This window comes from Elephantulus edwardii, unplaced genomic scaffold, assembly GCF_000299155.1.
Source record: "Elephantulus edwardii isolate Elephantulus edwardi_28Jun2011 unplaced genomic scaffold, EleEdw1.0 scaffold00116, whole genome shotgun sequence".
NCBI lineage: Eukaryota > Metazoa > Chordata > Mammalia > Macroscelidea > Macroscelididae > Elephantulus > Elephantulus edwardii.
The window spans coordinates 6,211,268-6,277,580 of NW_006399866.1; the positions used below are offsets into that span (position 1 = coordinate 6,211,268).

The 66,313-nt window shown below is 40.2% G+C and overlaps 1 protein-coding gene and 1 pseudogene across 1 annotated transcript; one reads left to right on the plus strand and one right to left on the minus strand.

Annotated features, from left to right (window-relative positions):
• Nucleotides 1-31,292: 31,292 nt before the first annotated feature.
• ZBTB34 (zinc finger and BTB domain containing 34) lies at nt 31,293-32,813 on the minus strand. Its single transcript, XM_006892546.1, has one exon. The coding sequence runs from the start codon at nt 32,805-32,807 to the stop codon at nt 31,293-31,295; it is 1,515 nt and encodes a 504-aa protein (XP_006892608.1). The 5' UTR covers nt 32,808-32,813.
• A 1,394-nt stretch (nt 32,814-34,207) lies between these two features.
• On the plus strand, nt 34,208-35,531 carry LOC102871916 (annotated as a pseudogene).
• Nucleotides 35,532-66,313: the final 30,782 nt, after the last annotated feature.

Genomic DNA, 66,313 nt, shown 5'->3' on the forward strand with positions numbered 1-66,313 from the left:
TTTTTTTTAAAAAAGAATGTCCTTCCTAATAGGCAAGGTGCAGTGAGGATCTGATGGGAGAGACATGGTGGATAAAAGACATTGATCAATTAATTAACTGTAAAACATAATGTATAGGATTGATTGTATAGGAAAAACAAATACAAAAAAAAACAGTGTCTTGACAAGTCCTTGAAGACTTTATTATTTTAGAGCCAGTTTGGTGGCCACCTTGCCCATCATCTTCACAATACCATTTGAGTGCACCAAAACCTACAAAACCATCCTAAGATGTGCATCTTGGTGCTCTCACAGTTATAATCATTGGTTTCCCACCAGATCCTATGCATTATTTCACAGAATCCTCAACAACAACCCCAAGATAGGTAATACTGCTATCTTCATTTTATAGACTAGTAAACCAAGACTTGGAATAAGGGTTGTCACCTGTCCAAAGTCAAAGATGTTGCATGTGGAAAGAGTGAGGATTTAAACTCAGATCCATCTGGCTTCAAAGCCTGAACTGGGTTGGCACTCAAATTCTTGTTATAGAAAATTTATAACGGGTCACCTTCTGTTTGATTCTTTCCAAAGAAGAGGGACAGATTTCCTTCATGACATTATACAGTCATTATACAGTACCTAGCTAAGGGTTTGTTGTTGTTGTTGTTATGTACCATTGAGTTGGAAACAACTCTTAGCTGATCCTCCAGCAGGCTTTCAGAGGCAGTAAATTACACAGAAGGAGATTGTCTATCTTTCTCCCTCAAAACAACTGGTCGATTCAAACTGCTTGCCCTGGGTCAGTAGTGTAATTTCTTATCACTGTTGTTGTTATGTGCATCCTGCCAACTGTAATTCACAGCAACTCTATAAACAAAATATCTAAAACCTGCTCTATCCTGTGTCATTGTCATCATCTCTGAAATAAGTGAGCCCAGCGCTACAGTCACTACATCAATCCATCTTGTTGAAGGTCTTCCTCTCTTATGCTGACGCCCCACCTTTCAAGTATGAAGTCTTTCTTCAAGTACTGATTCCTCCTAATAACATGTCCTAAGTATGTTAGATGAAGTTTCACCATCCTTACTTCCAAGGAGCACTTTGGTTTCACTTTCTTGAAGATAAATCTACCAATAAAAAAAAAAAATTAAAAACAAAAAAGGAGACTAGACAAAAAAAATTACAAAGGCATTGATTTAAAAGTTATGATTTAAAAAAAATAAGATTTAGAGTTAGAATATGTAAGAAGCCAAATTACCTTCAGATGACACAACCCTACTTGCTGAAACTGAGGAGGATCTAAAGCGCTTGCTGCAGAAGGTCAAAGACTGCAGCCTTCAATATGGATTGAAGCTTAACATCAAGAAAACAAAGTTTCTTACCACTGGGCTAATTAGCAGCATCATGATAGATGATGAAGAGATTGAGATTGTTGCCAGTTTCAGCTTGCCTGGCTCTACAATCAACACTCTTGATTCCAGCAGCCAGGAAATCAAAAGATGAATTGCATAGGGAAAGTCTGCTGTCAGAGACCTCTCCAAAGTACTGAAGTGTAATGGTATCAGTCTGGAGACTAAGGTATGCCTGATACAGGCCATAGTCTTTGCTATTACTTGTTATGTATCAGAGAGCTGGACTAGGGATGATAAAAGGAGAACTGATGCCTTTACACTTTGGTGCTAGAGAAGAGTATTGAACATGGACAGCTAGGAGAAAAAACAAGTTTGTCCTGGAGAGGGTGAAGCCAGGCTGCTCCTTGGAGGCAAGGATTCTGAAGCTCTATCTGACATATTTTGGACATGTTGCAAAGCAGGATCAGTCCTTGGAGAGGGAAGTTATGCTTGGGAGAGTGGAGGGACAGTGCAGGAGAGGAAGACCCTTGATGAGATGGATTGATTCAGTCACTGGGGTAATGAGGATAGGTGTGTCTGAGACAATAAGAATACCATAGAATAGAGCAGGGTTTAGGGCTGTTGTACATAGGGTTGCTATGAGTCACAGGCAACTCACTGGCACATAACAACAACAATAAAGGCATTAAACATTTAAAATTTCATTTTTAACACGTTGCCGCAAATGACGATAATACACTGAAGGAAAAAAAATGTGTTTCTAAGCACGGTCATCAATTTAAAAGTGTGCAGCAACGTGTTAAAAATAGATAAATCTGTTCGTTCTCTTGGCAGTCCATGGGCTATTCAGTACTTTTCTACAACACCACAACTCAAAGTCATGGGTTCTTCTGTCATCCTTAGTCATTGCTGAGCTTTTAGATTCATAGTAAGCAATTTAGGAGTCAATGGCTTGGATCAGGCACACCTTAGTCTTTATGCTGACATCACTAAAAAGCCACTATACAAACAAAAATCGAAGCAAGGTTTGGGAATGAAAGCCCAGGTGAAGGAAACAAAGCCTCTTCTCTTCTCAAAAAAACTAAAAAATAAAAACCTGCTGTCATCAATTATTTGAAATACCAATGGCATAGCTTTCCACATCACAACAATACACAAGTCATCCGGTACAGAAAACTGACAGTTAAGTGTTGTGTACCCATAAGAGCAAACTAGCATATACATACACAAACTAAAAATTAGCCAGCAATAGAAAAGTTACTCCCATACACAAAGTAGCAGAAAAATGCTCAACCTGACCCATAAGTTGTTGTTGTTGTTAACTGTCATTGAGTCAATTACAACTCATAGTGACCCTATGAACAAAAGATCTGAACTCTATTCTATCCTATGCCATCGTCACACTTCCTGAAAACAAGAGCCCAGTGTTCTCCTTTGCCAACCCTCCACCCTTTCCAGCATCATGTCCCTCTCCAAGTAAAGGCTCCTCCTAATAACATGACCAAAGTATGTGAGGTGAAGCCTCATCATTCTTGCCTCCAAAGAGCACTTTGGCTGCACCCTCTCCAAGACATACTATTCATTGTCTTGGCTGTCCAAGAGATGGTCTCAACACCACAGCTCAAAGGCGTCAATTCTTCTTCTGTGATTCTTATTCATTGTCCAGCTCTCAGATGCACAGCAAGTAATTGACCAGAATCAAATATATCTTAGTCCTCAAACTGACATCATCACTCCTCAACAATTTGCAGAAGTCCGTAACTGCAGATTTTCCCACGGCAATGCATCTCCTTATTTCCTGATGGCTGGTACCAAGGGTATTAATTGTAGATTCAAGCAAGATGAAGCTGTTGACAGTTTCAATCTCCTCTCCATCCATCATGATGCTACCTGTTGGTCCAGTGGTAAGAACCTTTGTTTTCTTGACGTTGAGATGCAATCTATAACAAAGGGTGCATTTCTTGATCTTCTGTAACAAGTGCTTTACTTTCAGCAAGCAAGGTTGTGCCATCTATATAATGCTAGGTATTGATGAGTCTCCCTCCAATCCTGATGCCAAATACCTCTTCACAGAGTCCAGCTTCTCAGATAATTTGTTCAGCATACAGATTGACAGGTATATAGAGAGAATACAACCCTGATGCACTCACTTCTCAATTTTAAACCATGCAGGTCCAGGTATAGGTTCTGCAAGAGTACAATCAAATGCTCTGGGATTCTCATTCTTCTCGGTGTCAACCACAACTTGTCATGATCCACACAGTCAAATGTCTTTGCATAGTCCATAAAGCACAAAGCTTCTGGTATTCCTTATTTTCAGCCAGGATCCATCTGCCATCAGCAATGATATCCCCGGATGGAGCCAAGCAAACTATAAAACGAGCAAGCAAACACACAAATATCATAAAATAATTATGCATGTTATATAGCTCATAGAAACACTGTCTGCCTTGGGACAGTGTATCAATGGGATGAACAGTAGGTTGCCTAATCAGGTCAAGAGTCTCTCCTCTTCTGAGTGGTGATCAAAGCCTCAAAAGTGGACCAGGACTTTGTGAGTAAAATTATGGAACAATATCATTAATATCACATGCAAGTAATATCCTGCTGAAGATTATTTTAAAATGACTGGAACAGTAAACTGAGAAGGAGCTGCCAGAAATTCAGGCTGCATTCAGAAGAGGGTGTAGCACAAGAGGGTGTAGCACAAGAGATATCACTGCTAACTCAGACATATCTTAGATGAAAAAAGAAAATACAAAACAAAACAAAAAAAAAAGATAATTACTTTGTTTTACTGACTATCCAAAGGCATTTATGCAGATCTTTAGAAATTACGGCTAACATCGAGAAGAATGGGAATCCCAGAACACTTAATTGTGCTCATGAGAAACCTCTACATACATCACAAAAGAACCGTTCAAGTAGCACAAGGAAACACTGTATTCTTTAAAATCAGGAAAGGTGTGTATCAGGGTTGTATCTTTTCTTCACATCTACTTAATCTTTAGGGAGAGCTGGTACCTTAGTGGAAGGGAGCTGTGCTGAGAACCCAAAGGCACACAGTTCAAATCCACTAGCTGTTTCATGGAAGAATGATGGGGAGTCTCATCCTATGCAATTAACTGCCTCTGAAAACCCACTGGAGAGTCAGCTATGAGCCAACGGCACACAACACAACAACATTCAATCTTTATGCTGAATAAATAATTCAAGAAGCTGGACTATATGAAGAAGAACGTGGTATCAGGATTGGAGGGTATTCATCAATAACCTGAGTTATGCCTATTACATTACTTTTTTTGTAGAAAGCAATACAAACTTGAAACACTTGCTGCTGAGAAGCAAAGACTAGAACCTTCAACATGAATTACATTTCAACATCAAGAAAATAGAAAGGTTAACTTCTGGACCAACAGGCAACAAGATAGAAGGAGAAAAGAGTGAAGCTGTCAATTATTTCCTTTTACTTAGATCCTTAATCAACATCATTGGTATCAGCAGTCAATAATTCAGAAGATGTGCTGTATTGGGAAAAGCTGCTGTCAAAGACCTCTTCAAAATACTAAGGAGTAGTGATGTTCATTTAACGACAAAGGTGCAGCTGATCCAAGCCATGGTCTTTCAATTACTTCAACACTCCATCTAGAGGCTGGACTATAACTAAGGTTGAATGAAGATAAAGTGAGGCCTTTGAGTGGTAGTGTTGGAGAAGAGTACTGAAATTCCATGATTACCAAAACAGCAAACAAGTCTGTCTTGTAGGAAGGGCAACCGGTGTGCTCCTTACAAGGTAAGGAGGAGGAAACTTAGTTTCACGTATTTTGAGCACATTGTCAGGAGGTGACCAGTCCTTGGAAAAAGACATTGAACTGGGGAAAGTGGAGGGTCAGAGAAAGAAAAGAAGATTCTCAACAAGATGGATTAACACAGTGACAGTAATAATGAGTTTCGGAGATAGTGAGAATGACACAAGATAGAACATGATCCAGATCTGTTGTTCATGGTGTTGATATGAGTTATAGTCAACACTACGGCACCTAACAATAATATCAAGTCAAGTCTGACTCACAGCAACCCTCCATCAGATTTCTGAGGCTGTAAATCTTTATAGGATGCTGCTGCCCATCTTTTCCCCACAGAATAGCTGGTAGATTTAAACTGACAACCTTTTCTTTTGGTTAAAAGCCTTAGATGTGAAGCACTATGCCACCAGGGCTTCATTTTCTAAACTAAGCATCTCCTGAATGCCCGAGGACAACCCTCTCAGCAAGCATGAGCAGAACAGCTTCAAACTTTTCTCTTTTCAAGTCTAGGGGTATCTGGAGCAAATTATTTCTTTCCTCTTCTATCCGAAAGATTCTGGAGGATAAGTGCCAGCAGCCAAAATCTAATGCCTCCAAGTAGTGCAAGGCCACGAATATCCCTCCTGAAAACACTGGGATGGGGGCGGGGAGGGGATGGAGCAGAGTCCAAAGACTGGGTTTCATCAGAGACCTAATGACTTATAAATAAGACAGGTCAAGAACGTTCACCAAAAGCCTACCCCATATAGAACCTTGGAAATCCATCCGTGAAAAAAGCAGATGACTTTCCCTACGTTGGGAAGAGACTAAAAGTATAAACTAAAACATGTCATAATGCAAAAGGTGTTCTAGGCAAGAGCTGTACACAGTGAAAGACAAAGCAGCAAAATGGGAATGCAGTCACCTGTGGCTGGAATGACTGAATAGGTTTCACAAAGATGGGGATACTTGAATTGGGTAGCTGTTCCCAAATCACCAAAGGTGATACAATTGTTTCCTTTCCTCTAAACCCACAGACAGCTCCATCCTCACGATCACCAGGCCCACTGCACTGCTCTGTAATTAAGTGGATTGTGTGTCTGACTCCCTTTACAGTATGTGAAGACACAGGGCATTAACATGGTTCATCCTTAACTGTAAATAACTAACTGCTGACAAAGAATACAAGCTTTTGAATAACAATAACACAGCAGTTACCAATTCTTAATCACCTACAGCTAGTACTTTGTATGCATGTTCTTATTTCTTCCGCATAAAAATTCCAAAAGGCAAATAACTGTTATCATCATCCATTTTACAGAAAAGGAAAAAAAAAACACCTGAGATACAGAGAGATAAAGTAAATTAAATTGCTCCAAGTCATAGTCAGAAGTGAAAGAGCTGGACTTTGCACAGAGGGCTGAGTAGAAAAATCAGCTCTCAATTACTTTTCCTTTCTTTCTCTTTCTGTCTTCTGCCTTGCATCCAGACACTTGGGCTGCCCTTTAACCTACTGCTCACTGGGCTCAAAGCCATTTGTTTCCTAGAGAATAAGGATATCGCTTGTTGTTTTCCTAAATAATAGCCATTACTGAGTAAACATCATGGGAGAGGGAGGATACAAAACTTGTGTATGAGCCAAAACCACTTATTACAGTACTGTGGCTGTATGCACTAACATGGATCAATTTTAGACATTTACAAAATGGATAAATGAAGAAGCAGTGTAAAAAAATGTATACGAAATAAGAAATTGGTAATAGTGGTGCCTCTGGGGAGAAATATTGGGAACTGGCAGCTTAAGAAATTTATTCCCCTTTAAACTATTTGCCTTTAAAAAAATACTATTTTTAAAAATTCTTTATGTCCAAGTCTGTCCTTACTCACATGCTACTATATTCATGAAAAATTATCCACGTTTATGAACAAAAACTAGAAATGGGAAGGATCTTTAGTAAAAAACAATATACTCAAACTTAGTAAATAAATCAGTATAAAACTTTTTTAAAAATACTTGTGATATAGTAGAGCTGTGGAACAACTGTTTCTCTTATTTTTACATTCATTAATTGGAATAATCTTAGTACAATGTACGATTACAACAAATAAAATGTACTTTGAAAGTATAGATAAAATACAGAATAATTAAACAGAGAAAGAAAGGGCAATCCACAGGTTTGCTCCTTTTCTTTCTCCTAATTAAAAAATCTTTCATCTATTCCTTCAACAAATAATTGCTATCTAATACATGCCCTGCAAAGCACCAGACAGATATTTTTAAAAGACCCAGACAACAGGTCATTCATTTCCTCCCTCCTGTACTTCAGGAAAATATGACAGCACATTAATCATGATGGTCTAACACTCCATTCAGCTGAGAAAACTAAGTTCTGGGGAGGGAAAAGGACTTTGTTCAAGGACACACAAGAAGTAAAGGACTCAGAATTCCCAGTGTTGATCACTTTACATGCTACATTCTGCTATAAGTAGTTCATGTTGAAAGATAGGCAGACAAGGAGGAGCACAAAAGGACCTTAACACTACTGCCTATGGTGTCAGACACTTTCACATAGCTTGTCCCAGCTATGTATATTTCACAACATCAAAAAGCAGGAATGATTACTCCTGCTTTACTAATAAGAAAAGTAGAGCTCTGAAATATTAAAGAACTGGTGTTGGTTCACAGAGTCCAGAAGGATAGCATGAATCTTCTAAGGTAGACATGTCTGATTTATCCTCCAAAGCACAAAGAAAATGAAAATCAATGTTAAAAGGCACACTGGAGGCCAGATCATTGGGAGACTCAGATGCCAAGTTTTCTACTAACGAAGTTTATCGCTTGATTCTGAATATTGTCACTCCACAGTAACAAATCAAAAAGCCAATCCCTTCATTAGTCAATATACAATCGAGCTCTTCTTTGCCACCAAGTTTGAACTTTCCTTTTCCCCAACTTCTCTTTCTTCCATGAAACAGGTAGGAGGAATTACCGTTCTCATTGGTCAATACTGAGCAGAACAACTAGGCATCAGAAAGTTACACACACAGGGATATAGGACACTCTTCTGAACAAGAGGAGCCCAGTTATCTCATTTTCTTCTTTTCACCCCTGGGAATCTAGTGAAGTCCCAGGATTCGCTTATTTTTGTTCTTTCTTCTGGAATGTGGTAATATTGGGGTTCATATGTGGATTGGAGAGGAAGGGGAATTCCACAAGGCTCAACTCTGTGCTTCATGCTCCAGTTCAGAGTCCTCATCGGGGCTGAGGTCTAAAGGTTAGCAAACAATTAAAGGTTCCTCTGTTTGCCATTTGTCATTGCTCCCTTCATGTGGCAGGACAGCCCTCAGCAGCTTCAAGATCAGGCACAAAAAAAAAAAATTCCTGCCACAAGATTCATACAAACTCTAACTAGAAAGTAACCAGTCTCACCTCTTGTTAGTAATTCCCTCCCCTTTGGACAACCCACACTCTGAATCGAACATGCCCACTGGCACAAGAAGAGAATAGGAGATTACATAGTTTTGCCTAGCAATATGCTCCGTATTGTTTTCTCCAATTCTCACAAGGTTCCTGGGTGGCACGCAGAACAGGTACCATCATGCTCACTTTGAAAACAAGGAAACAAAGGTGAGAGATGAAAGACTCTAGATCCGGATTCCTGCTCTTTCCCCTCGCCAGACTGCCATTTGAGTCTATCAGAGACTAGAGTAGCATCTAAGTCAAGATCCCTCCAAGCGTCACACTAGCTACTCTTTAGGCACACGTATTTCTCAACTGTTAGCTGACCATCAAAGCCTATCACCCCATTCCTGTTTCTATCAACAGCAACTGGGAAAGCCACTGCATATGAAAAACCGTGCGTCTCACTTAGCACAGAGGTGCCTATAGGGAAGGAAACCGGCCTAGTAACCACAGCAGCCGAGATTCAAGTCAGATTCAAGACCAGTACAGGCCTGGACACACTTTCCTGTGCAGCGACAATCCTAGAAGTCTCGAGAATTCCGAAAGAACCCAAAGCTCCTGCCTTCCACCCAAGCTCCCCGGGGAGCAGAACGGACAGGCCCTCTCCAGGGACCACTTACCCTCCGTCTGCTCCTCACCAAGTGGCCCAGCTTCAGGACCTGCCAGGGCCCTGCCTCGCGCCCCTACAGGTGTTCTCGCTCAGCCCCGCCTCCTGTACCTGCAGTTTCCTCCAGCCTCGGTTCTCCAGCCACTTTGGCCTCACCTCGGAGCCCCCTCCCATTGGCAAACAGTCCTCTGCCCTCGCTCCGCCCCCTGCTCCTGCAGCGCCCTCGCCCCGCCCAACAGCCATCCCCAACCCCGCCCCCTACACCTGCGGCCTGGCCCTCCTCGCGCGCAGTCCCTCTGACCTGAGCAAGCCACAGCCCCCAGGATACCAGCCAGTCCCTGAGCCCCTTACCCCGGCCCGGGCACAACCCTCGCCCCTCGGCCCCGCCTCCAGCACTGAGGCCCCTCCCCGGGCCCAGCTGCCCCTCCGGGTCCCGCCCCCCTCACCTGCAGCTCCCTCGGGCCCGGCCCTCAGGGCACCGCCCCGCCCCACTCCTCACCGCTCTCTCTCTCTCTCTCGCCGCCGATGGCACTGCAGTCCTGGCCGGTCACCTTGACGCGGGCCGCAATGGTTGCCACCGCCTCCTCATGGCCCTAAGCGTGGCCCGGGGGGCATCGGCGCCTTCGCTTGGAGGCCGGGGCCGGGCCGAGCCAGGCCGGGGCCAGGCCGGGCGTAGCTGTAGCGCGGGCCGACGTGAGAGCAGAGCCGGTGCCCAGCCGCAGAAGAAACCGTCCGCTCCTGGGCCTGAGCGACGGGCAGTACAGCCAATCGGCGTACTTCGCCAGTCTGGTCTACTCCAACCACATAGTCGCAGAGGCGGAGACACGCAAATCGGCCTGCTGTTCGCACCAGTGCGCAGCCGCTGCAGTCGCTGCAGCTGCTGGTCCACCCCGGCCTTGGCCTTCGCTCGTTCTCGCTGGGAGACGCACTCGGAGCTTGCAAGGATGCTCACACGCTTCCCTCAGCACTCCGCCACGCCCATCGCCTTCCTAGAAATAGCTGTCACCACAATCCCTACATATCCCTCCATCCAGGCCTCAGTGTCCTCTTTAAATTCCTACCTAGTATTTCTCATTTTTAACAAACAAAAAATTATTTTATCAAGTTGTTGCCCATCTTTTATAGATAAGAACGTAGACATACAGCTCACGACATTAAAGCTCAAAGAAACCTCAAGGGCCCTTGTTCAACCCAACAAGGTGGAGAAACTTATCCTCGACCACGCAAGAGCAGCGCTTGGAAATGAGGCTGTCTCCTGTCTTATTGTTTCCAAATCTTGCGTCTGTGCCAGGCACAGTGAGATAGGCAATGGAATTGTCATTTACATAAGAGCCGCAAAGACAGTCAAAGGGAAGTCTGGAATCTCAGCAAGTCCTGAACCACAGCAAAATTCTACTCTGTCTCCCAAAGAAACGAGGTTCTATTCCCTTATCTTACTCAGAATAATTCTTGGACACAAAGACAAGAAAAACATTTTTACAATTTTCAAATTTATTTTGCCATCAGTAACATCAAGGTATGAAAAATTTGAGATTGTGCTTTCCAAAGGTTAAGGAAGAAAAAGAAAAAATAATCAGTGGATTGAATCTATTTCTAAGCAGACAGGAAATCTCTGAAATTTTATTAAGAAAGTAATAATCATCAAATAATATCTTTAATCTTTTACTTAAATAGAGCAAGAGACAGCTGAAGTGTAGCGGTTATACAAAGAGCCTCTAGAGTCAGAAATACACAAGACAATCAACAGTACACATAGGATCTGAGCAGGAATTTCTCCAAAGAATATATGCAAATGGTCAGTGAGAACAGAAAAAAAATTCAAGTCACTACCATTAATGAAATCAAGTAAATTTTCACTATAATAGCACTTCACATCCACAAGAATGACTATAATAAATACAGACAATGACAAATGTTGCTGAGGATATAGGGAAATTAGGCTCTTTTACGCCAGTGGTTGTAGTTGTTGTTAGGTGCCATCAAGTCAAATACAACTTATAGCAACCTTATGAAGAGCTGACCTGAACCGTGCCCTATCCTGTGGTCACTATGTCAATCCACTCGTTAATGGTCTTCCTCTCTTTCGCTGACCCACCATCTTTCCAAGAATGTTGTCCCTTTCCAAGAAAAAGCCTCACCTAGCTATGTCCAAAGTATGAAAGATGAAGCTCTGCCATCTTTGCCTCCAAGGAGAACACTGGCTGCACTTTATCCAAGACATATCTGTTCTTTAGGCAGGCCATGGGATAGTGAGTACACTTCTCCAGCACCAACTCAAAGGCATAAATTCTTCTGTCGTCTTTACTCACTGTCCTGCTTTCTGAAGCATAGCAAGTGACCGAGAAGACTATGCCCTGAATTAGGTGCACTTTAACTTCAAACTGACATCATTGCTCTTCAGCATTCTGGAGAGGTCCCTGACAGCAAACTTGCTCAATACAGTATGTCTCCTGATTTCCTGACATTTGGTACCAAGGACGTTGATTGTTGAGCCAAGGAAAAATAAATCAATGACAGCTTCAATCCTTTCTTTATCTATCATTATGTTGATTGTTGGTCCTGTGGTGAAGACATTTGCTTTCTTGATGTTGAGATTTAATTTATACCAAAGGCTGTAGTCCTTGATCTTCTACAGCAAGCATTTCATATCCTCTTCACGTTCAATAAGCAAGGTTGAGTCATCTGCATAAGGCAAGTTGTTGGTGAGTCTTCCACGGATCATGATACCACATTCTTCTTCATAGAGTCTGGCGCCACGAGTCATTTCCTCAGCATACAGATTGGATGTATATGGAGAATGGACACAACACTGATGCACACGCTTCCTGATTTTAAACCATGTAGTATTCTCTCTAATCTATCTCGGAGGAAGTACAAACAGGAATGCTCTTTAGAGGCTACAATAGTAAAACTTTGTCTCACATATATTGAGAATGCTATCAAGAGGAACAAGTACCTGGGAAAAGACATCATGCTGGAACAGTCAGCTAAATACAGGACAACATTCAAGGATTGATACAATGACTGTAACAATGGGCTCAAACATCTCAGAGCTCATGAAGATGGTGCAGGAGAGGGAAAGGTTCTGATTTGTTGTCCACAGGGTTGCTTTGAGCCATAGTTGATTTCTAATGACACCTAACAACAACAAATAAGTTAACCAGAGTTACTATAAGGCTCACTATATGGCTCAACAATTACTATGTTTCTGGAAATATACTTTAGGTATATAACCAAGAGCAAAAAAATATATTCAAGCAAAGATTTATGTATATATGTTCATAGTGTTTTATAATGGACAAAAAGTAGGAACAATCCAAATATTCATCAATTGATGATTAGATAGAAAAATGCTATATTGTTGTGGTGGTGAGTCATGTGCAACTCCTAGAGACCCTAGGTACAACAGCTCTGAATTCTGCTCTATCTTGAGCCAATCTTACCCCAGTCACTGAATCAATACCTCATTGAGGGTCTTCCTTTCTTGTGTTGTCCCTCCACCCTCCCAAGCATAATGTCCCCATCCAAGCACTGGTCCCCCTTGCAACAGAGCTTCAGAATCGTTGTCTCTAAAGAGCAGCCTGATTTCACCCTCTCCAGATTGAACCTGTTTGTTCTCTTAACAGTCCTTGTTATATTCAATACTCTCCTCCAGCACCACTGCTCAAAAGCATCAATTCTATTTATATCATGCCTAGTCACTGTCCAGATTTCTGATACACAGCCAGAAACTACAAAGACTGTGGACTGGATCAGGTACACCTTAGTCTCCAGACTGACATTTTTGCTCTTCAGTACTCTGGAGAGGTCTCTGACAGCAGATTTTCGCAGTGCAATTCATCTTTTGATTTCCTGGCTGCTAATACCAAGAGTGTTGATTGTGGAGCCAGGCAAACTAACCACTATTAACAATCTCAATCTCTTCATCATCTATTATGATGCTGCCAATCAGCCCAGGGGTGAGATTCTTTGTTTTCTTGATGTTCAGCTTCAATATATGTTGAAGGCTGCAGTCCTTGACCTTCTGTAGCAAATGCCTCAGGCCCTTCTCAGTTTCAGCAAGGTTGTGTCACCTGCATAACGCAGGTTGTTGATTAGTCTTCCTCCAATCCTGATGTAACATGTCTCCTTGTAGAGTCTGGCCTCCCAGATGTTCCACGCATATATTGAAAAGGTATGGCAATAGGATGCAACCGTGACATGCAGCTTTCCTGATTTTGAACCACGCAGTGCTTCTTTGTTCTGTTCTGAGAACTGTTTCCTGGTCTGAGTATAGGTTTCTCATGAGCAAAATCAAATGTTCTGGGATTCCCACTCTTCTTAGAGTTAGCTACAGTATGTTGTGGTCCACAGAGTCAAACGCCTTTGCATAGTCAATTAAACATAAATAGACATTCCTCTGGTACTCTCTGCTTTCAGTCAAGATCCATCTAACATTAACTACAATATTCCTAGTACCATGGCCTCTTCCAAACCAGTCTGCACATCTGGTAATTCTCTGTTGATGTGCTCTTGCAGTCATTTTTAGAAATGTTATATACCCATAGGAATACACTTTTGTCATGAAAAAATGATGTATTACTACATATTGCAACATAGATAAATGTTGAAAGCATTATGCTAGGTGAAAGAAGTCAGAGCACATACTATACATCAATTTATAGGAAATGTTCAGAACATGCAAAATTATGTTGTTGTTATGCACCATCGAGTTGCCTATGACTCATAACGACCATACGTACAACAATCCTAAAACCTTCTCTATCCTGTGCCAATCTTACTGTCTTTGACACAGCTATTCCCATTACCCCAGTCACTGAATCAATCCTTCTCATCGAGGGTCTTCCTCTCCTGAGCTGTCCCTCCACCCACCCAATCAAGGTCTGGTCCCTCCTTGCAACATGTCCAAAGTATGTCAGATAAAGCTTCAGAATCCTTGCCTCCAAGGAGCAGCCTGCATGGCCTATACTTGGACCAAGAGGCAGTCATCAGAACAGAGCAAGGAAACACTGCAAGGTTCAAAATTGGGAAGGGTGTAGTACATCAGGGATTTGTCCTATCTCCATACCTTTTAAGTCTACATGCGGAACAGATTATCTGGGAGGCTGGGCTCTATGAGGAGAAATGTGGCATCAGAATTGGAGGTAGACTCATCAACAATCTGCATTATAAAGATGACACAACCCTGCTTGCTGAGGCTGGACCTGAAGCACTTGCTGCAGAAGGTAAAGGACTGTAGCCGTAATTATAGATTGAAGCTTGACATCAAGAAAACAAAGATTCTCACCACTGGGCCAATTGGCAGCATCATGATAAGATGGTGAAGAGATTGAGATTGTTGATAGCTTTAGTTTGTGTGCTCCACAATCAACACTCTTGGTACCAGTAGACAGGAAATAAAAAGACAAACTGCATTGGGAAAGTCTTCTGTCAGAGACCTCTCCAGAGTACTGAAAAGCAATTATGTCAGTCTGGAGACTAAGGTGTGCCTGATCCAGGCTATACACTTTGCAATTACTTGCTATGCACCAGAAAGCTGGACAGTGACTAGAGAATTGATGTCTTTGAGCTGTGGTGCTGGAGAATAGTACTGAATATATTATGTACTGCTAGGAGAAAAAACAAGTTCATCTTAGAGAGAGTGAGACCAGGCTGCAAAATTATAGAGACAGAAAATAAATTAGTTAGTCAAAAACTTAGAGGAATGGATTACAGTTCACAGAAATGTTAAAGTTTCATTCATTGTTGAACATTTTTATCTCCTCTTCCTCCTCTCCCTCTCCCCTGCAGTGTTTGAGGTGATAAAATTGTTCTAAATTGTATTGTGGTAATGGTTGCAACACCCTGTGGCTATACTAAAAGTCATTAGATTTTATAATTGGTTTAATTGTATAGTACATGAATTCTATCTCAGCTGTGGTGGCCTAGTGGTAAGAAGTTGTGCTGCAATCTCAACGGTATGCAATTCAAATCTATGAGCTGCTCCACAGGAGAAGGATGGTCATTCCCCTCCCGTGCTATTAACTGCCTCCAAAACACCACAGGAGCACCAGCTGTGGGTCAGTTCCAACTCAACAATACTCAATAACAACAAACTTGTTTTAAGGAAGTCTGATGGCATAATTTGTTATTTCTTGACCTGAGACAGTCAGTGGTTCAACTCTACCACCAACTTTTCTGAAGAAAGATAAGGCTGTCTACTTTCATGAAGATTTGTGAATCTTAATGAAATGTCAAACACCCAGTGGAGGGTTACCAAGTGTTGGAATAGACTTAACAGGAGTGATTTGGTTTTTTAGGGGGAGAAAAGGTATTTCTAAAAGGTAAGTCTGATGAGTTATGTCATTCCATTGATTAAGTAGAGTGTAACGTGATGTGGAAAGGATCTAAGTTGTAGCCACTAAGATTCAGAATCTTTATTGTCGAACGGAAATGTGCTAGTGGAATTGGTCAGCTTTTAGCATCTTCTGTGTTTGAGACATTTTCTTTAAGTGAAAGAATCTTCCCAACTACAGGAAAGAATGGTTGGAGACGTCACATAGGGACTACCCCTTGGTCTAGCTGCACCCACTTGTACTTTACAGAGGACTTGTACGTTACTGAGCCAAGCTGCAAGGCAGTTTAGAGCTATTTCCCTCAAGATGATGAACTAGCATCAGCCTCATAACACCAACCAGAGTATTCTTCTCCATAGGGACATTATCCTAGGTCACCACCAGTGAAATCATTGCCACTTGAGTCACTACTATGTGTCAAGGACTATGGTGGGCTAGCTACAAATCTACATTTTCCAACTTAATCTCCTCTGACTATTCTGAGCACCTCTGGCATTAGTCCTAGTTCACCAAGAAGCACACACCAAGACAGGATTAAAATGTGCAAGAGCTGCAGCAGATAGACTGTACAGGGTTCCCCATGATCTCTGCCTCCTGACATCCATGGTGATTCTTTTTCCACAGTATAGGTGATAGATTGTATGTGACTAGTCAAATAAATTACCTGCGACCTATCCTATTGGGAGACACCATCTTCCAGACTTTGAAGAACTTAGTTACAACATAAGAAGTACCCTAACAAGATGGTCATGCAGCAAGGAGCTGAGAGTGTTCTCCAGTACATAATCAGAAAAATTGGGGCCCTCAGTCCGGCAGGCTTCAAGGAACAGAACGTTGCTAACAACTCCATGACTTCAGAAATAGATCCTACCCCTTTCGAGAGAAGACTGCAGCCCCAGTCAACATCTTGATGATAGCCTTGTGAGATCCTGAAGCAGAAGACCTTGCTGAGCTTTGCCTGGGTTCCTGACTCAAAGAAATGGTGAGATAACAAATGTGTGTTCTTTTATGTCATATTAAGTTTGTGATATAATTATTATGCAGCAATAGATAATACATGGGCACAAACCACGCCACCTAGTGCCCAAGAGGTAGCTTGCATGTAGAGCCATCAATTTCTGGGCACAACTGTGTAACACAGGGTTTCTCCAGCTCCTGGGGGTTTGTTCTTTTTTGGGTACCTGGAGGCAAAAGAGAAGTAAAAAAGAACATCATCAATAGGGGCACAGGCAACAGTGGCAATACTTTTGGAAGACACACCCACACGTGGGGCAGGGAGGACTGGAAAAACAGGTTGAGAATTATGTGGTTTTGGTGTTTTATTCTTTTTGGGGGTATGAATATGTGTGTGTGGTGTTTGGGTTTTTATTTTTTGAGAATCAAGTTTTGAATTCAGTCAGTTTTAAGACACAATTCTTGCTTTGACAATTTCTAACAATGTGACAAATGTCTAAACTTGCCTCAGTTTTCTAATTATTTTTCTAATTTTCTAAGTTTTTCCTGCCTTCCTTTAACCATTACTACATACATACCTGTTTGTGTTGATTTAAGTTGCAACATCTTAAAATTACTTTGTTGAAGTAATTGTCCTCTTTGAGGTCACTTTTACATTCCTAACCATGATGAAAAACAGTTAAGGAGAGGTTGAAGTGTATCTCTGAGAGATAGGCTTAGCTGTTGTCAGGAGAATGGAAGTCTCACAGAGGCTCAGGGATCTAAAATTCTCAACCCTATCTGAACCCATCCAGATGGCTCATTCAGGGTCTCAGGGTCTCAAGGTCCTATTCTTTCATTTTGCATCGAGAAACCTGAGACATCTATGAAGTAAATTAACTCTATCATTCTGCAACCCACAAAATTGACCACACATGCTCAAGAAAGCAGAGATTTTAGACCCACCAGAAAAGGTCTCTGTCCGACCATGACTTGAGCTTTCAGGTTATCATTTTCTTTCTGTTAAGTTCTCCAGTGCAGTCCAGAGCAGCCATCCAGCCTCAGTGCTTACAGTGAGTATTTCTATATCAATGGTAAGGTTAGCAAGTCACATGGACACCACAGGTATTGTTTCAGGAGGCATTTCCTCACAACTCAGCAAGGTGACCATTTAATCCATGCACCCATTTCCCACTACAAGTAAGTCAGCGCCATACTCAAGACCAAGAATACAATCAGATTGATCCCAGAACTCTATCACTGAGGAACCAGTTGGAGTTCAATTAAGGAAATATAAATCATACTTGTTATTTAAACAGAGAGGAATTAATACAAGGAAATGGGTTAAGCAAGCAGTAATGAAGGTCCAAAGACTAAGAGATTCAAAAAGCATGAGAAAGTCACTATCATACATTGGGTTGGGGATAGGAGGGAAATCTGGGGTCATAAGAAGTGAGAGGAGAAGCCCACATTTAATAATGAGCAGCAGATTACATTTCTGTCTTTAAAAATCAACTTTATTAGGATACTATTTACAAAATATAAACCATAACTTTCCTTTTTTTTTTTTTAAGCTTCAAGCAGCCTTACTGAGGGAGCTCCCAGGCAAGGTTCCTGGGTCTCAAAATGGAGAACAAGGAAGTCAAAGCATAACTTTCAATGAACAATTCAATGCCTTTTTTACTATCCATGTAACCACACCACACCATTTTTAAAACCTAAGTTCCTCACTAGGCTGTGACCTGTGCAAGAGCAGGGAATGTGTACATTTCATCTCTGGTGCCTCTTTTCAAGCACTGGAACATCAAGACCAGACGTTGGAGTGAGGTAACATCCAGATGACAATGAGAAGGAAAATGAAGATCGCCCTTAGAAGCTCCAACTTGAAAACCAAGTGAAGTGAATCAGAACTGAGATGTGCAGCCTTAAAGATAAGTTGCCTTTCAGACTAAGAAAAGATTATAGTCTAATGAAATAAGGAATCTATTCAAAGGTCAGTTTCTTGGGCCAAGAAGCATAAGAAAAGGAGAGAGGTCATGAAAGTGAGCGCTGGAGTGTAGAGCCAAGCCTCAGGAACATGCCCTCAACACCTTTTACCTCGTAGTGGCTTGTGCTGTGGCCACTGTGACCGTTTTCAGTTCCATGCCAGGACTCCCCATATCTCAAGGTCTTGGTAAACTCAGTTCCTTCTGCCTGGAACATACTTCCTCTCTCCCATTCCCTTTACCTAGCTAATTCCAGTTTCCTAATAGGCCTCTTAATATGTTCACATTCTAATTCTATCCATCAGACTTTACACTGATGTGACTGTTAAAGTCAGTGGTCGGTTCATACTCACTTTTCTGATGTTTCAAAGTCAAGTTTTTATAAGACCTTGGTAATTTACCCCTAAGAGTCTATTTGCTGACCATTCTTTGGTACAAACATCACTATTTATAGTAATAATTGCTATGAAAAAGTCCTTTCAACTTTGATATTTATTAAATATGTTGGTTTTTTGGTTATTGTGTACCATCAAATCAGAATTGATCCATAGCTGACCCTGCAGCAGGTTTTCAATGTTCACTAAATTGAACTCTACTGCCTCCTCATAGGCACAAGATAAATTCCAAATTTCATTGTTTGAAATAGATCTCAATATCTGGTTCCAGTCCACTCTACCTACATAATGTGTTAGATATACATATTTTAACATCAAGAACAAAAAAAACTCACAACTGGACCAATAAGCAACATGATAAATGGAGAAAAGATTGCAGTTGTCAAGGGTTTTATTTTACCTGTCTCCATAATCGACACTCATGGTAGCAAGCAGTCAAGAAAGTAAAGGATACATTGCAGTGGGCATAACAAATCTGTCTTAGAGAAAGTAGAACCAGGGTGTTTCTTGAGAGGCAAGGATGGTGAAATTTCATCTCATATACTTTCGGCATTTTCTTAGGAGAGCCCAGTCCCTGGAAAAGGACATTATGTTTTGAAAAGTACAGGGTCAAGAAGTGAGAGGGAAAGCCTCAACAAGATGGTTTGACACCGTTGATTCTAACAACAGATATGAGTGTGGTGAAGATTTGTGAAGATGTGCAGGATAGGATAAAATTTCAATCAAAGGGTCACTATGAGTTGGAGTTGACTCAATGGCACCTGACCAACAACACATGTCATGCATACCTCTCCATCAAGAGGGGGTCATTTCCACATCTATATAATTATTTTATGAAACAAACCTATTGATGGGCATTATGGTAGTTCCCAAGTTCTCAATTTTACAATCAACACTGGGGTGAACAAGTGTGCACACATTTGGTCACTTGATAGATTAACTTCTTAAAAATAACATCACTGTATCAAGGTATTACTGTGTCAAGGGGAGTACATAGATAAAATTTTGAAACATGGTAGCAAACTCACATTCCAAAGATATTATGCCAGTTTTTATTTCCAACAGCAGAATAAGAATGTTCTATATTCTCCCACTCTCATCAATGCTGGGCATTACAAATTAAGTGGGGAGAAGAGGTTTTCTTGTTATTTCTTTAATTGCTTTCTGAGCCCCAAACCAAACAACAGCCATCACGTTGATTCCGAGTCATAGTGACCCAGTCAGAAAGAATAGAAGCTACAGAGTTTTCAAGACCACAAACCTTTACAGAAGCGGCCAACCTGGTTTTCCGTCCTTGTCCTTGGAGCTGTGGGTGGGTTCAAATTGTAGCAATTTTGGTTAGCAGACAAATACCTTAACCACAGCACTTGTTGTTGTTACGTACCATCAAATCGCCTGCAACCCATAGCAACCCATGTACAGCAGCTCTAAAGCCTGCCCTGTCCTGAGCCAGTTTCATCAATTCCAACACACCAACCCCCATTGCCCCAGTTACTGTATCAATCCATCTCATCCACTCTTCCTCTCCTGCTCTGTTCCTTCACCTATCCGAACATGATGTCCTTCAAGGGCCAGTCTCTCCTGGCCATGTGTCCAAAGTATGTGAGCTACCAGAGAATTATTAACTACTTTCTAGAGACTCAAAATACGTTTATTATATTATTTATTAACTTTGTGCATTTCAATTACATCCTTATCCTTTCCTCTTTTCAAATTGAAATCTTTTTTTCTTTCTCTTACTAATTTTAGCAGCTCTAGTTCTATGTTACAAAGGTTTTGGGGTTTTTTTTAACACTTGCACTTTACATTTTCAGTTTTAATGTTTTGCTTTTATTAAACACGTTTTACAATTGTATAACACCACATTATTTTTTTTTCTATTAGCTTCCTACTTTTAGTCTTTAAAACTGTCTTCCTCATTACAAAACCAAGTAAGTTTTCACCTTCTTTTCTTTAGTTCTTTCATGGTTTCATTTCCCCTCCCCCCCCTCATTGGTTTCATTTTAACATTCAGCTTTTTAACTCACCTGATTTCGTTTTGTGGTCCTTCCATTTCCTCACCTAGCCGAGTCTCCTCTATCAGACTGACTGTCTCCTGGTCTTTTCTACCTCCAGCAACATTTAGGTTCTTGAGGGACTTCAAAATTAAACCCAAGCAATATCAGCACTAAAGACCAGCCCTCCATCCACAATCTGTATTCACCGGCTGGGGCCAGTAATCCGTTCATCTCTGGGCCAACAGTTTTTCAATGCTTTTCCACAGTTCCCTAGCAAAGACTCACAATGTCATTCTCTCTTGAGACAGCAGGAGGCAGTGGTGTCCAAGAATCTTAGTGAGGCCACTTGATCTGAGAGTGGCCATCTTGGTATCCAGAGAAAACTCCAAAATCAGAATCTCCTCTTCTGTATCCTCCGTCAGAAAAGATTTCTGAGTTACCAAGCCTGTCTCTGGATTTCTGGAAGAATCAACAAAGTCTTACTATTTAGCCACACAGAGCCCCCAAGAAGAGGACACTAATTTTCATTTGGGTTTACTAAACACAGATAGTGCCTGACACTTTTAAAAAGGTGCTTACATAGGAAACATTCCCATGGATTAAATTGCAGGCAGAGAAGTGTAAGGCTTACCTTCAGGATTTAAATGTCTAGCACCCACAGGGCCAGCAGCTCACTAGCCCCTGACCAGAGTCCGCAATGAGGTCTTTCAACAGAGGTAAGCCAAAGGGCCTAGTAGCCTTCTTGTGAAAGGTGGAAGCTTAGTTAATTTAGTAACTAACTTAGGAACGTAGCTAACTAGTAACTGTTGTTTAATATAGAAGCTTCACTACAGTTTTGCAGGTAGTTTTAATCCACCAGCTGTCCACGGGAGAATGAGCAATCTCCTCCCATTAGAAAAACCGCTGGAGTTCAGCTATGGGTCAGTTCTGACTTGATGGCATACAACAGCACAGCATTACCACTAGCTTGGCCCATGTGCAGCAGGCAGAGTGAAAGAAGCCCAAGCAATGGGGAAGCTGTTGTGTTGAAAGAGCAAAGAGGAAGCGGTAAAAAACCAGCAACTGGCACAAGCGCTTTCCTTGCCGCAAAGATGCAAAGCAAGACAGGAATTTCTTTTCTCAGTTCAGTTAGTGCCAACGTCTGCAAGCTTAAACTCAGCTTCCTGAGAAAGCCAGAGCATCCATGGAGAGAGGGGAGATAGAAATCAAAGCAGCAGCAACTAAGGTACTGAATATGAGATCTCAGAAGAAATGCACATGCAAGAGTTGGTGCTCAGAGACGAGACTTGCAAAACTCTTAGTATCTAGCCACCTATCAGAACCCCTAGGAAGACTACCCAATTCTTTTATTTGGCCTTGGATGAATTGATGTCTTTTAATTCTCACATTAATTCTTGGAGAAGCAAGAGAAAAGTGAAGGGCCTGAGGAGGGAAAAATAAAACAAAAATCAACTAAAAACAGCTCCAAGAACCCAGATGTGTGTTGGACAGATTGGCTGGCACAGAGACAGATTAGTTAAAGTAACAATCACACAAAAAAAGAATTTGTTTGCCGAAGTGTTCATCCAAGTATGGATTCCACTACCTCAGTTCCAGTGAAATTCTAATCACTTCTCAGAAACATTTCCAGTGCAATATTTGTTACAGCCTTGAAGTGGAGGAGGAGAAACTATAAAAGCAAAGTATGTCCCTGTGGCCACAGACAGAGAAAACAGCTCAGAGTCACATTTAGCTAGAAGCAGTCCAGAGAGGGCCAGATAAAGCTCGGGATATAATGGAGAATTTAGAGCATTCAAGGCCCTATGGAGAACAAGGAGCTAAGGAAACAAGCTCCAGGGAGGCAGTGCTGGGGTTCATGCTAAGACAAGACTGTCACTGGATGGCATCAAAGATGGGGTCACCTGGGAGGAAGCCGATCTCCATAAACAAATACAAACTGGTGAATACTTACAGGTCTGCCGGAGGATTTCCAGGATTATTAGGGATGGGAACAGACAGCCTATGAGGCCTTTTCATACTATTAGATGTGCACAAGGATCTTTCCCCACCATTTCAAACAGTCTGAGACAGAAATCAAGCTTATTTGTACATTTTAAAGAACATGCACACATGGGGCACACAAAGGTGGTGAAAGAGAATCCACTCCAGCTGGGAGGCTCAGGGGCTTGGGCCATGCAGGCAGCCCAGGGAAGAGTCATGGGGCAATTCTTACGTTGAGATGAGGACTCCTCAAGGTCCTACTGTTGAGTGCACAGGGGACTTCAGTCTCCACAGCAAAACCTGAGGTGGGCTTGTCTGCACCACAAAGGCCAGGCCTATTCGGCCAGAGTGAGCAGTACAATCTGGTGGTACTAGCCACTATTTGGTTTACCCCATTTTTCCCAAGAAGGGAGTGTTGTTGCTCCCCACACACTCTGCCAGCTCCTACCCTTGATAAAATCTTCACTCACTCAGAGTAGAGGCAGGAACAAAAGGAGCCCCATTAGGCAACCTGTTTCAAAGACGGCAAAGGGTGGGAGTCTTTACCTTTGCAGAGAAAAGGGAGGCAGCTTTGCTCTTGTTGACTCGGGCACAGGTTGTCCTATGAGTGTTTGCGTTATAATCTATTGGATGTCCATACACATATACACTTATGAGTAATAGTGGTACAGTTTGGCCAAGGAGAGCTGGAACAGCAAAGATCACTGTACACGGCTGGCCAATCCTTGTACAGTAAGCCCACAATGAAAAGTCCCAGGTACTATCTCAAGTTCATGTTTTGCAATGCTTCTTTTACAGTGACATTTCTGATGTTGACTTTGTACTCTGAAATCTTTTGACCTTTATTTGCTGTCAAAAGATGTGTAAACTAGACCTGGACTAAGAAAATAAAAAAGATGGTAAGATAAAGATCAGCAATTAGGGACTGGTAATAGTCTTTTTTTTTTTTTACAAGTGAGAAAAAAGAAATTTTTATTAATTATATGCAAATTCTTGCTGTATTGATAAAAGTTATAAAGGCGTGTAATGGACCAACACTCAAAGACATAATAAAACTCTCCCAAAGTCCCTTTAATCATATGGCAGACAATAACAATATGAACTAATATTTGTAAAGAAAATGGGAAAAAAATCTAGAATTACTACTAATCTTATTTAGAAAATTACAAAACAATTAATTTTTTAAAAATTTATCAACATTTGTTAAGCCTTTTACAAAGTGACAAAATATTAACCTAGCACACTTTTCTATCCCTTGTTTTCGGGTATGTATTTTTCTTTTTTTTTTTTTTAATTTTGTTTTCGAGGGTTTTCTTTACCTACTTCTGCTACTGATTTTTACCTTACATTCTAGACGTCAAAAGTTGTCATGAAAATATCCTCAAATATAGGAAGATAACATCACACAGATTTATGAAAAGAACAATAAATTCCTCTTCCCTTCATCTCAACACCCCTGTTCAGCATGAAGCAGTCAGACTTCAGACACCAATCCTCAAACAATGAACCCACAATTCAAAGGAAACAATCTAATCATGGGGTGTGGGTAGCCAGGAACTGAACCAGAAGATTTTTTCCTAAAAAAAGCAAACTTTCATTGACTATAGTTCCAATAGATGTAAGGCAGACATGTAAAAATGGGAGAGATAATAAGTTGGAATTAATAAGGAAGGTCAGTATTATTAAAACAAATAGTAAAACTATAATAATTGACCTTCTGAAGTTCCAAATGGAAAAACCATGTAACATTTCCTTGAGCTTCTGAATGCAGTTTCTATTTCTTAAAAATCTTACATATTAAGGACTTTTCCCTGAAGGGAAGTGCTAATTCCCAGAATTAGCATTGTAGTCCTCACTCATATGTAAACTCTCCTCCAACTTCTCTGTTCAAAATATGGAAATTGTGCTTTCAACATAAACACTTTGGGGCTAAGAACTAGCAAAGCTCCTAGAGGCAGAACCAACCCAGAGCAAAGCCTCAGAAAGATTTTCATAGGCAGATTGCCCTTCCTTCTCTTTCTATGTACATGCAATCTTTCACATGTTATTATTGAAAACCATTTCTGAAATTTAAGGTATTATAAAATATTCACCAATAAGTACTACTATCATTCAGTCCTCACATTTACTACATCTACTCTTAACTTATCCAGAGGATTTCTGCAGGATTAAAAAGTATTTCCCCTTTAAATGCTCTCACATCTAACATAAAGTTCAAAATCTATTTGTTCTCCTTCCTTGTTAATATTTATGTCATTTTTGCACCACCAAAAACGTGGTAAAAATACAATGCATTGCAAATGAAATACACTTATAAACAGTGATATAAGAAAGGACACGGTTCTATACAAAATACAATGAAGACCTTACATGACTGGGTGATGGCCCTACCCTGCGTGTCCTTTCATAGAACCGTGGTAATAGTCTTTTGACATTAAAACCTACTTTTGAGTCGACTTCATGTTCTAATGACATCCAATGGACTTCAGGGCTGTTAAGTCTTTACAGGCAGATTGTCCATTCTCCCATAAAGAGGCTGGTAGATTCAAACTGCCAATCTTTCAGTTAGCAGACCCATTTGCTATGCACCATCAACAGTAGGAGGGAGCTCTGGTAGCCTAGTGATAAGAAGCTGCATTGCAATCCCAAGTGGTTCAAACCCACCAGCTGCTTTATAAGAAAAGGATGGGCATTCTCCTGTGCAATTCACTGCCTCTGAAGAAAACCTGTTAGCAGGTCAGCTTTGAGTGGGTTCTGACTCAACAGTACACAACATTAACACTAGGGTTCCTTTGACATTCTAAAGGACATAAACATCCATAAATCCAGGCAGATTCAGTCAATAATTTTATAATGAGAAGAAACCAAAGTAAAACTGTATCAAGGACTCTGTAAAAGCCAGCTCTCGCCATGGCCTTTTGTGAGCCGTATGGTCTCAATCTGTACAACCATCTACCCTTACCATTCCTGCGTCAGATGGTGCTCCCACTGCCAGGATTGAAACCTATTTGGATATTCTTCTGACCCTGCTGCTGAACACTGATTTGAGTTTTGATAGTGAATACTCACTTTTCTAGTCTCAGGGCATATGCAAATTGAGTAAGGTTGAAGGGTTAACTGGCTGAGAGACAGGAGGAAGCCTCTGGGGGCAGAAGAAAGCATGAACAATTCCAAGTTTTATGGTGGTTGTTGCTGTAAGGTACATTGGAGAGAGTCTAAGGGGCATATTTTGCTAGGAAAATGGAGAAAGGAATCTCCAGCAACACATTCTGGGGAAGCCAGAGTGTCAACCAAGAGCCCTTGACAATCCAGTCATTGCCACACGAGAAAGGTCAGAAACACACCTGCTCTTTCTCATTCTTTTCATGTAATCGTGGCATAAAAACTCCTTAAGAAATTCTTACCTTTCAAAAACAGTGGTTACAAAAAAAAACAATAAAACACAAACAGTGGTTACAGAAACTGTGGCGTGGCAGATGTTCATGAGGGTCAGTGGAACTCAAGAGAACAGGAGGGGCAAATAGAGAAGGAGACCATTTGCTCTAGCAGCATTTTTATTTACAAACAGCAATTTCCATTGACTTTATTTATACCATAAAAAAAGCCATTTACAAGCAAGAAACAAAGATTCATCAGAACAAAATTAAGCAGCACTGAAATATTCATGTCACAAATCCAAAACAAAATGAATACAAGAGTAAAATATCATTTGAATAAATAGTCTTAAAGTCATGCTATAAAATAATCCTTAATGGCAAGTTACTAGTTGATATAGCATCCGCTTAGCTAGCTTCATTTACTTCATATGGTGATGAAGTGTGGAGTTGTGAGGTTACCAGTTTATATTGCAAGATAATGACACTGTGTTAAGTCATTCAAATTGCTCAACCATTTATAACGGAAAAATGTTAGCCCTACTAATATAAGTGGTGAGAGATGGTTTTCACATTAGAAAAATGGTCATTCTCAAACAAACTAGGTAAGTTCACCTCTTACTGTAGTCAGGGCAGCAACCAGAGGCTTGGGCAGCAAGTCCAAAGGTTGAATTCACAGCATACTTGTCACTGAGGGGCAGCAAGAGGTTTGTTTACTCAATCTGCTACAAGGAGTGCCAAGTAAGGCTTACTCCAGGACTTGATCAAGAACTAAAATAGCCCTGTCTATGCCAGATCCAAAGAAGGAACCAGAAAAAACAGGTTCTCTCCGGGGCTGAGAAATCAAGCACTGGGCAGAAACAGTGGAAACACTCTGGCACTTACTGAAAAAGATGTTCGTGACATTTGACAACCATTACAAATCTGGAACAATGTGAATGACTTTTCTGAACCTGCAGTTCAGTTGCACTGAGTATTATGAAATCTATGATTTATGAACTAAATAGTTTCATATAAAGAATTTACACAATTCCCCAATACTTTCATATATAAAATTTAATAAATAACCCTGACCAGTCTAGAAGCACCATTCAAGGGGCATGTGCCCTTGGAAAATAGGTTAGGTGTTGCATATTTGAGTCCCTTTCAGTGGAGGCTTCACAGAAAACCATTATAGATTTTAATAATAATGACAACATTTCTTAAAAAAAAATCACAGTAACTAATATAAAAAGCTGTTAAAATAAAATACACTGATCTCTTCAGAGTAAAGCTCATTCACATGGATGGTTTTCCTCCCAGCCCTTGCTTTGTGTTCCTGCAAGTTCTTCCTAAAATCTAGTGTGTAAAAAAAAATCCACACATTTGCAGGCTTATGGTTTGGGCCAGGGAAAAACAAAGACTTGGTTATGATGCTATTATTAGAAAAGACATCTACTCATGCTCTGGAAGAATATTTTTAAAAACAAAACAAAACAACCCTATCAATTCCATTCCTACAGTATATTCTGCTTAACAGTGAGCCGACAGTATCCTTTCTGCTGTTTGGAAAAAAAAACAAAAAAACAAAACACAACAACAAAGCAGAGCCAATTGGGAGGCTTTCCAATGACAGAAAAATTAACTTGTCAGATACTGTATTTACAAATATAATTTCTAAATGTATTTACAGCTGTAATAGAAATGAGAGCATAGAGAACCGATTAGAACAAAATTAACTGCTTAAATCCCACAAACATTAGTAAAAGTATAAAATTCTTTGTTTTCACAGTTTGTAATAACAGGTTAAACAACTTTAGAAAAGGACACTGTCACTGTCTTCACATTGTCTATGTACTGAAAAAGGTAGCTCAAGAAGAGACTCAATTATGAACAAACCTGTATGAATTCAGGATATATTTTACTGTAAAAGATTTCTTCACATATCACTTTATCTTAACTGTTTTCTGCATCTGATATAATTGAAATAGCTAACCTAAAACTGTACAGAAATAGGGACTTTGCTTTCCAAAAGAGTTGCTCTAAGGAGTTACACAGCGTACTTCATCTGTAGAGACATGAAGTGAACTTCAAGGAGAGAATGTTTCTGTTGTGTGGTCATTTTAATCCTCCTGGCACATGCTCATGTGACAAGGCACAATTAAATTGCTGCTGCCCGGTCTGAATGGAGATAAACGTTCACAGCCATGCATACTGGGAAGCATGGCAGTCAGAATGCTCAGAGAGGCCACAGAGCTCTGTGCTGGTCTACACACTGCCTCCCTAGAAGCCCTGCGGAACTTTACAGTACTGTGTTATGGCTTGAGAATTCATTCTTAACACTGCTAGCAGTGGGAAGGGTAAAGTATTAGCAACATGAATGGGAGCAAGAGAAACTTGCAAAATGTGGAATCATGATTATTAGAGAGAAATGCAATCAATTTTCTGCCCCTTTAACAGTCCCATTACAATGTTTGAACCTGAACTGTACAATCAAAGCAATGTTTATTTTTGTCAGAGACAATTTTGGATAAGTCACTCTTTGGTAAACTCAAACCAGTTAAACAAATTTACAAATACAAAGAACTCCATGTTAATAAAGTTAAGACTGACACAATGACAAGAACCAGGACATTCAAGGTGCTTGCCCCAAGTGCCCTCCCCTCTTAATTTGTCTCATCACCAATTGCTCTGGAGACCTCTCAGAAGACCCCAAGCCTGAGTGAAAAGGAGGTTCCTTCCCTGAGCCTGACCTCTTACATCCTTGGATTTGGGAATTTCTTGTCATAAACTAAATTTATATCAAAACACAGTAATTTTTTTGCATTCTTTTAAAATGAAACAAAATAAAAAATCAAACTTTGTTAAGTAAAAAGAACTCACAAACATTTACCTGAAACCCCAGAACATATTTAAAGTGGGTAAACACTTGGGGTCCAGTCTCCCCTTGAGGCACACAGCTTGAGCAAGTGCTTCAGGGAGAGAACAATCCCCTTACTTAGGCAGTTTAACGAGGAAAAAGGCATACTAACTATATACCCGATTTAGCAAAAGCCGCTCCTCTGGAGCAGCGGGAGTTAGAGTGTAATCTGTCCGTAGTAAGTAAAGTAGTAACACTGATGTGTAGTGCAGCAGTTCACACGTGAGCAGGTCCTGTGTGCTAAAGAGATGCTACTGCACAGCTACCACCCCCTGGGGTCTATTACACACAAAGGGCTTGAATGATTTTTTTCCCTAAAACCAAAATATTCCCCAAACCAATAACCCCCCCCTTTCTTTTTTTCATTTTAAAGAGCCAAAAAAGCATGGGAAACCAGCAAACATCTATTTTTTTTATTATTCCTTTAAATTAAAGCCTATGAGGTTGGTCTTTTCATGATTTAATTTTCCTATTTCTGATGGTTTTCCTGTACTCCTATGACAAAATGCTGGTTTTGAGTTTTCAAAGCCAGAAGTTTTCAAGCAGTTTAGAGCGCTGACATACCAATGGCAGCCTGCAGCAAACTCAATTACTCACAAAAATTACTCTTTGCCAGAGTATACAGTACAAAACAATCTTGTAAAGTCTGTTTTGCATACTAGAAGCCCACATGTGAGCAAAATATAGAACTGATGATATTTCCTAAATACTACTAAAATATTATTCAAAAAGGACTCAGGTAAGGTTTTATACAGTACTGTGTTTGCCAGCACATGCTTTTGAGGTCTCTTTTCAAGCTATGAACTCAGGAGAGAAAAAAAAAATTGTAATTCACTATTACCATTAGATTTCACATTTTCTACACTATACTGACCTAAAAGATACTGAACATAAAAAATAGCACCACGTGACCAAAAAATGGTGATACACAAAGACTTGGTGACACACCAGAGTATCTTAGAGGGTTTTTTCACTGTTGGTTTCTTTAAGCAGAAAACACTGAGAGTGGGGGAGCCCCTGAGGCTCTCATTAGCACACATAATTCTAAGATATATTGCTTGCAATTCCCATAGAGTATATCTTTACAAAAAGTACAAATTCCAAGTTCTGCAGTTTCCCTGGGAACTGCACGTAGAAAAAGTTGCTGTGCACCTGAACTGGCTGTTTGAAAAGAGAAAGAAAAATACAACACTGCTTGGAGAATCTGCAGACAGAACTACAAATTCCTTTCCTTTAGTGCGAGTACTAGTACTCATTGTAGAGTGATTAGATTTAGTTACCTGGTATGTATGTTTCTACAGTACGGAATGAAGGTAGATTCATAGGCCAGTAAAAACAACCACTGCTCCTTTGGGGTTGGCTAATATAACACTACAATATGTAAAAAAAATCAGCACCACAGGTCATCCAGCTCATCCACTGGACAACTAACAAAAATGCCAAACTTGTTTCCAACTAGAGTAGCATATATGGCATTTGGTTTATGTATTTGTTACAAAGCAGAGCTAGGAGATTGTGATTTGCTTTGCTTGCTTTTGGACACAATGATTAATATATGTGAAAACAATTAACATTCTTTTGTAAGGGAAATAAAGGGGCAAAACTCTTAATGTATTAGGTAGGGATGAGACAGAGTCAAAAGCCCTGTTCACATTGTATTTAAATTATATATTCCTCTTACATTCACCTCAACTAGAATAAAATCAAATTTTAGAATGTATATATACTATATATATAATAATCACTTTATTATATATATATATATAAATTGTCTAACTACCCCTACACATAATTTTAAATTAGAAAAGGTTACCCATTTGTTTCAGCTGACAGTATCCTAGTCTCTCCTGGTAGAAATGCATGGTGCCAGCATACACGAAGAGACTGATTGTAAGCCTCTTGGCAGAGAAAGTAGGGTCAACTAATTGGCATAGCGAAAGCCCTGGCAGAGTTTGGATTAAACAGTTCAGCCAGAGAGGAATACTGTCAGGCCATGTTTTCCCTGGATATGTTGCCCTTCATGCTTTGAGCTCCTTGGAGGAGGGACGGTGGGGAAAGGATCAACACAATGATCCAGAAACCTTAGAAAAATTGCCAAGGGACCGAGAGATTTCCAGATGGTTAAGAAAATCAAAGATTACAACAAAGCAAATCACAAATATGCATTGATTAATGTGCTTTGTTTGGGTGCACTTCTTTACCATCTTAATCAGGAGTATCAGATACTGTGTGAATTTCCATCCGGGAATCTAGGGCCATCTCTGAGGCCGATGCGTCGTTTTCCAGTTTCTGTTCCACATACACATCTGTTCCCTCTGGGGACTCTATGCGACTCCTGACTTCAGCGACACCTGGGTGGTTTTTCCGCAGGTGTTGGTTGAGGGTACCCTGGAATGGAAAGCACTTCCCACAAATCTCACAGCGGAATGGTTTATCATCAGTATGGCCCCGGATGTGGTACTCCAGTTGGTCCTTCCGTGTGTACTTCTTTCCACAGAACTTGCACACAAAGGGGGTGATTCCCATGTGCAGTCGCATGTGCCTGTCAAGGCTTCCTTTCTGGTTGAAGGACTTTCCACAGTAAATACAGATCAACCGCTCATTGTATGGGTACCAGTGTCCTCGTGCACTCCTCTCCCGGGGGCTGCTCTCATATCCGGGGTTATTCACCAAAGCTTCGCTGTCAGACCCTTGCACCAAACTCTGCAGATCACTGTGCAGATGGACAGACATTGCCCGTTTCTGGCGGGCTCGCCCTCCTCGGAAGCAGCTTAGCATGGACCTGGAAGGGCTGGAATTATTCAAGCTTCCAAATGCTTCTGACACACTAGCTGGTTGTGAGGCTGCCTGGGAGTAGGAATACGCATGCTGCAGCACAGAGCCATAGGAGCCCACATTCACAGCCACAACTTGTTCCCCATCAACCATTTCGGTGTGGTACCCATCATCACCCAGGGAGGAGCTGTCGGAACAGCTGGGCCGGTCAGACTTCTCCATCTTCACTTTGACCTCAGTGATCTGGCTCTCCCTCACCAGCAGGTCTCCTTGCTCATGGTCCCCCTCTATTTGAATCTCATACTCAGAAACGCTCCCACTGCTCCCTCGGTCTGAGTGCCCTTCCTCCTGTAAGCGGCTGCGCAGAGCTTTGCTGGGGGTTGTCTCCATCCGCAGGTCATTGCTTGTGGTGGGCTGCCGCACCTGCGAGCAGTACGGAGGGGAGATCTCAACCGGGTTGGCGAAGAAGCTGCTCTCTTTAACTCCATTCCGACTCTCGGGGTTCTCCTCAGCACCAACTGTAACAGCGTCAACCTCTCCAACAGTGATTTTTGAATGGATGCTCTCTAGGATCTGCGTGCACTTGTCAATGACACACTGCATCTGAAGAAAGCTAGCTGCGGTTAGAAAGCTGACAACATCCTTCAGCTGCAAGGACATTCTTCCAGTGTAACAAAATGATAGTAACTGTTCAAATACATTGGGGTTTTTTATCACTGATATTGACAAGCCACTCATGGTACTTAATGCGGAATGGTCCCGGAAATAAGGGGAGCTGGCAGCAAGGACTGCTTTGTGGGCTCGGAACGGCTGACCCTGAATGTGGACAATGATGTCACATAGTTTCCCTTGCAAGCGTAGTTCGTTTAGCTGGCTCAGAACGGTGCTGCTGTACTCGGGCACATCAAACTGAATAAAACTGCTGCTGTCCATTTCTACTGACATGAAGCGTAATCTGCAGAGAGAGAGAGTTTTCACAATTCACCATTAACGCCTCACTAAGTGCAAGTGGCATAAATACAAGCTTGCAAAAATAGTAACACCACCATCGTAGCTATTATACTTCCTAAAGTTGACTTGAGAATTCTTCCTCTTGCTTACCAATATTAATTAGTCTTCCACGTCTTAGAGTTATTATCTACAGTCAAATGGCCAAACTATCAATTAGCCTAAGTGCTATAGTCAACCAACATTCATCTTAATAAAAATAAAAACATTTTACTCTTAATAGGGCCATTTCAGCCATTTTAGGAGAGAAAAAAATTTATTTTACCCATTTTTGAGTATTTAAAGTACTTTTTAAAAAAATATGTGAATTCATCTAAAGAATGTGTTGCCTTAATTTTTATTTTGAATTGATAATTTTAACATCTTGGATATAATATGTGTCAACTCTTATCTAGTATTGGTTTTCCCCCTTCAGTTTCACCCACTTTTACACCTTCTTTGGGTTGGTAATTTATAAAGCAATGGTCAGTCTCTTCCAATGAGGAATTCTCTTTAGGCAGTAAAATGCATAACAGGTTCATAAAAAGTAAACTGTCAGTGCTACTCACAGCGACAACATGCCCATGTCAGTTTCCCTTCATACCCAGAATTGTTACACCCCCACACACACCTCACAAATATGTAGTTCAGACTGTATTCTGTAACCAAAACGTAACCAGCTTGGATTTTGCTTGTTTATTTATTTTAATAATTTTAGTGAGCATTTACAGAGATTTTGGATTTCCACTCATTCATTGCTGCAATTCTCTTCCCGCCCATTCCCCCTCCCCCCCCCCCCCCAGTTACCAGCTTGGATTTTAAGATTACATTTTAAGTTTTAAAAAAAAATCAATATAAATTCAACTGTCACCTGAACAAATCATGGCATCGAAGAGAAGATAAAATAAAATCAAACAATTCAGAAATGAGAAAACTCAAATCAAAACTGGAGCAAGGACTCAGGTATGAGGTTGACTTACACCTTAAACATACTACAGAATGTAGAAAAGCACTTTTCCATTGTGATAAAGTAAATACAATAAAATACTAGTAACTGTACAGGCTCTTAATAAAGGGAATATGAATTTTTCCGTAAAACTCTCAATTGTTCCGTATCGTTTGATATATTTCATAATGAAATGTTAGGGTTTTGAAAAACAAAAAACTAAGCACAGAAAGTCAGTGCCGAGCCCCCTCCCTCAGCTAGTGGAGTGAACGGACGAGACAGGAGGAGGACGCGCCTGGCAAAGCACTGCTGACGCCATTACCCCTTTTTCCCTGGCGCACCGATCTCAGCATTAGCCGGTGTTCCGCTCCTTCGCTGTCAATAGATTGGTGTGTCTGCTTAGCACAAGAAAATGGAAACTAAACAGCCAGAGGAAACCTTCCCCAATACGGAAACAAATGGTGAGTTTGGTAAATGCCCTGCAGAAGATATGGAAGAGGAGCAAGCATTTAAAAGATCGAGAAACACTGATGAAATGGTTGAGCCTCGTATTCTGCTTCAAAGCAAGAATGCTGGGGCAGTGATTGGGAAAGGAGGCAAGAATATTAAGGTTCTTCGTACAGACTACAATGCCAGTGTTTCAGTCGCAGATAGCAGTGGCCCCGAGCACATATTGAGTTATCAGTGCTGATATTGAAACAATTGGAGAGATTCTGAAGAAAATCATCCCTATCTTAGAGGAGTACCAACACTATAAAGGAAGTGACTTTGACTGCGAGTTGAGACTGTTGATTCATCAGAGTCTGGCAGGAGGAATGATTGGGGTCAAAGGTGCTAAAATCAAAGAACTTCCAGAGAACACTCAGACAACTATCAAGCTTTTCAAGGAATGCTGTCCTCGTTCCACTGACCGAGTTGTACTTATTGGAGGAAAGCCTGATAGGGTTGTAGAATGCATAAAGATCATACTTGATCTTATATCTGAGTCTCCCATCAAAGGATGAGCGCAGCCTTACGATCCCAATTGCTATGATGAAACCTATGATTATGGTGGTTTTACAATGATTTTGATGACCGCCGTGGGCGACCTGTGGGATTTCCAATGAGAGGAAGAGGTGGTTTTGACAGAATGCCTCCTGGTCGGGGTGGGTGTCCCGTGCCTCCATCTAGAAGAGACTATGATGACATGAGCCCTCGTCGAGGACCACCACCACTGCCTCCTGGACGAGGTGGCAGGGGTGGTAGCAGAGCTCGGAATCTCCCTCTTCACCCCCCCCCCACCACCACCAAGAAGAGGGGACTTAATGGCTTATGACAGAAGAGGGAGACCTGGAGACCGTTATGATGGCATGGTTGGTTTCAGTGCTGATGAAACTTGGGATTCTGCAATAGATACATGGAGCCCATCAGAATGGCAAATGGCTTATGAACCACAGGGTGGCTCTGGATATAATTATTCCTATGCAGGGGGTCAAGGCTCATATGGTGATCTTGGTGGACCTATTATTACTACACAAGTAACTATTCCCAAAGATTTGGCTGGATCTATTATTGGCAAAGGTGGTCAGCGGATTAAGCAGATCTGTCATGAATCTGGAGCTTCAATCAAAATTGATGAGCAGTTGGAAGGGTCTGAAGATCGTAACATTACTATAACAGGAACACAGGACCAGATACAGAATGCACAGTATTTGCTGCAGAACAGTGTAAAGCAGTATCCTGGAAAGTTTTTCTAAGACTAGTGAAGAACTGAAGGAGTCCTGCATCTTTTTTTTTTATCTGCTTCTGTTTAAAAAGCTAACATTCCTCTGCTTCATAGGTGTTCTGCATTTGAGGTGTAGTGAAATCTTTGCTGTTCACCAGATGTAATGTTTTAGTTCTTTACAAACAGGGGGTGGGGGGAAGGGTGTGCAAAAACTAACACTGAAATTTTGAAACAGAAAAAAAAAAAGAAAGAAAATAAGTCAGTGCCATGCATGCCCATGTTTATTACAATTCTGTTCACAATAGCAAGAACTTGGAAACAATCCAAATGTCCATCAACAAGCAAATGGATAGAGAAGCTGTGGTATATTCACACAATGGAAAACTATGCTGCATTGAAAAACAAGGAACTCATGCAATATTATTCAAAATGGGTGACTCTGGAGAACATTATGCTAAGTGAAGTATCTCAGTCACAAAAGGACAAATACTGCATGGTGCCACTGTTGTAAAACAGGACTGACATCAGGGTTGGGGAGAGACTGAGAAAGATGGGTTCAATAATGTATACTGCATTGAAATAGATGAGGGAGAAAGCTGTTTAAAAGGGATATGTGATCAGGTATTTTTGTCACGATAGGAGTCTAGAGCGAAGGCTACATGGTGGAGTGGACCTGGGAGAGGGTTTGTAAAACTGAAAGAATTTGTCTTTTACTTTCTCAAGAGGGTAGTGTATTTGTCTTTTACTTTCTCAAGAGGGTAGTGTACTAGGGAGGAGGGTTGGGAGGGGAGAAAAGTTCAACAATGAATGAATGGAAATCCAAAGTCTCTGTACATTTTTATTGAAATTAATAATAAATTTAAATTTTAAAAAGGGGGGAAGGCCCTCAAAAGTTTATCAATAAATAATAAAGAGCAGAGAAAATGAAACCACTCTGAAAGTTAGAAAAGAAGTAATCCATTAAATCAAAGAAAGCAAGAGAATACAGAAAACCAGCACATATTCACAGAATTTTTTTTTAAATATCCAAGACAAGATACAGCATGCAATGAAAGCTAAGAAAACGATCAATCAGTTAGTATGAGAAGATCGCTTCAGGCTTTGTTTTAAGAAAAAAACATTTTCATTAAAGAAGAATATTGTGTCCCTGTTTATCCTAGATTTACTTAAAAATCAACTTGAAATCTGCACAAAAACGATATATTTTTAGAATTACACAAACTGACAGAATTGAATAAAAAAACAAAAAAAAAAATCCCACAAGGCATTAATGATCTTTAGGCTGTGCACACTGTTACAGATACATGTAAAAAATCATGTAAAGCATGTTTTAACTGATATCAGAAGAAAAAAAGCATTAAAAAACTGTCAACCTCACTTAAGATTTTAACAGCTGAAATAATTTACTACAAAACATAATGTACTAAAATGATAATAGTTTATGATCAAATAAGTCTACTTCATAAATTTAATGAAATTTACATGCTAAGAAACATAAATATGATTCATAATTATAAGTATAATCATTAAGTCACAAAGAAAATTCATACAACCAAATCAATATTATGTCAATATTTAACTTAAGTTAAATATTTAACTTAAGTTAAATATCCTTTCAGCATATGATAAAATTCTCAGTAAGCCAGGAGAATAATTTTTTAAAAAATATTTTTTTTATTTTATTATTGTGTGTGTGTGTGTGTGCGTGTGTGTGTGTGTGTGTACTGTCAAATTGGATCTGACTAGTACAGGAGGAAATTGTCCCTCCTTCTCCAGTGGAGCATCCGGTGGATTTGAACCTCACACCTCTGGAATTGCAGTGCCAGGAGAATATTTTTCAATGCAGTAAAAAAAAAAGAAAGAAAATCATCTTTAAAAAAGAAATATTCTGTCTGCATTTCCAAAAACATATTCATCTGAATACACGGCCTAAATATTTCCATATCGTTGGGATTAAAGAAAACATTTTGGCCTAAAAACTCATCTGAAAAGTTCGGCAGAAAAGAATTGTTTAAGTTATCCATTTCCAAACTCATTTACCCAAGGAACTCATATGCTGGTAAGTTCCTTAGTAAAGGTATTCCCATCAATACCTAGGTCAATATAAGGTTGCTTTTCATTACTCTTTTTGGTTTACATTATTCTGGAAATAAAGCAATGAGACAAGAGAAACACTTCCAGGTAAGATGGCAGATTAGGCAGAAAGGAGCCCATAGCCTTCTTCAATCAAAATTCCAGAAAACAAACATAGCTTAACATGGAATGTAACCCTGAGTCAAAAGAAAAGAAAGCAAAGTACTTCAATCATCACCTGAAGCAAAAAACTGAATGAAAACACTAAGTGGACTGTCAAAGCATAATTCTAAACCACCTGAGAAAGCCATTTTGAACTAGAGTCTGGCCAGGTCTGGAACTGAGAACTTAAGCAGCATCCAGAACGGCAGCTGACCACAAAAAAAGGTACACTTTCCCCCATTTGTCCTTAGGGATTAGAGAGGGACTCTCCCACACCCATCCCAATCCCCATCTACCAGGTGGACAACAGTGTCCTTGACCTGGTATGATGTGACCTGAGGCCATGTGCATCACAAGCATGAGCACTAGTCCAGAGAGAAGCCCTTCAGGAAGTCTGTGAACTGTGCCACGCCTGGCATGCACCCAGCCCCGCAACTAGTGGGGCAACTACTTCTATCTGATGGGGTCCTGATTGGGCACCATTGCACATACTTCAGTCAGTGCTGCCAGTCACAACTGGAGTGGTGTACCCTCCTTGGAGAGCACCATCCTCAGGCCTCTCTGGTCAGAGTGGCTCTATCTTCATGACAACCATCTCTACCTGGGTACCCTGCCTCCACCCAGAGCTGACAAGTAGGCTCCTATGAGGCCAGCAGAAACTCCATCCCAGGCTGGATGCTCTGCTCCTCAGACCCCCTAAACCAGAAGAGGTGGTGTCCTTCGCCCAACATACATGTTAAGTACTCTGTCACCTATCAAACAAGTAGAAACTCTAACCTGCCTAAAGCCCCCTAACTCCAAACCTCTGTGGGACTGACAAACTGTCCCAGACCAGACATCTGGCCACCATGAACACATAGTGACAAAAGCACCAATCAGGTGGCCAGTCCACTCTCTCAACAGTCCCTCCCTTCTCCTCACTTGCATTTTCTCTCCTATTGCTTTTTAGCTCGCTGCTTGTTTTGCTTATGTTCTCTGTTGTTGTTGTGATTTTTTTTGGGGGGTGGGTTTTTTCCCATTTCTTTTTTTTTTAATTGTTGTGTACCATCGAACTGCATCAGACTGGTACAGGAAGAGTCTGCCACTCCTTCTCCAGCGGAGCATCTGGTGGATTTGAACCATGCACCTTTGGAATTGCAGTGCAGCTTCTTGCCACTAGAGCTCCCTATGTTTTTCCAATTTCTTTCATCTCCTCCTCTCTAGCTTTTCCCCCTTCCCTTGCCAGACTTCTCTCTTTCCTTCCCATCCACCTGTTTCCTCTTTTTTTGCCTTTCTATCGTGATTTATCTTCCTTTGGGACCCCCTCTCAGTTTTTATTTTTATACGTTTTCACATTGTCCAGTCTTGTTTTTAGGGTGTTTTTTTGTTTCCCTGTTTCTCTCATCTGGCAACAGTCAACAAAAGTATCCAGGCACACAAGGTTACAGTAAATGATCAGTTCCTGCTGCTCCACATGATGGAAGACTGCAACCAACACTAGCCAAAGAGTCAGCCCTCAACTGCTGTATACACACACACAGGAACACTCGCTTGCTCACTCTGCTTCCCTCCTATCAGACTGATCAGAAGACAAGAAATAGCAAGAAGTAACAAATTAACAAGTGGTGAAACACTTGTACAGCTTAATTAGATATATTAAAACAAAATAATACAAAGAGAAGAACATCACCATGTGTCAACTTTAAACCACTCAAAAAAAATTACAAGAGGACACAAAAAGTGGCCCAAAATGGGGGGGGGGGGGGGGGAACCCAACGGAAAAACCATTCAGAGAAAAAACCTATTGGAACTTCCTGGTAAGGAATTTAAAAGAATAATAATTAAATATCTTCTATGGTTTGAGAAAAACTTTTCTTCCTCCTTTGTGTTTTCAAATTTGAGGGCTCAGTCTTGAAGAAAAAATATAGAAAAACAGAATTTTTTTAACCTGCAAGACCAAGTAGATAAATGGAAAATTAGATGTACTACAATACCATCAAACTGAAATTCAGAATATTAAGACTAAAATTTCATAAACAGATTACATACTGGAAGCACAAAAGAGCAGAACTGAAGAAATAAGCATGGGTTTAGAGGAACGATCAAAAAAAGGGAAAGAAAATTTTTTAAAGCACAAGAATTATGTGGGACAATGTCAAGAGGGATAACTTGCCTGTGATTGGAATATTGGAATTCCAGAATAAGGGGGGGGGGGGGAGGCCCACAGAGAAAACTGCTGAAGATGTACAGGAAGAAAATTTGCTAAACATTACAAAAAGTAAGAAAATAAACATACAAGATGCTGAGTGAATCTCAAACAGAAAAGACACCACAAGAAAACCAACCACCAAGACAGAGTATAATCTAATTACTCAAAAGAAAAAGACAAAGAAAGAATCCTTAAAGCAGCTCAGGGAAAATAAGAGTACCTAAAAAGGTCAGCCAATAAGGTTAAGCTCCAATTTGTCAGCAGAAACGATGCAGATAAGAAGGCAATGAACAGGATATAAAAAATCCTGAAAGAAAATTTTTAAAAAAATTGCTATCTGAGAATTTTCTGCCCAGTAAAACTGTCCCTCAAACATGACAGTGAAAACGGGATAGTTCCAGATAAACACTAACTCGGGTAATTACTGAAAATTAGACCAAGCTTAAAAGAAATCCTAAAGGGAGTTCTTTGGACTAAGAGTGAACAATGTCAGATAACAATCTCAAATTTACACGCATGGCAATAAATGCAGAAATTGATCCAGACACAGAAATAAACAGAGTAACACATCTAAGACTAAAAACAGAAAGTAGGAGGGATCAACCCACAAATGTAGATGACAACTACAAAGCAAAAAGAGGGAATAAGAAATATAGTTATAGAACCTCTAAATGGAGAAATCAAGCAGATTTCAAGATCAAATGAGAAAATACTCATCCACAGGGTGACCTCTAAGAAAAACAGGTAAGATGAATGGGGCGCTTCCCAGTCCACAGTGATGCGACTACAGTGCAGACCCACAGAGTGAGAGAACTGAGTCTCTGGGCTGGAGACTCCTGACAAAAGCTGTGGAACATGTGCCTGAGCAAGGCTGGAGCTGAGAGGCAAAACAGCCAGAGAGGCCTGACTGCAGAATAGCTAAGAGGCTATTCTGGCTAAGGAACTTCATCTTAAATCATACATGATCCTGAATTAGAACTTGTGATTCCCCAATGAACCCTGTAACCCTAAGTATAATAAAGTTCAATGTAGTTACTACAATGGCTGCTGAACCTAGCAGTAGAAGAGAGGGCTGTGGAATAAACAGCTGGTAGCAGAATTGGTAAAAAGGTTGAAGGGTTGGATATATGTCTGATCTCACAGCAATCAGCCTTGGGCTGCTGAAGCTAGTAATGATTTTCTCTTCCCTCTTCTGAAGTTAGGTATTAGATAATCCACATCATGGTTTGGTTGGGTTTTTTTAACAGCAATAGAAACTATAAAATGCTAAGTAGGATAAATAAGAAATATTTCGGCAAACAGATGCTTCCCTGGATGCGCTGACGAGATTATGCAAAGAAATATGGAGGACAAATACCTAGCCAAGTGATTTAGAAGAGATCTATATTCCCATTCCAAAAAAACGGTGACCCAACAGACTGGAAATTATTGAATAATATCACACACAAGCAAGATCCTGCTGAATATTATCCAGAAACAACCAGAACAGTACATTGACAGAGAATTACCAGAATGACAAGCTGGGTTTAGAAGAGGTTGTAGCTAAAAGAGACATTATTGCCAATATCAGATGGATCTCGGCAGAAAGCAGAGTACCAGAGGAATGTCTGTATTTCATTGACTATGCAGAGGCATTTGACTATGTGTATCACAACAAATTGTGGCTAACCTTGAGGAGAATAGGAATCCCAGAACATTTCATCACACTTATGTGAAACCTGTAATTGGACCAGGAAGCAGTCCTCAGAACAGAGCAAGGAAACACTGTATGGTTCAAAATCCTTAGGAAAGGAGTACATCAGGGATGCATCCTGTCTCCACACCTTTTCAATCTATATGGAGAACAGATCATTCAGAAAGCTGGGCTTTATGAGGAGGAATGTGGCATCAGCATTGGAGGAAGATTCATAAACCTACATTATGCAGACCACACAATCTTGCTTGCTGAAACTGAGAAAGACCTGAAGTGCTTGCTCCAGAAGATCAAGAACTGTAGTCTTCAATATGGGCTGAAGTTCAACATGAAGAAGACAAAGACTCTTACCAACTGGCAGCATCATGATAGATGGGGAAAAGACAGACTGTAAAGAGGTTCAGCTTGCTTGGCTCCACAATCAACATTCTTGGAACCAACAGTCAGAAAATCAACAGACAAACTGCACTGGGAAAGTCAGCTGTGAGTCAAGAGTGCTGAAGAGCAGTGATATCAGTCTGGAGACTAAGGTATGCCTGATACAGGCCATGGTCTTTGTAATTGTTTGCTATGCATCAGAGAGCTGGACAATAACCAAGGATGATAGAAGGAGCAATGCCTTTGAGTTGTTGTGCTGGAAAATAGTTCTGAACAAATCAGGGACTGCCAGGAGAACAAACAGGTCTGTCCTTGGAGAGGGTGAAATCAAACCGCTCCTTGGAGGCTGTCTCACATACTTTGGGCACATGGCCAAAGAGACCAGTCCTTGGAGAGGGATATTATGCTTGGAAGAGTGGAGGGGCAATGCAGGACAGGAAGACCCAGGATGAGATGGATTGATTCAGTGACTGGAGAAATGGGATTAGTTATGTAGGAGACAATGTGGTTGGTTCAGGATAGGGCGGGATTCAGATCTAATGTACATAGGATTGCTATGAGCTATTGGTGACTCAATGGCTCATAACAACAACACAAGAAAGTGATCAGTAGTAAACTCCATAAGGACAAAATAGGTATAAAATGAAGAAATGGATCATGCTTCTGACAGAATCAGTATTCTCAAGATGAATACTCACCCAAAGAAATAACTATAATGCAGCTCAATGGAATGTTTTCCTAGAAAATTGACAAAATTATTTTTAAAATCCATCTTAAACATTGCTGTTCAATTGAAATATAATGTGAGCCATATGTATAATTTTGTGTTTTACATGGGTTACATTTTTAAAAGTTAAAAAACTCTCATCCAATAAAATACATATTTTATTTAACCTAATATATCTAAAACATCATTTCAAAGTGTAATCAATTTAAATGTTACTGAGATGTTTTACATTCCTTTTAATACTAACCCTCATTTTGAAATCTGGTATGTATTTCACACTTACTGAACATTTCAATTTAGATAACCACATTTTAAATATTTAATAGCACTGTGTGTTTGTTGTTATTAGTTGTCAGAAAGTCGATTCTGACTCATAGTAAATCAAAATGTGTACAGAGTAGAACTGTACTACAGGATGCCTTTTAGAAGCAGATTGCCCAGCTTGACCTCTGAGGGCCTCCAAGTGTATTTAAACAGGCAGCCTTTTGATAGCAGTGCTGTACTTAACCTGCACCACCCACAGGCCAACAGAACATGTAACTAGCAGCTACCCTATTGGGCAGTACAGCTCTATAAGAATAAATGCAGATGGAAATTTCAGAAAAAGAAAAATTTAGTCATGTGTGTTAGGTTATATTTATTTCACCAAGTATATAATGTCTTCTGTCAGGCACTTGGGATCCAGGTTTATTATTAGTCCATCCTTCTAAGTCATGATAAGAACTAGGAACTATTTTATAATGGTAACTGTGCTCAGAGAAGAGCAACTTGAACAAATGACATTTCAGGTGAAACTGAACAAATGAGTAAAGGTGAGGTGGATGTGTATCTGTCTCAAGAAGGGGAGAGGGATGCTGCAGAGGAACTTTTCAGACAGAAGAAATCAGAGATAAAGAATCTGTCAGGAGAGTGGGTTGGAAGGACTATTGTATGGTTGCAAAGTAGCACAAGAAAAGTAGAGGACCTACGAGGTTAAAAAACAGTCAGAAAACAGACTAAAATAGACCTTACAAGCTACTGTAAATCAATGAAAAGAGAAAATTGTTTAAATAGATGCTATCGGAACAGTATGACTAAACGTTAATAAAGTTAGAACCTTCCTCATTACCATACCTAAAAATAACTAAGGAAGGCATTTCTTTTTTTTTTTTAAGTATTTTTTTTTATTTTATTTCATTATTTTTGTGTGAGTGTACCGTCAAATCAGATCTGACTGGTACAGGAGGAGAGTGTCCCTCCTTCCCCTGCAGAGCATCTGGCGGATTCGAACCGTGCGCCTCTGCGATTGTAGTTGCAGCTCCTTGCCACTAGGCCACCAGAGCTCCCCCAGGAAGGCATTTCTAAGTGCACAAAAACAGATAACACAAGAAAACCAGAGATGAGTACAGAAGTAAAAACTTCTATATTCTATACATCTGAAAAACATCTTTTGGCTCAAAAAAAAAGGCAAATTATGAAAAAATGCTACACTTTAAGGCAGAAAAATAGCAAACTTTCTTTTTAAAATATAAATCCAAATATAACAATTTACAAATCAGCCAAGAATATAAACAGAATCCTAAATAAAGATTTAAAAACTGACTTTAAGCATAGAAGAAATATTTAGCAACTTCATCAATATACAAAGAAATTAAAAACAAACACAAGACACAATTCTTTTTTAAATTAGAAAAAGACTGAAAAATACAATCCATCTGGCAATGTGAAGAAGCAGTACTCTCAGACATTACTGTCAAAAGTATTCAAGTACAGGCAAGCTCTGGTGGCCTAGTGGCAAGAAGCTGCACTGCAATCCCAGAGATGTGAGGTTCGAATCCACCAGATGCTCTGCTGAAGGACGGACAATCTCCTCCTGTACCAGTTAGATCTGATTTGATGGTACACACATTTAAAAAAAAAAGTATACAAGTACAAAAAAAAGTGTACAAGTACACAGCAGCATAACCTTTCTGGTTGGTAAATGTAACAAAACTATGTATCTCAACTCAGTTGGTAAATGTAACAAAAACTATGTATTTATCTCAACTCAGCTGTTCCATATCCAAAAAAACCCAAAAACTTCATGGATAACAGTACAAGAATTTATCCAAAAGTATATTCAATTTCAACAGTAAACATAATTATTTAATAATAATACACCTATATATTGAAATACTATGCCATTAACGAAAATGAAGTCAAAGAAGATGACAAAGTTTGCTCCAAAAATGTATGTCTCCTGAGGGGAGGAACTGTTATTTGTCATAATAACTGGCTCCCAGATTACTGCCTGGCATATGGCAGGCACTTAAAAATTCTTACAAAAAAAAATTACTTGCTGACTCTAAATGAGCATGAACATTATTTTTTAAATGATGGAAATGATCTAAAACTGGATTGTGGTGATGGTTACACATAACTCTAAGTTTATTAAAAGTCACTGAATTTTATATTTAAAATATGTGAATTTTGTGAATAACACTGTTCTCAATAAAGTTGTTTTAAAATACCTGGTTACAATAAAATATAAACTAGGATATTTCTAAAAAGCATATGTGTCTTTATAGATTAGATATGGAGAATTCTGAACTATATAAAAATATGTATGCTATATATGTGTAAGACTAAAGATAGTCTTTACTTTCTTTGTACTTTAACTTTCAAAATTTCTATACTAAACCTTGGGGTTGAGGGGAGACTGAGAAAGATGAGATAAATAATGCATACTGCATTGAAACAGATGAGGGAGAAAACTGTTTAAAAGGGATATGTGATTAGGTATTATTGTCATGACAGGAGTCCAGAACAAAGGCTGCAGAGCAGAGTGGACCTGGGGGGAGGGATTGTAAAACAATGAAATAATGTTTCTTTTACTTTTCAAAGAGAAGAGTGTACTGGGGGAAGGGGGGGAGCAGGGAGAAAAATGCAACAATGAATGAATAGAAATCCAAAGTTTCTGTAAATTTTCATTAAAATTAATAATCAAAAAAGAAAGCGAAGAGGAGTTCAAGCATTTATTGAAGACTAACTATCAAAGTTACAGCCTTCAATATGGATCTCATCAACATCTTAACATCAAGAAAACAGAAATCTTCATAACTGAACCAACAGGCAGCATCATGATGAAGTAAAGACTGGAGCTGTCAGCAGTTTCATTTTACTTGGCTTCACAATCAACATCGAGAAACAGCCACCAAAAAAATCAAAAGATGTGTTACATTAGGCAAATCTACTGTCAAGGACCTCTTCAAAGTAATAAAGAACAAGGATGTCAGTTTAAAAAGTGCACCTAACTCAAGCTGCAGATAAAACAACTTAGTTTGCCAAAAGGAGAAGGACCTAAGGTGCGTATTATAAAAGGTCAATGACTACAGTCTTCACTATGGATTACATCTCAACATCAAGAAAACAAAAATCCTCACCACTAGGCCAACAGGTATCATCATGATAAGTTGGACAGAAGTCTGACATGGTTAATGATTTTATCTTGCTTGGGTCCACAATCAATACTCTTGGCAACAGTGGTCAAAAAATGTGTCACACTGGGGAAGTCAGTTGTCAGGGACCTCTCCAAGGTACTGAGGAGCAATAAAGTCTGTTTGAGGATTAAGGTGATTAAGGTGCACCTGAACCCAACCATGGTCTTTGCAATTGCTTCCTAAGCATCTAAAAGCTGGACAATAACTAAGGACAATGATAGAGGAATTGATGTCTTTGACTTAACGAGCTGTAAATTACTGAATATACCACAGACTGTAAAAAGGAAAACTATGTCCTGAAGGTGAGGCCAGTGTGTTCCTTAGATGAAAAGATGATGAAACTGTGTCTCACATATTTTGAACATGCTAAGGAGAAGCCAGTCGTTGGAAAAGGACATCATGCTTGGAAAGGTGGATGGTCAGCAAATGAGACAAAGATCATCAACGAGATGTATAGACACAGTGGCGAGAGCAAAGGGCTCAAGTATAGCTGGGCTGGTGAGGATGGTGCAGGGTAGGGAAGGGTTCAGGTCTACTGTTCACAGAGTTGCAGGGTTGTGGCTGACTCAACAGCACCTAATAACAATATATGCTATGATGTTTTCACCTGTTTAGTATGCATGTGAAAGTTGAGCAATGAATGAAGAGACCAAAGAATTGATGTCTCTGAATTGTGGTGCTGGTGAAGAATACTGAATATACCACTGATTGCAAAAGAACAAGTACATCTTGGAGGAAGTGCAACCAGAATGCTCCTTGGAGACAAAGATGGTGAAGCTTTGTCTCGCATATTGTGGGCGCATTATCAGGAGGCAACAGTCTTGAGTAATGTGTCTTTAGCAAGGTAGAGGGTCAGCAAATGAAAGATTCTCAATGAGATGGACTGACAAAATGCTTGCAGCAATGGGTTTGTGCATGGCATAGATTTTGATCTTGTTCACAGTAGCACTCTGAGTGGTAGTTGACCTGATGGTACCTAACAATACCACTGCTATTTTCCATTAGTAAAATGGATTTTGTCCATTGTTTAAAAGTACCTTGTCAAGGGACTCTATAACCTTCCCAAATTTCCACATTTCTACAATTTCATCATTAAAACTCATTATTTTTGAATCAATTCTACCTCACAGCAATCTCGAGTACTGCAGAGAATTACTTCATAGGGTACTCCAGATTATAGATGTTACAAGGGACTAAGAATGGTGCTGCTTACACAGCACTGCTGAGTAGGTTCAAACAGCAAACTCCAAATTACTTATACAATCAAGGCTTCTAAAAAACATGGGGACAAGAGTCACTACTGCCTAGTCCATCTGCTGTAAGGAACATATACGTAGGAAGCTCATTATACAATTGCTGCTTGGCACATAGTAATCAAGGTTAGCTATCACAGACTTGGGTAAAAAGACAGCATAATGTAATAATTGGCTTTGAAGCTGGACTTGGATTATGAATCCTGGCTCTGTCACTTTCTTAAAAAAAAAAACCCTACAATCATTTAAGTAGCTGTGTGGTTTGGGACAAGTCAAGTAACTTTGATTTCACCATCAGGAAAGGGCTTAGAAGAACTACTATCCAACCTGACTACTGTGGCAAAAACTAGTTGATCATAAAGTGCTGGTGGCCTAATGGCAAGAAACTGCACTGCAATCCTGAAGGATCAAAGTTCAAATCCACCAGATGCTTGGCTGGATAAGGAAGGGCAATCTCCTCCTGTGTCAATCGGATCTGACTTGATATACACAACAAGGAGGGTAAAAAATCCTAGCTGAGCTAATTCTAACACATAGCAATTGCACTTGCTGTAGACAGAACTGCTCCACAGGATATTCAATTATTGTGACTTTTTGAAGCAGAGTGCCAGGCTTTTCTTCCAAGGCTCTTCTGGCTGAGTTTGAATGGCCAACCCTTCAGTTAGTAAAAACAAAGCCAAATCCAAATCTTTTCCTGTATGAACCAATTCAGACTTATGACCCCGTGTGTTAGCAGCTGTCACGTAGAGAAATCCCTGAAATGGGTCTGTATAACATCTTACATTTATCATGTGTTGAATGTTAGAACCAATTCAGTCTCATGACTCTAGGTCTTAGCAGCAGAGTACTTCACTGTTTGTACCATGCAGGGCAAGTCCTGAAATGGTTATGTACAAAAGCTTCTATTTATTAAGTATTTACCATGTGTTAAAAGCTTTATATAGAGGACCTTTGGTGGAGTAAACCATAGGAAGTTTGCACCACTAACCCAAAAGTGGTGCCTCTCTGGTATTCAAATCCACCAACAGCTCCAAGAAAAACAGTAATTTACAGCCTCTTGAAACCCAACTAGAAGGTTTGCCGAGTCTGTTTGGACTCAACAGCAATGAGTGAATTTGAGATGCTTTATATAGGTATTAATTTATTTTCTCAGAAGGGAACTATGGTGACCTAGTGGACAGAGTTGCACTGCTAACCCAAAGACTTATATTTGGAAACCACCATCTTCTCCAATGGAAAAAACTCAGCAATCCCTTCCCATGTAATTTATAACCTCTGAAAACCCACTGGAGGGTCAGTTATGACTCAACAACAAGTTAATCTGATCATATTAACTCCCTACGGCAGACACTATCATTTTCCCCATATTACAGATGAAGAAACTTTAAGACAGACTTTGAGTCAGTATCCTCATAACTCAAGGAGGGAGCTCTGGTGACCTATTAGTGAGAAGCTGTGCTGCAATCCCGAAGGCTCACGGTTTGAACCCACCAGCTAGCTGTTCTGAGGGAGAAGGACGGGCAATATCCTCCCATGCAATTTGCTCCCTCTGAAAACACGCTAGAGTCACCTATGGGTCAGTTCCTATTCTACAGCACACAACATCTTCCTAAATACTCCAGATATGTATGGCACCTAAGAAGTGCTCAAATGTTGCCTAGTCATTGTAGTATGTGCAGTATGGGTAAACAGTGACTTATTAAAGAACAAAAGTAAGGTGGGTTCAGGTTTTTAAAGCTGTGGAATCATGGACAAACTCACAATATTTTGCCAAATGAAAGACAGAAAGGAAAACAAAGCACTTCTTTAATAGTCCATAAAACCGAAAAGCTTCCCCATGAGACTTCTTCCTCTCCTGCTTGGCTTTTAATCTTCTCAGAAGAAAAGCAGTGAACTATGAGCTTGAAGGAAAAATCACTACGGAGAAAAATGAAACACTATGATTAGCACCTAAGAAAGGGATTCCATTTTTCTGCAAAACGAAAAAGTGCTTCTCTCTCTCCTCTCCCTTACATTAACACTTCTTTTTTGACAGTGACAATGAGATTCAGACTCCTCCCTCAAGCTGCTAACATGTAACACTCTTGAGCAAGAAGCTTCTAAGAGACATATAGGAATCTGCAGCTAATTTACATGCTAAGCACATTACTCAGCTCAAAGGAGCAAAAGGTATAATTAATCACAAGTCTTAACACCCACTGACCTGACTTATTTAGGTCAGTGATCTTGAGATAAAGACAGTTTGGAACCTCCTGTAGGGATCTCATATTTTCAAGTATAATCTTCCACTCCCTTATAGCAGGAGTTCCTCTCCCTTTTAGTTTCCTGTAGCTCTCCATTTCTTTCCTGCATGCAATGTCAGTGGATTGACCTCTAATATTTGGTTTTATCTTTAAAATGAAAATGCATGTATATGGTAGAACTAAGACATCACTGGAGAGAGACGTGTAAAATGAAGAATAAAATTTTTCCCCAGTACAATTGTCAGCACTACATCAAAAAGATGAACACTGATAAGGAGGAAGGTGTTCTCTCAGAAAAAATTGTAAACATTTATCTGTTCTGCATTCTGCTTTCAAAAATCTTATTTACTATAACCTGAAGATCCTTCCTTAGGAACTGATGGGATACCAATTGACACGTTTCGACAGATATAGACAACAGTCGTAGCTCCCCAGGATATGCTAAGAAACCAAAAGGATGACAGCTACCTGGCCAAGTGAATGGAAGAGATTCATATTTGTTCCCATTCCCAAAAAAGAGTGACTCAAAAGAATGTGGAGGCGAGCTCTGGTGGCCTAGTGGCAGGAAACTGTACTGCAATCCCAGAAGTGCACGGTTCAAATCCACCAGATGCTCTGCTGAAGAAGGAGGAACAGTCGCCTCCTGTACCAGTCAGATCCAATTTGATGGTACACGCATAAAAAAAAAAAAAAAAGAAGAATGTGGAAACTGCCATTTAATACAATCAATATCATATGTAAGTAAAATCTTGCTGAGGATTACCCAAAAATGTCTCCAACAGTACATCAAAAGAGAACTGCCAGAAATTCAGGCTGGATTTAAGAGAGACCATGGCATGAGGGATATCACTGTTGAGGCTGAAAGCAGAAAATAACAAAGGGAAGTCTTATTTGTGTTTTATTGACTATGCAAAGGCATTTATGACTATACGGATCATAACAAATTATGGTTAACATTGAGAACAATGGGAATACCAGAGCATTTCATTGTGCTCATGTAAAACCTATACGTAGACAAAGAAGGAGTTGTGCTGAAAGAACAAGGGAATACTGAATGGTTTAAAATGAGGAAGTTTCTATCAGGGTTGTATCCTTTCTCCATAACTCTTTAATCTGTATGCTAACCAAGCCACTGGAGAAGTTAAGACTTGAAGAATGTGGCATCAGGATTGGAGGAAGACTCATCAACAACCTGTGTCAATGACATAACCTTTCTTGCTGAAAGTGAAGAGAAGTTAAAGCACAAGCTGTATAAGATCGAAGCCTACAGCCTTCAATATGGATTACATCTCAAAATCAAGAAAACAAAAAATTAAAAACAAAAATCCTCACTACTGGGCCAAAAGGCAACATTAAGACAGATGGAGAACTGACAGAACAATCTTGGTACCAGTAGCCAGGAAATTAAAAGACGAATTGCATTGGAAAAGTCTGCTGTCAGAAACCTTTCCAAAGTACTGAAGAGCAATGATGTCAGTCTGGAGACTAAGGTGTGCCTGATACAGGCCATGGTCTTTGCAATTACTTGCTATGCATCAGAAAAGCTGGATAATGAATAGGGATGATAGGAGAACTGAAGCTTTTGAGCTGTGATGCTGGAGAAGAGTATTGAACATAGTATGGACAAACAAGTTCATCCTGGAGAGGATGAAGCCAGGCTGCTCCTTAAAGGCAAAGATTCTGAAGCTTCATCTGACATACTTTGGACATGCTGCAAGGCAGGATTAGTCCCCCGAGAGGGATGTCATGCTTGGAAGGGTAGAGGGACAGCACAGGAGAGAAGACCCTCAATGAGGTGGATTGATTCAGTGACAGGGGAAATGGGGACAGGTGTGTCAGAGACAGTAAGACTGGCACGGGATAGAGCAGGGTTTAGGGCTGTTATACATAGCATTGCTTTGAGTTGTGGGCTACTCAACAGCACATAACAACACAACATTTAATATTACTTGGATCCACAATAAGCACCCTTGGTACCAGCAGTCAGGAAGTCAAAAGATGTGTTGCATTGGGAAAATCTGTCAAGGAGTACTGAAAACCAAGAATGTCACTTTTTTTTTTTAAAAAAAAAAAAGGACATCACTTTAAAAACTAAGGGACTAAGTTGTGCCTGATCTAAATCATGAATAGGGGTACAAAAGAAGAACTGATGTCTTTTGAGTTCTGATGATGGAGATGAATAGTGGACATTCATGGACTGTCAAAAGAACAGATATGTCTTGGAAAAGGTGCAACCAGGGTGTCCTTAGAGGCAAGGACAGTGAAAGTTCATCCCACATACTTTGGGCATGTTGTTAGGAGGGGCCATTCCTTGGAAAGGGATATCCTTAGAAAGGTGGAGTTTCAACAAAGAAGAATCTTAAAGAGATGGACCAGTGACTGCTCAAATATGGCAGAGTTGATGAAAATGGCACAGGACAGGACAGAGTTCTAATCTATTGTTCATCAGGTTGTTATGATTCATAATTTACTCAACAGCACCTACCACCAACAAAGATCTTTCCGTAACAGAAAGATTACAATCATGGTAACCTTATGGGACTGAGTTTCAACTATTATTATTGTTTTCTTTAATTTCACAGTATTCCATAGATGGCTGTTATAATTTACTAAACTGGTTCCAGTAGCAAAACCCAGAAATCAATAGAAAGAACCATTACAAATACAGGTATAGTTTTATTGTGCTTTACTTTGTACTTCAAAGTCATTTCATTTTTTACATATTGAAGGTTTGTAGGGAGCTGTGTTGGCCTAGTGGGTAAAAAAGCTGTACTGCCAAACCAAAGGCAGTGGTCCAAATTCAGGGTCAGCTCTGAGTTGATTCTGACTTGACTGAAGTGAGTTGTATCGGTCCCATTTTTTCAACAGCATGTGCTCTCTCTGTCATATTTTGGTAATTCTTGCACTTCTCAAACTTTTCCAGGATGCAACTATTTATTTAACAGTATGTAATATAAACATAAATTTTATAAGTCCTTAGAAACTAAAACATTATTGAGATTCATGTTATTCCTATAACCACTGCACTGCAGTGGCCTGGAACCAAATTTGCAATGTCTCTGAGGTATGTCTGACCCTCCAGAGGGGTTTTTAGAGGCAATAAATCACACAGAAGGAAAATGCCCATTCTTCTCCCTCAAAGCAGCTGGTGGATTCCAACCACATCTTTGAGACTGCAGTGCAACTTCTTACCTCTACGCCACCAGAGCTCAGCTGGGCAAGTCCACTGGCAGGGATCTCTCCAAATTATTTGGGAGCAATGATGTTAGTTTAAAGACCTTGGTGGGCCTGATTCAGGACATGTTTTTTCAATCATTTGCTATGTATCTGAGAGCTGGACAATAAATAAGGATGACAACAGTATTGATGCCTTTGAGGTGTGATATTGGAAAAAGGAGTACTGAATATCCCAAGGACTGCCAAAAAAAAAAAAAAACAGTCTCGGAAAAAGTGCAGCCAAGTGCTCCCTGGAAGCAAGAATGAAGAAATATCACCTCACACATTTTGAGCATGCTGCTAGAAGAAGCTATTCCTTGGAAAGGGATATCATTCTTGGAAAAGTAGTGGGCCGTCAAAAGAAAGACCCTGAATAAGATGGACTGACAAGGTAACTCCGGCAATAAGCTTAAGGGTGTCAGAAATTATCAGGATGGCACAAGTTAGGACAGGATTCAGATCTGTTATTTGCTGTGAGTCATACCTGGCTTGATGGCACATAACAACACACCAGTATGATTCAGATCTGTTATTTGCTGTGAGCCATACCTGGCTTGATGGCACATAACAACACACCAGTATGTAGAACCAAAACCCAAGTTTATTGCCATCAAGTCAATTCCAACTCACAGTGATTCATTTAAACAGAGTAGAACTGTCCTACAGGATTTCTAGGATTATAATCTTTACAGTAGCAGACTACTAAGTTTGCTCTAATCACCTTTTAGCTAGCAGCTAGTGCTTTAATCCACACCACCAGGGTTCTTGACAAACATATAATGGCTACATATATGTTAGGGAGCTCTGGTGGCCTAATGGTAAGAACCTGTGTTGCAACGGCAAATGCATGGGGTTCAAATCCACCACCTGCTTTTCAGGAGAAGGATGGGCAATCTCCTCCAGTGCAATTAACTGCCTCTGAAAACCCACTGCAGGGTCAGCTAAGGAGTCAGTTCCAACTTGAACATATATGATACAATATGATATGTTGATATCTTGGAATTTTTTTTTAAGTACCTTTGCCGTCTCAGTTCCCAGGAGAAGAATTGCTGGGTTCATTTGTTCGTTTCAGTCAATATCAACTGAGTCTCCAAAAGGTGGCAGTAATTATCCTTTCCCTGAAAGCACATGAAAGTGATTCTTTCCTCCCATAACTACCAACAGTGGGTATTAAATGTTCTCATTTTTGCCAACTTAATAAGTGAAAAATAATCTCTCATTGTTTTGATGTGATTTTTAAATTATAGATGAGGCTGATTATCTTTTCTCTTTTAATGGTAATTTGTGTAAGTTTTTTTGAACTGTCGATTCATATCCTTTTCCCATAGTTGCTTTTTTTATTGTCAGAGCTCTTTGCAAATTAAGGAAATTAGCCTTTTGTCATATGGGCTTCGAGTATTAGATTTCATTGTCATCACTAAACTGAGTCCTGACTGGAGATTTAAAGTATTTTCCCTACATTTATAGGGAATATTCATTCAATATCAATCTCTTAAATGTACAAAATGGAAGGGAATTAAAAAATGAGTAAGAGTCCCAGTCTTGTAGTTTGATACAGGATTAATGTAGGTTCTCCTAACTCAGATATGGGAACAAAATTCATTTTTGAGAATGCAGAATAGTGATTTATATTAGTTTCTCATTTAGATTAAATTCACAGCTGCACCAGAAAACAATTATGAATTTTATTATTTCACTCATGAAAAACATCTGAATCAGTATTCTAATTCAGCAGATTAATCAAAGGGGTTTTTAGTCACATTATATGAGGCAAAAAAATTCTCAAACTAGACATCTATATTACTCTATCTCATTTTATAAAATTTCTATATTATATTGGCATGCTTACAAAGTTTGTATATATTGTTTCAACTACCTTTCATTTACACTCTGCTTCATATGCCCACCATTACCTTGTCTTTCCAGATCTCTGCCAGATCCTTCATTCTCCTTTACTCTCTACTCCCTCCACTCACCAAATAGTGAGATCCTGTAATTGCCTCCTGCCCATCTTCATTCCCCTGCTCTCACTCCTTCCCCTCTTGGATTCTGATACACACTTTACTAGTTATCCACTATATCTTATTTTCAGTAAACAAGTTTAAAGAAGCAAGGTGTTCTTTGGCCTTCTTGATATTGACAGTGCACTAGTTAATGGCTTGGCTACTAACTGAAAGGTTAGTGATTTGAGCCTATTAGCCACTCCCAAGGGGAAAGCTGTGGCAACGGTTTAAAAGCTGCAGGAGAAACAAGTGAGTTAACTGATAAAAACTTTGTTCATTCAATTATCAGTTCAAAGTGAGGGCAAATTTATATAACTGTAAAGAGCAGTTAGGAATAAGATGCCTGTACATTCATAATATTAGGATGCCTTTATATCATTGAATCCTCTTGAACTTTTACCATTAGGCACTTATTATTTAGCCAACTTTAGTGATAAGGAAATAAAAAAACTAAAGGTGTGGACTTTCAGAGTTGTTCTGAAGTTTATATATCTATAACTCCAACACAGTAACTCCTACCTTTATGTAGTGACTTGTGTTATGCATCATAACAAAGTATGGGTAACATTAAGAATGGAAATGCTATATGGTGCCACTGTTGTAGAATGAGACTGGCATTGGGGTGGGGGTAAGACTGAGAAAAACTGGATGAAATATGTTTACGGTATTGAAGTCTATGGGGGAGAGAATAGTCTAAAAGTATTATATTTTAGGGCATTACTTTTATTGTAGGAGTACGCAATGAGGGTTGCAGAGTGGATTATATTTGGGGGTAGGGGGTGGGGTTTGGGGAGGTGCGGATGGATTGTGTACCAATGAGGGAGTTTTTCTTTTGCTTTTCAAGAAGAGGAGCAAAGGGGGGGGGGGGTGTTTGTGCGGGGAGAAGGGTGCAACAATGAATGAATGGAATTCCAAAATCTCTGTAGATGTTCATTGAAATGAAAAATAAACAAACTAAAAAAAAAAAAAAAGAAAATATTCATATTAAAGGAAACTAAGGGGGGGAAAAAAAAAGAATGGAAATTCCGTAATATGTAATTGTGCTCATGAAAACCCTGGGCATCAACCAAGAGACAGTTGTTTTAACATTGCAAGGGATACTGCACAGTTTAAAATCAGAAAAAGACTGTATCAGGGTTGCAGCATATCACCACTCCTAGTCAATCTAAAGGGGGCTCTAGTGGCTTAATGGTAAAGAGTTGTGCTGCCAACCCAATGGCATGGAGTTAGAACCCACCAGCTGTTCTGCAGAAGGATGGACCATCTCCTGCCATGAGACTTATTTCCTCCAAAAACCTACTGGAAGGTTAGCTATGAGTAACAATATTCAATCTGTATGCAGAATAAACAAGCTGAGAAAATTGACTATATGAAGAAGAATGCAGCATCAGGATTGGAAGAAGATTCATTAACAATCTATATTATGCAGATGACACAACCTTGCTTGTGGAATGCAAAAAAATGTCTTAACGCACTTAATGCATCCTTCAATATGGATTATATTTTAACACGAGAAAACCAAACTCATCAGTAGGCAACATTCATGATGGAGGTTGTTGCTATATACCATCAAATCAGACTCATCGCTGACCCTCCAGAGGGTCTGCAGACGTAGTAAATCACATGGGAGGAGACTGCCCATCTTTCTCCAGCCAAGCAGCTGGTAGATTCAAACTAAAAGCTTTTAGGTTGGCAGCACAATTCCCTGATTCATGCTATGATCTTTTCAATCACTTGCTATGCACCTGAAAGCTAGACAATTAATAAGGATTATGGAAGAACTGATTACAGTCTTTGAACTGTAGTGTTGGAGAAGAGTACTGAATATCCCATGGACTACCAAAAGAACAAACAAGAGTATCTTGGAGAAGGTGTAGCCAGAGTGCTCCTTGAAGGCAAAGAAGAAAAAAGCTTCTTTCCATATACTTTGTTTGGGTATGTTGCCAAGAGAGGCTACTCCTCAGAGAAGGACATCATGCTTGGAAAGGTGGGGGACAGCAAAGGAAAGAAAGACTCTAAACCAGGTAGACTGGCAGAGTAATTGCAGCAATGGGCTTGAGTATGTATTGTATTGAGTATTATGAGGATGGCACAAGAAAGGACAGTGTTCAGATCTGTTGTTCATCGGATCACTATGAGTTGTACTTGACTCGACAGCACCTAACAACAAGAAGAAGCCATCAGAGCTCATCATGATAGTTGGAGAAATGACTGAAGGTGTCAATGATTTCATTTTTTCTGTCTTTACAATCAACACCCAAGGAAGCAAGAGTTAAGAAACCAAATGGTCTGATGCTCTTGACAAATCAGCTGTCAAGGTCCTCTTTAAACTGGTAAAATGCAAGGATATCAGTTTGAAGACCACGGTACACCTGACCTAAGCCACGGTATTTCCAATTGCTCCCTATACACCTGAAAGTTGAAAATTAAATAAGGAAGACTGAAAAATTGATGCCTTTGAATTGTGGTTGTTGGCAAAGAGTACTGAATGTATCAGACTGTCAAAATAATGAATAAATCTACTCTGGAGGAAGTACAAACAGGATGCTACTCAGAAGCAACTATGGTGATACTGTATTACGTATTTTGGCCATATTTTCAAGAGGCCAATTCTTGGAAAAGAATATCATGCTTGGAAGCATAGCAGCTCAGTAAGCAACAGGAAATCCTTCAATAAGATGGACTGACACAGTGACTGTAACAATGAGCTAACAAACTTGTGAGGATTAGATTTCAATCTTTATAAATAGGGTTACTCTGAGTTGTTGTAGTTTGGAGGCTCAAATGTGAAACAGCTGAATTCTGGACGGTAGATTCTCCTGGGTTGAAAGTAGGGTGTAAACTGTTTGATCATTTATTGTTTTGTTAACAATCATGTGAAATCTGCCTAGTCAGTCTGGATTTAGTCAACAATCAACTGTGGGCTGGAAACCTCTTGTTCAAGTCAAATCAGGACCTGGTGGGCAGGCCTTTATATTTAAAAATTGGTTGGGCCAGAAGTCCTGCTGTTAGCTGTGTTTGGGAAGAACACTGTTCTAAATGGTATAGTACTTGTCTGTCAGTTTACTGTACCAAGTCAACTTGGGGTTGCTGTGATACTGAACACTCTTCCACTGGTGTGTCAAATGCCAAAACGGTTACCTGTGGTGGACTGGGTTTGGTAGAGCTCCCAGATTAAGAAAGGCTTAGAAGCAGGATTGGTATCCACTTCTTAAACAACATGCCTTCGGAAACTACAAAAATTAGAGAAACAATGATAGTTCTAGAACAGGGTTCATATCTTTTGTTCATAGGTTTTCTAGGAGTCATACTCGACTCGATGGCACTTAACAACAATATGAGTTGTTGTTATGTGCTGTCAAATTGTCTGCATCTCATAGCGACCCTATGTACAACAGCTCTGAAGCCTGTCCTCTCCTAAGCCAGTCTCACTTATTCTGATACACCTACCCCCATTGCCCCAGTCACTGTATCAGGCCATCTCATCCAGGGTCTTCCTCTCTTGTGCTGTCCTCTTCCTTCAGAGCATTATGTCCTTCTCCAAGAACCAGTCCCTCCTGGCAAATATGCCCAAAGTATGTAAGAAACAACTTCAAAATTCTAGCCTCCAAGGAGAAACTTCGTTTCACCCTCTCCAAGAAACACCTGCTTGTTTCCTTGGCAGTCCATGATATGTTCAAGACTCTTCTCCAGCACCACAACTTAAAGGCATCAATTCTTTTGTTATCCTTAGCCATTGTCCAATTCTCTGATGCACTGCACCTAACGGCTTGTTTCTTTAACCCTGGGGGAAACAACTGGGCAGGCAGAGGGAAGTAGGATGGAGTCAAGCAAAAGGCAGAATGAAAACCCTGCACCAAATTACTTTTCTGCCCTATATGGAAGGGCAGAGAAAGAGACATGACTGTAGGAATATATACATCCTACTGCTGCCCAGGCTTCCTCCTCCTCCCTCTGTAAGAAAATCCTTATTGAGCCGCCTGCTAAAGTGTCGCCCACCATTAATAGTCAGTCTATATTCCCCATTTATATCAGAGCCCCACACCCTTTTCATGTTAATTAAATAAAAAATTATCTTTATATACCCACACTCTTCAAACACCTTTTTGGTGTTTGAAGGTGAAAGCCACAGAGAATAGATGCTGCCAAGACAACAAGGTTTAGCCTAAATTCAACAGAACTCAAAACAGTACTAAGACTGGTGTTTAAAGAGCACGAGCAAACTGTGAGGGGGCAGAAACAAAGAGGCCAACTCTGCAAGCACCAGAAGACAACAAATAATCAAGGCCAAGTTAACAAGATCAGAGGAGGACAGGAGCAAGGCAAAGCCACAAAGGTGGGGGGAGGGATGCAGCTTTGGGGAAATAAACTAGACAGATGCTGGGAATGAAGGCTAACAGGATAAAGAAAGGAGAGAGGTCACTTATACAGTGAGGCACTGTGGGCACAGCCACAGGGAACAGTGGTACTGTCCTAGAAATTAACCATATAAGCCATACTCCTTTCAAAGACCTGAAGTAAAACATAAAGGAGAGGGATTCTAGAAATAAAATGCTTGTGTGTTTTAAAAAGAAAAGATCTGAAGTGATGTCATATGACAGTAAGGCATCATAAGTAAAGCTTTTTTAAATCTTTTCAAGCTTGAAAAAGCTACAGGACACATGAGCATGCCCCAAGCATGATGACTACAAGATGCATCTTACATGAAGGCCTATAGAACAAGAAAGCCACTCTGCAAAGAAAGACAAGTCTCTGCTAATGGTAACAAGATGGCTAATCTGAAGAAGGGTGAAGGACAGAGTTAATTAGTTCCCTATCTCTGCACTAAATTTTAGCAAAAGAGCCAAAGGGCAATGACTGTGGGACCTACGTAAGCACTCTTGCTCGCGCACTCATTGCCATCAAATTGGAATTGACACATAGCTAACCCTCCAGTAGCTGCACATCACACAGGAGATTGTTCCCCCATGGAGTAGCTCGTGGATACAAACTACCACTAGGTCACCAGAGTTCTCTTGTTAATACATGTTATCTGTTGTTATGTACCACTGAGTCGGAAATGACTCATAGCTGATCCTGAAGTGGGTTTTCAGAGGGAGTAAACTGCACAAGAGACTGTCTATCCTATTCTTACTGAGTAGCTGGTGGATTTTAACCACATGCCTTTGAGACTGCAATGCACTTCTTACCACCAGGCTATCAGAGCTCCCTCTGTTAACACTCCAGATTCAAATAAAAGAAAACACAAAAGCTAACAGAAATTAGTGCTACTGAAGATTTCAAGGGGAGCTCTGGTGTTATACTACATCAAGAGCTGCACTGCTAACTCAAAGGCAGCAAGATTTTAATCCACCAGTGACTCCTCAGGAGAAAGATGCACACAGCAGAAACCTGCTGGAGAATTAGCTATATGAGTTGGTTCTGACTTGACAGTAATGAGTCAATCTGAGTGGTTTTGACTGTATAGAACAAACTAAAACTGTCCTATAGAATTTCCAAGGCTATGAATCATCATATATGTCGACTACTCTATCTTTCTCACTCTTGACTTTCACTTAGCAGTCCAATGCTTGACCCATTAAACCACCAGACCCCTCACTACCATCTAGTCTATTCTGATTCACAGACCCAACAATTATGGTAAGTAAACAGACTAAAATCGACCTGTAGGATTCCTAAGGCTATAAATCTTTACAGCAAACAAGCTGCTTCTTCTTTTGCCCTTGGAAGCAGCTGGTGGTTTTGAACTTCCAACTCTTGGCGGGGTGGGGGGGTGGGGGGGGTGTCAATTGCCTTAGCCACACAAAGGCTCCTTTATTAAGTACATGGGTATGCATTCTCCACCTAATGCCATTAGAGTCTTAGGCCAATGTTTTGTAAACATTGATTGCCTGTATGAATAATTTCTTTTAGAATAACCATAAAAAGCTGGTTCCTAGATGGCATGCTTCACAGAGAGTGGCCCAGCTAACCTGAAGATCATACCTTTCTGGTGGTTCAAGTCCATCAGCAGTTCCACAGGACAAAGAAGGGCATTCTCCTCCCATGGTATTATTGATTCCTAGTCTCGGAAACAAGCTTGAGCATCACTTTGTGAGCTGGTTCCAATTAGATGATAATGAATGAACTGCAGTAGTTGTTTTTTAATAAGACAAAGGCTAAAGAAATGTCAAATGCCCAACTTTTCCAAACTGATACACTACTCTTATCATTTCTAGCATCAACTCTTCCTTCCCTCAGCACTCTCCATCCCACTTTTTGTTCTGTAATTCACTGCAACATTCCACAGAACTCATGACCCATCAAGGAAATGGCCCACATAGTTGTGAAGGCTGGCAGGACCAAATCTATGTTAAATATTAAATTAGAGACTTCTCCTAACTTCAGGACCTGACAAACCCAAACTGTCAGGTTAGACAATACATTGACTGCTCAAGTGATTTGTGCCTGTACAGTTTAAATTATCCTTGCTCTTTGGCATTTCAAAGAGATTCTTGACAGCATATTTGCCCAATGCAATATATTTTCTGATGTCTTGACTGCTGCTACAATGTGTTGACTGTAGAGCCAAGTAAGATAAAATCCTTAACAAAAATCTTTTCTCCATTTTTCATGTTTGTTTATTGAATGAACCACATGTGACAATTTCTGTTTGCTTGCTATTGAGGTGTAACACATACAAAAAGCTATAATCTTTGGTCTTCTATAGGTGTTTCAAGTCATCTTTCCTTTCAGTAAGTAAAGTTATATCTCTGCATATCACAAGTCGTAGATAAACCTGCCTTTCAATCTCAATGACATTCGTCTTCATGTAGTCCAGCTTCTCAGATTATATGCTTAGCATACAATATTAATCAGTATAGTGAAGGGATAAAAGCCTGATGCACACCTTTTCAGTCTTTAGCATGTCTTAATCAAAGCTATAGGGAGCTCTGGTGGCCTACTGAGTAAGGAGTCCAGCTGCCAACCCAAAGGCAGGCCGTTCAAATTCAGCAGCTGCATAGCAGAAGACGGACAATCTCCTCCCATGTGATTTACCACCTCTGAAAATCCCCTGCTGAAGAGTCAGCAGTAGGGTAAACTATGAATCCATTTGACAGTGCCCAACAACAATGGCTCTCAAGTGGCCTAAGGACAGACTTACCTATTTATAGCTTTTTGTTTTTTAAAAAATTTTGTTGTTAAAAAAAAAATTTGTTGTTCTTTTCTTGTTGTATATCATTCAATCAAATCTGAATTGTACAGGAGGAGACTGTCCCTCCTTCTCCAGTGGAGCATTTAGATAGTTTTACAATATTAATATTGTTGTGTGCCATCAAGTTGCCCACAACTCACAGCAACCCTATGATCATTAGCTCTGAACCCTGCCCTATCCTGAGCCAATCTCATCATCTCTGACAGACATAATCCCCTTTCTCCAGTCACTAAGTCAATTCATCTCATCTGGGGTCTTCCTCTCTTGTGCTGTCCCTCCACCTTTCCAAGCATGATGTCCCTTCTCCAAGGATTGATCCCTCCTGGCCATGTGCCCAAAGTATGTGAGATGGAGTTTCAAAATCCTTGTCTCCAAGGAGCAGCTTAATTTTACCCTCTCCAAGGACAGAACTGTTTATTCTCCTGGCAATCCATGTTACGTTCAACATTATTCTTCAGCACCACAACTCAAAGGCATCGATTCTTCTACTATCATCCTTGTTATTATCCAGGTCTTGGAGGTATGGCAAGTAATTGTGAAGACCATGGCAAGTATCAGGTGCACCTTAGTCTCCAGACTGACATCATTGCTCTTTAGTACGCTAGAAAGGTCCCTGACAGCAGACTTTCCCAATGCAATTTGTCTGTTGATTTCCTGACTGCTGGTGCCAAGAGTCAAGAGTGTTAATTGTGGAACCAAGCAAGCTGATATTGTTAAAAATCTCAATCTCTTCTCCATCTGTCATTTGGCCCAGTGGTAGAGGAAATGTTCCCAAATTAGAGGCACCATCCATCCAATAATATATACATGTAAGGCAAATACAATTACTTCATACAAGACCTCTTAAATATGCCAATGCTCAAATTTTCACTTTAACCTCATCGATCACTGCATGCATCTTCACCTCCCTCCAGTCTAACCTTAGGTCTATTTAAGGATCTAAGGACAAATTTTGGCATTACAGTACACTGGGTTCCTGCCCACAATCACATCTGCACACATGACTTCATGTCCCCTTCCTAGCGCCAGAAAACCTGGCCCGCTCACAATCCTTACTTTGAATCAACTAGTTGAGCTTTTGTTTCAAATGATCTCAAGTAGGACTACTATCATTAAATTACTGCCAACTGAGATGAATAGAACAGATCTGTTAAGGACTCTTTGATCTTGGGAACTGATTTCAAGAATTTCACTGGTCTACCCAACCTCCCTCAGTGCAGTATTTGAACCTTGGTCTCAATTCCATCAATACCAATTATATTCATCCCATTTCTTAAAACTCAGCCAAGGCAAGCCAATACTGTTGTGCTGATTTCAAGTTATGGTGACCTTATAGGACAGAGTGTGTCTAAGGCTGTAAATCTTTATGAAAACAAGACTGTTGTTTCACTATCCTTACCCCATTTACCACCCTTCAAACCCTTGTGCTGCCTTAGTAAAGTATGGGAGGTTTCCTCAAAGGTATATGATCTGTATCCAATACACATAAATGCTCTGGCAAAGTTCTCTTGCTCTTCTGGATCCTGCATCCAGTTCATCATCTGACCCCTGTTTCTTAAAACTTAAGTCAGGACTTATCATCTGGCCTTATTCAACAGACAGCTTCAGTCCAAGAAAGATCTTTCTCCCACCAACCTTTAGTTAACAGCCCAATATTTCTTAGAAATCATCTATAAAAACTCCATCTGGCTAACGTCTCCAATTGCCTCCTCCCATTCTCCTATGAATCATCTGAATATTTCTTGCATCTGTAAGAGCCATGCGGGGGTAAACTGTGCCAATAGATCCAAAAGGCTATTCAGACAAGCGCTGTTTTTCAATAGCAAGGTTCTATGGGGTATCCATGTAGGAGAGTCTCCTCTGACTTTTTCTGCCATGACCTACATAAGGGGCATACTCATTGGATGAATATCTTGACTACCATAGGCTATTCCAACATGAATTGCCTAAGCAGTACATCCTCTGGAGTGTTCCACTGGCTCTTTATTGAGCCGGGTGAGAGGGCAGTCACCCTTCTCAAGGTAAACAAATTTCTCTGCTGGTTATCCACTTTAAGGTGACATGCTGTGTAACTAAATCTTCTATCACTTGTGACTGTTCTATAATGAGTTGTGGGTCTTCTATCAATCCAAGTGTACTCTTCAGTTCTACAACATTGAAAACTAAACACACTGTCCCTAAATTAACTGTTCTTACAATCCATTTTAGTAATAAGTTTAGCAGGAAGCTGACAATACTGACCTACAAATTCATGTAATTCCTTTACACTATACCCCTTGTTCCCTTCCAGACTAGCTTCTTGGTGGCAGTAGTCATAGGGGTACTTACTGGTTCTGTCACATTCTTCCTTTGCTGGTCATAAAAATCTGTGTTTAGCTCAATCTGCTCCTACAGTTTCCCCGTCATTTCAGCTAATACTGACAACAGACACGGAGAATAGTTCTGTTTCCGTATTCATTCAACTAGCCAATTCCTCAGAAGTTAAATTCATCACTCCTACCTCCCATAAATAGCTTTTGTCTTGGGTCACTGATTGCAACATAACAGCTGCTTCAATCCATGAATTGTTTCTTTGGCTTTATTGTGTGTTTTTTTAATCCCATCAGAAACCAAGTTTTTCATTCTTCTGTTTATTGCCCCTACCCCCTTTCCTCCCCCAAACCACATAGTTCAGTGAGACTTGGCCATTGGAGGAAATACCACAATTCCAACACCAACTGTATGAATAATTTTTAAAAAGATCAGCACAAAGCTGGGTCCTATAAGGGCGTGGTTAAAGATGTCTAAAATGTCCAACTTCTCCAAATTGTACCACTTTCTCATTTCTACCATCAACTATTCTTTCCCCCCCTCAGAACGTTCTCTTTTATCCTTGGGTTCCATAATTTACTGCAACATCTCACAGAACTCACTAGCCATATAGGAAATGGCTCATTTCCTATATGGCTATGGATGCTGGTCAGTTCCAACTCTATAGGTCAAGTGTCAGGCTGGGGGCTTCTCCTGATTCATGTGATTGCAGGAGTTGATGAGCCCTAATTACCAGGTGCTCTGGTAGCCAAGTGGTAAGGAACTGCACTGCCAACTCAAAGGCATAAAGTTAGAATCCAACAGCTGGCTCTGTGGAAGATAGATGGGCAATTTCCTCCTGTACAACTTACATATAAATCTGCTGTGGAGGGTCAGCTATCGGTCAGATCCAACTCAAAGGTACATAACAATTGGCAGATCAAGTGACAAGCTGCTGGTTCACAAGGCTGCAAGGCTGTCTGTCCAATCAGGTCAGATGATAGGTGCCAACTCAAGTTCCAAGAATCAGCAGTCAGATGTTGAGCTGGATGCAGGATCCAGAGCAAGAAAACTGCCAGCGCAACATCTAAATCATACCCTCCAGAAAACTCCCCTTACTTTTGCAAGGTAGTGCAGTATGAAAGGTGGCATATGGGGTAAGGATGGGGACTTGTGTCACACCCTTCAGTAAGGCAATAAGTTATAATACATTCCATTTTAACTGACTCATTAACTGGAAACTTACTCCCACATGGGACCATACACAGCATTAGAAAGTGATCACAAAATGGGAAATAATTACATCAAATCACAAAAAACTGAAAGATGATGACCTTGTTACATGACTTTCAAATTACAAAATTGTGCAACTGTATAAATGCCAAACCACTGAAAATCATGGCCTACTCAAGTTGACATGTGACCTGAACCATCACGGGTTCCATAGACTTTATCTTCATTAGTAGCAAGCTGTCCAATCTCTTCGGTAGACTGAGAGCACCTTGTTGCTGAGCCCCACTTAAGTTGCACTTGTCTGAAATCTCATGGTATTTTCAATTGTCTCATATGCATGTAGGAAAGCCAGACAATGAATTTAAAAAACTGATGAAGAATTGATACATTTGAGTTATAGTACTGACAAAGAATACTGAATATACAATGTACTGCCAGAAGAGCAAATAAACTTGTCTTGAAAAAAGTTGTCAGAATGCTCCTCAGACACAGGGACAGTGGACCTTTTTTATATACTTTCAACATGCTATCAAGAGGGAGCAGTGAAAATGAGGAAAAGCTTTGATGCGATGAATGACACAATAGTTACAGTAATGAGCTCAAATACAGCGCCCGCTGTGAGGATGGTCCAAGATCTGGTAGTGCTTCCTTCTGCGGTACATCAGTCACTATGTGTACAACTGTCAGAAGTGACTCTTTTTT

Coding starts and splice junctions, on each gene's coding strand:
- ZBTB34 (XM_006892546.1), bottom strand. CDS start 32,807: ATGTCAGTAGAAATGGACAGCAGCAGTTTTATTCAGTTTGATGTGCCC.